Raw genomic sequence first — 60,948 nt, 5'->3', positions numbered from 1 at the left:
AGTAATCACGTAAATGAGGTGTGCATTCTGTTCTATGTTTCACTACTTCATACATGATTGAGTGTTGCTGTCAGACCATCAGTGATCAGGAATGGATGGAATTGTTTAATGAGACTGATGCTAGCAGTCATCTGTACATGAAATACATTTATGGATGTCACAATGACACGCTGTTTGTCTACCTCTCAGCCCCAGCTGACTAGGAGGTCAGGCCGCCGGGGATTATGGGAGAGGTCAGATGTCAGGGACACAGCAACCGTAGTGATATTAGGTTGTGTCTTAACCTACATTGCCTTGGGGTGTAGGATTCTATGGCGTGTTATGCTTTACACCACAAGCATGTTTGAGAGCTGACCTTATCCAGCCCTGGGTGAAGGATGTCTTTGTGAAGAGAATAAAAATAAGGATTGAGCTGTACTGTGCTATAAACTGCCCTACAGGAACTAGGCTTTGTTTTGTTTTGGGGGGTTTGTGTGACATATCTGTTCAAATTTGAACCCACACACCGTATACACAAGTCACAAATATGTCAGATTTGGACATATTTGTGTAGTGAGACTATTACAGATCATTCAAAATGCAGTGGCACATCTGGTCTTTCATCAGTCAAAGAAGGCACATGCAACTCCTCTGTTAGTTACTCTTATATCATCCAGAAGAGGTCACAGTCAAGACTCATTTCTCTGTGATTGCTTATTGGTGGAATGATTTATCTAGTGAGAGTTTTGGGATCTTTTAAAAAAAAAAAAAAAATCTTAAGACTCATCTTTTCACCTTGTATCTAACTATTCAATTCTCCTTACAGACTCACTCAGTGTATGTTTATTGATATTAGTCTGTTAAATTCTATTTAGTCTATTGCTATTTTTATTACTATTCAAATGTTTTTTTATTTAGGCAATAAGACTGTCCTTAAACGTTTAATGTTTAGTGTTAATCTAATGTTTACTGATGCCACTTTGGACAAAAGCGTCTCCTAAGAACTGTAAACATAAACAGGCAGCTCAACTTCTATTCCTGTTTTTATTTGAATGTTGAGGCTGCCTTATCATAACAGAGCTCGGCCTCACGTTGTACACCGAGCACAAGAAGGAGGAGAAGCTGGGTGTCCACCTGTTCCATCGGACCATTATGCGGTCGCGTTGCTATTGACCTCTGGCAGGGGTGTCTGCTGTGGTACGGATCATGTTGCAAACCTTCACTGTCCACCGATCACATCCCTTTTACCCCCCCCCATCTCCCTCTTACCTCCCCACCGTTACCTTCTGCAGTAAACGTGTGCCGGGTGGACAGCTGTCATGTGAGGGCCGTGCATCAACAGCTGAGTAAAGTCCAAAAATACCTCTGATCTCCAGACGACCTGTTGTCCTGGGTCACCCTGATTTGACATTTGTGAAGTGATGGAAGATAAGATCAAGACGAAGTTATGCATGAAGATCTAGTCCCATTGTATGGCCATGTGCTCGGTATCTTCTTGAGGAGATTGCAGAGGCATACACCTTGGAGGAACTTGGTCTTTCTCTGCATTGTTTGGTTTTTATTGTTAAAGGGCCGTAAGTGCTCAGCACTGTGCCTGAATTCAGGTGTGAGCTAGTACATTTTAAGATGTAAAAATAGTAAATAAGCCTACAGTGTATATACTGTCCCCTGATAACTTCAGGCACAGAAATACCAACTTGCTTTAACGCCTGTTGATAATATTAGTATTCATTGTTATTCACTCCATCCACTGTAGTGTCACTGAGTTGTCATTTCTTCTGCAAATAGCCAGCCGGTGGTAGAACATTGTTATGCTGTCAACCTTTTGCTTTATCTGTCATTTCTGGCTTTTTTAGGCAGTGGTGTGTGTGTTTCACTGGAATAAGTGTGGGTCACCCAGACAGGGGGGTCAATTATCTGTTTCTACAAGAAGTGCAACACATCTGAGCATTCCTTTCTCCTCCTCACCCAGACCTCATTACGGCACCTTTCTGTTGGAGGATTGGTGTCACCACTACTGCTGACCAGAGGCAAGGAGTGGCGGCGAAACACAAATGGCTAGAAACTTCCAAGGCCTTTGTTGGCGAGGCAGCTGAAGAATGTGTCATTCATCTCCACACATCAGTGTCCGTAGAGGTCTCCCACAGCAGAGTAGCCCTCTGTCAATACTGAGTGGACGACAGCGAAGCGGAGGAGGATGAAAAAGAAAAAGGAGGCGGACAAAAAAAAAAGAAGAACGTCAAAAGAGAAACGAGATCCTTCTCCTTCTCCCCCCACACAATGGGTCGTTAGCTGAGAGGGGCGAGATCATTACCTGGGGATCGGACTCAGCCAGCAAGAGCAGATGGAACATTGTAAGTGTCGCTGGAGGCGCAACTCACAGAATGGAGAAGCCAGTAAAACCACATGAAGGTGTGGAGAAAGGGCCGGCCTCTGACACATGTCCTGGTCGGGTTAGCCCGGTCTCGATTTGGTCTTTGGTGTGCGATCTGGTTTCAAGACCCTCTGAAGCCCCAAGCCGCTCCTGTACTGTATCAAACTGCATGCGGGCTGGGCGGCACATGATGGAAGACAATAATCACTATAATGCACATGGGCGGACAGGCGGGTGGAGATGGCTCTTTGATACCGCGGTGTCTTTTTTTAACGGTATAAAAGCAGGACTCAAAGATGATCGAATGGCCACACGCCTGCCTCTTTATCTTGTGCTGTTGAGTGGCAAGCGCCAATGGCCCTTGTGTCAGAGAGAGAGAGAGAGAGAGAGAGAGAGAGAGAGAGCTAGAGAGAGGGGGAAAAGGGGAACTTGGCGTTTGAAGTGACATGATTTGTGCTGGAGGTGTCTGGGTTTCAGAAGGCCATGTGGAAGAGGGGAGGGGACAGTGATTCATAGAGATGTTCCCTTTCATCTGGTTTCATAATGGGCTGTGACAGCAGCAGCTACTGAATGACGACTGAAGGTGATAAACTGAATTAATCTCCATGAAAGTGAACTACGATGACATTCTTCTCTGTATAAACAGATTTATCTTAATGATCAAGACACACAATTACAATATATTACAGCAATATATTAATTGGCCTGAAATTTCTGATCACATAAATATCCCTTGGAGGAGGTTTGAAATTACGATTTCATTCAAAAGAAAGAAAATGTTTAGCCAAGAACTTGTCAAGATGTAATCACAATGAATTACTGAATATAATTGCAGTACCATACAGTTTCATGTTATTGCAGTACTATAAAGTTTCATTATGTCTTCATACTTACAGTCTGTGTCAGCATTAATGTTACAATTGGGCGCTCATCCTGTTCACACCTCTAGGGGGAGCAGTGAGCAGGATCTGGACTCGGTGTGGGCATGGCTCCCCGTGTGGCTAACGTGGCCCAGATGTGCTGTCAGATTGAACTAGTCTCAGCGGCCTGGTCCTCCCTGGGCCCCCTGACAGTGTCATCTGATCACAGCAGAGGCCGGGGCCCCGCCAATTATAAGGTAAAACACGGAGACACTACTTTTTAATCTGTTTTTTAGTGTGTGTGCCACACAGTAACTTGACTCGGACACCCCCCACACACACACACACACAAAAACACACACACACACATCAGTTCCCTCCTCGTGTGCACCACCCTGACGAAGGAAATTACAAGCACTAAGGAATGTTGACTCCCTGTCACAAAGTCAGTCCCGAACTAATTCCCAGTGCTGGAGTTTTTCCATCTTTTTGCCATGACTGGCAGAAATAGAAAAAACAATCAATAACGCACTGTTTGGAAGCCACTCCGGAATTCCAGACATCTACGAGGATATCGGGCTAGAGGTCTTCAGGCAGGGAACTCCGTAAGTTTAGCATATTATATCTGCGGATCATTGCTTATCCACTCGTCACTGTCTGAAGAGATTTGTGTTCCACTCGTCACACGGGTGATTGTCATCCCTACTTACTACTGAGATTAAGCATCTCGGTGACGTTTCCTCAGGCTCAAAATAGTTTTCCTTTTGGGTGAGCAACCTGATCTTGGTATTTGTGGAGTCTCTGAGTGGGCTGCTGTGGACTCCTTTGGGTAAGAGAGGCAGGGTGGGGGAGACTGCCATAACTTTGAAAGTCTTTGTCAGTTCACTTTCAGTTCAAGGTAGGTGCTGCCATAGCAGCCATAACCGCTCACTGCAGGTGGGATGGGGGAGCTAGTTAAGTTAGTTAAGACTTACAGTATTCTCCTCTCTCTCTCTCTCTCTCTCTTGCTCTCTCTCTCTCTCACACACACACACACAACCATAAACACGGGGATTATATGAACACCTGAAATGACAACATAAAGCTCTTAAGACTAATAAGATCCCTACCAGTCCATATCTTTGGGTATGCTTTTCTGATGTCTCCACATGATGGCAGTGTAATTCATGCAATGAAAAATGAAGTGATGAAAACATATGATCACTTTTAACAGGTAGGAGTATAACATAAGCTAGCCTATATATAGTTCATCCTTCCCTTAAATACTTACATTGCATAAATTTAACATGCAAACACAAACTTATACACAAGAAAATTAAGAAATAGAATTGTTTGAAAGTACTTTTTACATTTGTTTACATTTGTGTCTGATTTATTAAAAGTATTAATTAATATGGTATATTTGAATTCCTTTTAATATGTTTTTTACAGTAAAATGTGAGCTTGAAAAGTGACTGTCAATCCCTGAGTAGAGAAGAATATCTGATGTGTGTAGGTGTGGGTGTCTTTGGGAGGTAGTGTGTATTGAAAATACCTGACTGTTCTTTTTAAATAGAAATAGTGTCCATGACCCCAAAGTTCATGTGTGTGTCATAGGTCACACACATGAACTAAGGTTAAGCTCAGGATCATTGTTTGGGTACGCTTTACGGAATGTGTTTGAGGCGCCTGGGGCCGTGGACACAAAGGCTCCAGAACTTACATTTGCCATCTCTGAACTGGTTTTTGTAATCTGAGAAAGTCCCTTCCAATCCAGCTGTCAGGAATAACTGAGCTTTATAAACCTGGATCAGATGTGAACTGACTAAAAAGATTCCTGAGGGCTACTCATCCTAGTTCCCCTGCTGTGTTGTGTTGTGATATCCCTATCTCACCACTAGAGGTCTCCCTTTCTCCATACTGCTTTTACACAACAGGTTGACCTGTGTACGAAAAAAAGATACGGTAACCTTTGTTCAGACTGTACTGCATGCATAATTATCACTTTTAGATGTTTTCATAGGGTAACAGGAACTGTGGAAATAGCCTGACAGAGGAAGGAAGAGGGTTGGTGGACCGAACACGTTTCCTTCTTCTTTCGTGGCATGAGACTTTTAAGCCTATTGTGAGTTTTAAAACGCTATGTAATATATTTTAATTTCCTTTTCACTATTTTAGTCTGTGTGTTTATTTTTAATTTTTATATTCCATGTAAAATGATCAGTGTAAAAAAACACTTTGAGTCACCTTTCTACATTAAATATACTTCTTAAATTATTTGCAGCTGCTCTTCCCTTACTCACCTCTCTAACTGTAAGTCCTGATTTATTTTTCCATCTTGCCACAGGCCTTAGTTTTGGCTCATCTCCGGGAAGATGAATGAAAACAAAATGGTGGCTGGTTGTTGTTGTTGGAAGCCTGAGATGCTCTGAATTAAAAGCAGCAGTAAAAATCAGTGAGCCTGTAACTGATTTTGAGGGCCTTGACGGAGGACAGCTTCTCAAAATGGAGGCCCTGAGGTTCTAAGAATCCCGTAAATGTGTATTGATTAGGCAGCAGGGGATCAGATAAGAAATGATGGAGGCTCTGATTGGGAACGGAGCAGAGTGCAACTCAGAGCTTCCACTCTGCTCACAACAGTAACAACAGGCCAGTGTTCAGATGGTCTTCCTGGAAGGAGCATGATGCGCTGTGTGTGTCTGTGTGTGTGTGTGTGTGTGTGCGTGTGTGTATGTTTGATTGTGTGTCTGTGTGTGTGTTTGATTCTGTGTGTGTGTGTGTGTGTTTGATTCTCTCTCTCTCTCTGTGTGTGTGTGTGTGTGTTTGATTGTGTGTCTGTGTGTGTGTGTGTGTGTGTGTGTGTGTGTGTGTTTGATTGTGTGTGTGTGTGTGTGTGTGTGTGTGTGTTTGATTGTGTGTGTGTGTGTGTGTGTGTGTGTGTGTACAGTATGTGTGAGTGTCTCTCTCTGTGTGTGAGTGTTCTTAGAGAAAGCAGGAAATACCGTGAGTGACCCTGGGATTTGTGGAGAATTATAAACCCTGCAGAGACAAGAGAGCCCAACTGCACAATTTCCTTAGAAAACAAACCTCCATGAAGAAAGGCACTGCAGCTGATGTGGCAAACTGAAGTATGGAGACTGATGAGTGATGGATGAGTGGAGACACATATGTAGTTGACCCAATGTAGTTTATCCTTCCCTGAAATCAGTTAATAAATGTTAATTCATTATTATTTTATTGCCATATATGTAATTGCCATATTTACACAATATATTACATTTTCATGTACATAGCACCTTTCGTATAAAGGGGCAAGGGCCATTTAACATTGTGTTTATAAAGTAATATGCATAAAATTAAATCCACTTATTTTGTGCATTTAAGACATCTTGCCAATGTAAAAATATGTGTCACCCATAAAGTGACTAATGAGAATAATAAATGTCTAATGAAGTTCATACATGTTTGTAGTTTATGAAGCCACACTGTTTTTCTGAATGTTTCTGTTTATTCTAAGGAGGTCTATGCACTTGATAATTCTATTCAGCTGGTTGGCTGGTAGATTTTATTTCAGTGGGGTGAGCTGAAGAGAATACACAAGGACCCAGGAATCTGGATGATCTGGAGAGATTGGTAACAAGGAACGGTCTCAAATCTCTTGCTCTGTATTGTCCAACTTCATGGGATGTCATAGGAGAATATTGCAAGCTGTTTTACTGGCAAAAAGAAGGCTCAACAAAGTATTACGTGCAGTGGTGCCAATAACTGTGACACTTGTTCTTATGTTAACAATTATGTATTTCTTTATTAGCCATTTTTGTTCCTCATGATACATTTGCTTCCCTTCAAGGCTGGATTTTTCCTCATTGATTTCATTGTGAGATTATGATATATCACCAAAAGATACATGATATATATCTCCTCATTGTTTTCATTGTGAGATTATGATATATCATCAATAGATGATTTTTATAGGCTACCTGTTTTTATCAGGGGTTCTAATTATTCTGGAAGACACTGTATAGTGTCTGATTAATCTGATCTCATAGGGTCAGGCCTACAGTGTTCAAATCAGCGACAGGTAAAAACACCTAAATTAAGTCATTTTTGTCAGCTGTGTCTCTGAGGTTAAATCACAATTTAATGGAAGTCTTTCATATATATATATATATATATATATATATATATATATATATATATATATATATCATGATAGAATGTTTAATTTATCTTGTTCATCTAAAATGTCCTTGTTACAGGCTTCCCTTGTTTTTCAAATGTAAGCCTATAGTTTAGACTAGTTCTTTTTTTTTTTTAGAAAGGAGGTGTGAACCCTACTTTTTTGATAGATGGAAAATACTAAAGATGGATAAGCTACCATAGTTTGATTAAATAAGTTATTATTTCTCATTATTTGATAGGCCTACATTCGAACATTTCTCGAAAAGTCCTCTTCTCAGTTCCCACGCACACAGAGGCTAAACTCAATTTAGCATTGAACAAGCTCCAACTATAGGGATTAGGCTATCTTCTTAGCCTCGACGTCCTCAGACCTTCAGGTAGCCTAATTCATTTGCGCAGTTTGTTCTGTAGGCTACAACTCTCTGTAGTTGGTCCCATGGGATTTCGGTGGTTAGCCTATGTGAAAGAGGGACGATTTAACAAACCCGTGACAAATCGGCACATCTCCTTGAGTAGTTGCAAATCCGTTTATTTTGCTCCCTCCCTTCAAGAGAGGGAAACAAGAGTCGAGGTGGGACGCGGCGGAGCCAAGACCAGCTAAACTCTCAACTCTCACTTCGCCGTGTTCTTCTCAGTCGCACTTTGACGTACGCCTGACAACACTAAGTCTTTTTCATGTACGGAAATTAAGTGATGGCAGATTTTTCACCGTGTAGAGCATCTGTCATCTTGGTGCTCCTGCAGATATTCGGATATACTTGTTCACTGAGGCGGACTGCAGACAGTGGTTTGGGTACGTGGATCAATTGATATGAATGAAAACTTAAAACATTTAGTATCAACGAGCATCCAATTAGTTACCTAGAAAGTTACTGCAGCTTCTTTTTTAGGAAAACTTTTTTTACTTTGTTGCAACTTTGAGCATCTGACTACCAGCTCCTGTATGTAAAGTGGTAACAGATTCTCATACAGTCGGCTACAAACTACCGGTATTTAACCAGGAGCTTGCCTGAGCTCATTTAGTTCATTCAGCAGTAATTCAATTGAGTGCTCTTTACCTATTTAAACATCTCCTGAGTCCATGCCCTAACAGCTCTGACAGCCAAGGTACTGAGGAGGAGTCGGTGGGGTGCTATGGACCCTTTCAAGAGAGTTCCATTATCAGCATCATAGTTGGCCCCACAAGACTTCCTTTTTAACATTCCATATGTTATCTTAATGCAGAGGAAGTAGATTGGGGCCCAAATAGAATGTTCAAGCATTGTTTTTGTTTACCTTGTTGAAAGGGTCTATACAGTAGGCTACTGGATTTACTGGTGCCCCAGCCAGCCGGCTAGCTCAGTGACAGAGGCAATGCTAGGCTATTACTGACAGTGGGGAGGAGATTGATGGCAGAATAAGTGCAGTGGTCTTGCAGAGGTCCCGACTCTCCCCCTTTACCCAAATAGCCACTCTCTCAGTGCTTAACATTTCTCTCAGATTCCACAGAAGCGGCTCCATCGTCATTGGTTTGCATAGCTTGCCATTTATTGCATGTTTAAAATAAATTGAGGTTTTTTTCAGTCAAGTCTCTGTGGTGTTATGCACTTTGTCCTTATGCTTAAGCGATGTGCCTTTTGTTCATACTGAACGTGTGCATAATGTGCCCATTTGTGTAAAAGTATGTGGTAGGCTAGTTGTTGTCTTTGTGTTAACATTTCTAATGGATGTGTTCAATATGTCAGTGTGTGTGTGTGTGTGCCTGCAGCTGTATTTGTTTATGTGCCTTGTGTGTTTGTTTTCAGAGACTCTCAGTCCTCCTCTGGATGTGGAGCTGGAAACACTGAACTGCACAGCAGTTGCTGTCAGGTGGAGGGTGCCACGGCGACACGTCACCGCTGTCATGGGTTACCGGGTAAGCCCCTCCTCTTTACCCCCACACACACACACACACACACACACACACCAACACCCACCCCCACCCTTTTTTGGTACCCCTCACCCCAACATACCTGACACAGTCTCTCAGGCAACTCCGTGAGGCCCTCGTAGTCTTTGGAGGGACGTGAGAGTTCAGAAAAACAAGTGCCTTTGAGTTGGAGCAGAGAGTCCACACGTGTGTTCTAGAACTAGGAGCAGCACCAAAAATGACTGGCTTCGTCAGACCACAACACTGACCAGCCAACTCGCACGGACAGCTGTGTGGAAACAGACACTGGTGTGCCGTCCTGCTTCACAAAGAGTTGTGCTGTCGCAAACAGTCATGCACAGCTAAACCGTCACAGCAGTAGTTACAGTGGTATTGGTAAACATAAGATCCTTTCCAAGTCCTTCTGGGAGGAACTGAGAGGAAGTTTTTTGTTTTATTTTAACCTGGGATAATTGCCTTTTAACAGCTTTCAGCTGTGAGGAGTCCTTCTGCCAGGAAATAACTTAATTTATGATCCAGATTTTCTCAATTTTTTGGAAAAAAAGGGACCAGTGTAGAATAACCTATGGATATGTGCTACATCTGTGAGACCCTGCAGGCTTCTTATGTCTTGAAGAGAAACCAAGAAACTGTCTGGCTGAATCATTGAGCTGCAAAAAGACACTTCTCTTGTGAATATTCCACTGCCCTCAAGGGCTCAGACAGAGCACCTTTAAGGGTCCATCCATATGGGCAATATGATCTACTTTTTTTTTTTCATCGAAGACAGTTAGGGGTTATAAATAGTTCCAGTGCTGGTCAGAGGAAGTGTGGTGTGCAGAGGCAGAACAGTGCAGCCCCTGCACTAGTCAGACTTTCCAGAGTCCCTTTGTAACACTCACAGCCGCGCAGACGACGGAGTCGTGCCACGAGAGAATGGCCATAAAGTTCTGCGGTAGCCGTGGGCTGTGTTTACGTAACGTGAGAGCTCCTCACTGTGACAGGCCTTGAAGCCAGTCCCAGTCCCAGGGTTTGCGAGATGGATGCCCTAACCACAAATCTGCGCCTGGCATTGCCATGAGGCTCAATAGGAGCGTGTCTCGGAAGGGTTCAGGAATGATACTACTGCTCTGCTATGAGCAGAATGCCTTTCACACACAGCGAATGCTATGAGAGAATGCTATGCACTCAGAGAGCCATTGCTTTGCCCCTCTTTGTTTGAACTTAATCAGATTTTGATCCAAATCAGATGTACTTCCACTGTCTGGTTTTTAAAATGAAGTTAGTCTGGATTCGGGGGGTCCAGATTGAGAATCTGTGGGAAAATGCTTTGGACTGGACCAGCCAAAACCCTGCAGGGATGTCCTGCAACTGTGCTTTCACTGTTTGAGTTTAACTGATGGGAAGCCATTATGTCGAATAAATTGTTGTGGCGTGTTTTTTGGGGGGCAGGGTGCTGGCAGGCCAAATGGATTAACCACAATTGGATTGTTCTCTTGCAGGTGATGCATTTTTTTTTGCAACATTTGAGTAGTCATAGAGTGTTGGTGGTCATTCTGTTTTAAACTTAAGTGTAGAGTTTATATACTGTTTATCTGTTTTAATGTCAACGTTTATCGGTGTGCTTCCCTTTGTAAGCACATTTTCTGAGCGCTCTGTAATAGTTGCAGAGCTGTTTTGTGTTTGCCAATAAATTGTTTATCACAAACAAAACTGACTTTCACAAGCAATCATTCAAAACGTACCCAGAAAACACATGTTTCTGGAATTGGTTATTCACATTGAAAGCAGCTGCATTACTTTCTCAATTTTTTTAATGGGCATTCGCTTAAGATCCTCTCCCTTTTGTCTGTTTTGTTATCCTTGACAATTTGTTCCACAAATCATCCATTGGTGCGGGCATTGTTAAAGTGTGAATGAATTGATTTCTTCTCCATGCTCCAACACTCCAACATAATTAGTTTACCATAAGCGTGCGTTTGTAAGCAGGATTTGGGTCACATTGCTCTGGGATGAGCTCAATGCAGCCGTGCATCCAAGAAGTCTGTCAGACAGTGCGGGGGATTAGCCCGGGCCGTATCTAAACAAGGCTCTGTCGCTGGGCTTTGTTAGATGCCCCCCCCCCCTCCCAGGATGTGCCTCTCTTGACCTGGAGCCTCTGGCTGTCGGGGCCCGTGAATGGCAGAGTCCAGGGCCCTCCTACGCTCCCCTCCGCTCTGCAGAAAACATTACACATCGCACTCTGGATCTGGTTACGTTGGCTGGTTCTGTTGTTTTTTTTATACTGTGTGCAGCCAAGAGAGAGACAGGGAGAGAGAGAAGTAGGTTGGGCTTGTGTTTACATACGTCTGTAATAAAGTGTTCCTCTTGTGGGTTGTGATTGAAGAGAGGTGCGAAAATTCACAAGACCTTCCTGCCAGTGTCTAATGTGGCTCAGAGCATCTCACACAGGCTTTCTCCCGCCTTTGCACTCGGTGACCCGGACCCCATGGGATGTGCTGTCTTTGTTAGCTTTGTTAGCCAACATGCTACAGTAACAGACTCGTCTTTCTCTCGGACGCGTCTCCCTCTCCCGCTGCTGCGGCTGCCGCTGCCGCCTCTGCAGGGTGTGTCTGTCTGGTGTCTGCAACAGCAGGTGAAGATAGGCAGGGCTGTTGACGCCCATCCGCTCTCTCTTTCTTTATCTCTCTCTCTCTCTCTCTCTCTCTCTCTCTCTCTCTCTCTCTCTCTCTCTCTCTCTCTCTCTCTCTGCCGCCCGCCCCCGCTGATGAGAATGAATGGAGCCAGTCCTGGCGGGGGGCCGGTGCACCTAACCGTGCGGGCCCCGACGTTTTGCTGCCAACTTCGTAGACTCGTCTCGTCTCGCCTCTTTTCCCACGTCTCCCTGCGACAGCCCAGGGGCACGCTTGCTCTGTTGGGGTGGCCCAGGGCTTAGAGCATGTCCAATCTCTGTGGGTCGGTCCCTTGTTTGGTTTCAGAGTGGGCTGCGAGTGTTATGTCAATGCAGAGCTAGTGTGATGCAAGGGTGGTTATGAGACCAGACAAAGGGTCTTGGGGAAATAAGCTGCTGCAACAATGGAGCCACAACACTCCCTTTAAGTACAGATAGGGGTCAAATAAGTAGACTGCTTTTATAAAGAATCCAATCAACAGGACCATCTTGCCCAATGAACATAACAATGAATAATATACAGTGTGCGTGTGCGTGTGCGTGTGCGTGTGCGTGTGTGTGTGTGTGTGTGTGTCTGTTGTCTGTGTATCCTTCTTTAGGTGTTCTTAACAGAGGTGAATAACAGTCCAGTAGGAACACCTATTACACGGAATGTCCCTGTCCGCATTGACATGTTGAAAGGGGTGAGCAATTAATTATAAAATGTCTTGGTGTGTTAACTATTGACAACTTTTCCATTAATCGTATTATTATTGCATACTTCATTATTATTTTGGCTATAACGTCTCAAGGTTGTGCCTTGTTTCCACTTTTCAGGTACCATGGGATGGACTTGCTGAATTTGTAAGTTAAATCTAGATAGATAGCTAATAAATGTCCATACAAAATACCATAGATATATATACTGACAGTATATATCTATGACAAAAGACAAGCTTATACTGTATGTACTTTTGGTCAAATCAGTTCTGACTCTAGAGTGGTAAAGCATGCTATTAAACATATTGCATTATCTGTCAGAGCACCGAGGTGTCCAGTCTGAAGAACGATAGCCAGTACCATGTGACCATTGCAGCCTATGGGTGGGCAGGGGAGGGACGACCCAGTATGCCTAGGGGCATCACGCCAGCCTCGCATGGTGAGAACATGCACACAGACCACTAGTGTATGTACTGAAGTGTGAACTGTTGGGTAATGCTAAATACATTCAAACTATTGGTGCCATGTTAGTTAGACTAACTTAGCTAATCAATACCGGTATATTGTATGGAAAGATTTTCACCACAGCTTTGAAACATTTGTTTTGTCAATTATGGGTTGTGAACGATGCCTTTTTAATGAGTTTTTATGTTATGTTAAGTGTGAAATCTTCATTGATGACCCTTCTTTCGTTTTGGGCTAATTTGGTTCCTACTTTCACGGTCGATGTTATGCAGATGAAAGTTCATTCTTGGCCCAGTAGATGAGCACATCTGGGTTGCAGAGACGGATCTAAATGTTAACTGCTTGTGTTATTTCTTGTTAGAGGGGGAATACAGTAATGCTACACTGTATTGCTCATTCTCACTCTGTGCTATAGAGAGATGCTTCAGACCAGCCCCCCCATCAGTGCCGGATGTGGTAGTAGGATCTCATACACAAATTGTGGTGTCATGGAAACCGGGTGCATCAGAAGGAGCTTCGCCTGTTCAGCACTTCCTGGTTTCCTACACCAGGTAAATACCTTACTGACATCATATGCAGCACACTTGTGAGTAGAACCATGGAGAGCTCACATCTCAGTTACCGGAGCCTTTCTGAAGTAGAACATACAAGGATAGATCAAGATTTTGGCAGTCTTGTATGTGATGTAGGCCTAAACACTGGACAATCTAGCAGGAAATAGTACTATCCTGTGACACACACACACACACACACTCACACACTCCATTCCGAAACTTGTGCATGTTAATTTTCTAGTTCCAGTAAAAGCCTCTTGCTGCTATACCCAGTGTAGGCGTATGTTTAGTATTTTATTGTATTTAGTGACAGCTGCTCTCTCTGGATTTACAGTAGCAAGCCTTGAGTAACTAAGAACAGAAACAGGAATTTGGCACCACACAAAATCTATACAAATATTGGCACAGCTCCTCTGAATAAATGAATGTCGTCTGTTGCAAGAATCGTGGCTGATGTCCAACTAAGGGAAAAAGTACACTTCCTGCTGCCTCTTGATGGACTCATAATAGCTGAAAGAGTAAATAACCGTGCTCAGCCTAATCAGAGGAGGCTGCATTGTCCGTTTCTCCTTGATAATGTTTGGAGATTTGACCACGGCGTCAGAGGACGGTGTTTACATCATCAAGGTAGTGTGGCCCCTGAGATCCAAACACAACATAAATGCGTAGACAAAAACAGTTTCACAGCAAAACTTTTCCATCAGTTGCAGAAAGTTTCCTAGTCTAGAGCAGCTTTCAGAGAATAGTGAAGAAAGAATGAAAACGAACAAAAGGACATGGAGGAGCAGTCTAAAATCGTGGAAGAGGAAGTTGTTTATTTGGAATAATCACTGTCACTCAGACCGGCCAACTTGTGGTTTACTATGCATAGAGACCACACATTTTGACTTGTATATACACTTGCACATAATGCCAGTCCAAAACACACACTACGCTGGATGGTCATAGGGTTTTCTCATTTTTGTCCCCTAGGCAAGTCTGTATTGGAGGGAGCATGCAGTTTGTGCCTGTATCTATTTTCAGCAAAAGTTTCAAAGATGGGCTATTGCTTGAATGCTTCCACGGTGAATCACGGCTCTCAATGAGTCTAAAGGATTCAACTCAGAGGGCCCCCAGAAAGTCTTGTGCTCAGAGACCTCCATCTATAGATGCCCTGAGGAAATGGGACCACACACTCAGATCAGACGGCATGTTTGTCAGTTTTGCAGAAAAAGACCATTGTGAACGAGATGGTCAGCTGCTCACGGACTTCTGAAGACATTTAAATTTAGATTTCAGAGGCGCTGAATTGGTTCCAGTCTGTCAGCACAACAGGGTTTGTGTGTGCATATTCAACATGCAGAGAAGGGGGTCGCGCACACATCTCATTAAAAGGGCTTCCTTAGTTTCGTCTCATTCACAGATTTCTAGAGGTGTTAAAACACTCGTTTTTTTTGTGCACTAGCTTGATGTGATGTGCAGTAGTATATTTCTCAACATGTTTGAGCTCAACATGCTATTGTTTTTGTCATAATGTACAGCGATTAATTGTACATCACGTCGGCGAGTCTTGCACTGCATCTATGCTGTAAGATTGCAACAGTTCCACCACCAGAGCAGCGAAAGAAAAAAAAACGCTGTGTTGTTCCGGGAGGTTTTGGACAAACAAGCCAATTATACAGACAGAGTTACTCCCCCCCAAAAAAGAAATGTGCGAGATTTTATAACGTATGGGTTGTGTGCTGGGTTGTGCAAGGATATGCATGGCTGAGAGTAGACTAAAGACCACAACTGAATGTGACCTTACAAAAGCACCCAAACAAGGCACCTCCCAAAGCCTTCTTCCATAAATGTGTTGGAGAAAAGAGTCCTGCGGAGATTCATGCGTGGGGCCACCCAACGAAGAAATAGATTCACTTTAGCAGTCCGGCTATGTTAAGCTTACCATTGTTTTAGAGTTGCCATTCCTCTTTCAATCTTCAAGGATTGCATGTTTACCTCTTATGTAGAAAATAAAACATGTTTGTTTTTGCTGGGAAAGATTGACCAATATATTTTTGCTGTATTATACAGGCATGTTTCTTAGCAATTGTATGGTCATGATTTGATTTATTTGCCAAACTACCATGGTTAGAGATACAGTATGATATAAAGTAGTGTCTTTGAGAATGTAAGAAACCATAAAAGAATATGAAGTACTGTAGGTAGTGCTAAAGAGATCTCTGTGATGTAAATACAGTGGATGACAGGCGAGTCTGTGTTTCTCTCTGGGGGGAATCTGGATGGAGATGGAGAATGCAGATGTGAGATGCATCATAGTTTCAACTCTATTCTGAAGGCTCATTTCACCCGTTTTACTTTACTGCTCTACGTACACTGAGTGCAAAGTGTCAGTTGAAAAAGTTCCATGGTAGAACAACTGCGTTGAAATGTTTTTGAATAATGGTTCATGTTTTTCTCCCCTAGACCAGAGGTGGACACGGAGTGGACAACTCTTCGCGTGCCCGTTCCGACCACCTCTATGGTCCTGAGAGGACTGAGCCCAGACACACTGTACCAGTTCATGGTCCAAGCAGTGAATGCAAACGCCGCTAGTCCCCCAAGCTCTGTCAGTGGCATCTGGACTCTCAGTGAGTTTCTCAGCTAAATCACTACACCACGCACTATAAAATCTGCAGTTGGAAGCATTAAAAATAACAAGGCAGCTTACAGCACAGTGTCTGTGAATTCATTTAGCGTTTGGTCTCAAGTGTAGATATTACTCACTTCAAAGTCTAGACTGAATGGTTTTACCATGCCATGCTGCCACGACTTCTGTGTTCCCATGCTTATTAGGAGAGTTGAAGAAAATGTATTCTGCTACTGTACAGTACAATGATGTTCATGAACATTCAGAATGGGGAAGGGAGATGCTTCGCCATTATAGGTATTTTTTTGTATTCATGATCTGTTTTTCTTTTGTGAATATCTCTCATTCATTCATCAAATTCACTACACCATGCCTAACATGAGTGGAAAAGTGCATATTAGTTATATTACATATGCACAAAAGATCAGATTCTGTAATCAAACATGGCTTGCAGTGGAAGCTTGTACCTCACATCTTTCCACCACATGCAAAATCACATCTAGTATCCAAGTGCACTGGGTTGGTGTGGCAGAATGGGCTCAGACAGGCTTTGACAGCTCGTTTGATAGCTGGCTCCCGTCTGACGGGGCGTCTGGCTCCTTTGGCTCCTGTGATATGCAGGTATTCAAGATGCTGGCAGTGGAGCAATCAGTACACAGCGTCTCGCGCGTCCCGTTACCAATGACCAGGCTGCCGTCGTTGACTATGACTACAGTGCCAACACTGAGGAGGTGAAACAGATTTTTTGAACGGGGCAGAAGCACTTGCTAGTAAAGCCTACTTTTGTTTAATTTAATTTGTTTATTTATAAGGACTACACACATTAATCAAATTTCTATAAATGTGCCATTGTTAGCCAGCCAGCTAATTTTGAACTGCAGTCCTTTGGCAAGATCTTGTAATGACCATTAATTGACTTGGCCAGTTGTCCTTAAATGCCAAACTGGTTGTGCACAAAATCAGCTCTGTTGGTGATGTTGGTGTATATCTGAAATTGAACACATACCTATAAGCAGATGGAGCAGTTTGAGCTTAGATATCAGAGAATAGAAGCATTCCATGTGCTTCATCATCAGTATCACTTCTGAGACTAGTATGACATAATGGGGACTGTCTGTTCTTATCTGTATGTTGAAATCCTTGAGCCATCTACTGAGCCAAAGCCTTTTTAACAAAAAGGTCTCCTACAAAGAATGTGATGATGACGCAGGCCAAGCACATGTCTTTGATTGTGTACGGCTGGTGAATGTATCCAAGAAACATTCAATAATTGAAAATCAATTACATCACAAACATTTGAGTGCTGGTTTGTGTTAGGATTCTTGTTGCATAACTTTTTTTTTTTAAACTTGGCACTGAAAAAGGCATTACATTTAAGGAGAAAATTCTTCCTATCCAATGTTTTTATTACATCTTGCCAACAGCTATCTCCCAAGAAAGAGGTTCACATGCCCTCCCAACCTGAAGCGCCAGCCTCTCAGATTGGTGGTAACATCTGGAGCTTTGCCCCCTTGGCTGCCGTCTCTGCCCCCTCTGATGCCCCTTCTGGCGCCACCCTGGGTCCTCCTCTGCCCCCGGCCGCCTCCATGACCCAGTGGCAGGGGGCGCTGAGGCGCCTGTACGACCTGCCCTGCGAGGACGCCGTGTGCCCCCCGCACACCATCTGCGTGGATGACCATACCAGCGGGGGCTCCCGATGCCAGTGTGCCCTGGGCAGGCAAGGGCCATCCTGCTCGGAGAGTGAGTGAGAGGCCGGGCAGATACTCTGGGCTGAGATCTGGAGAAATCTGGAGGAAGCGACAGACAGGCAAGGAGGCAGGCAGGCAGGCAGGCAGAAAGGCAGGCAGGCAGGCAGAAAGGCAGACAGACAGACAGACAGACAGACAAACAAAAGGTAATTAAAGAGTTATTGGGTTAACTGATTCACAAATTGGTCCATATAACTTACTTATATGTGAGCATTATGCTGTAACACTTCTATCCAGACACTGCAACTGATACTTCATCTGTTGTACACACATATTGTTATCATTATTGGAGGAGTTTTGGGCAAATCTAACCACACTTCACCAAGTTCAACTTTGTGTAACCTATCTTACAAGACATATGTAAAGCCATTTAGAGTGTCCAAGGCAGTCTCCTGTCAAGCATCTTGCTCCAGTTTTCATCACCATGAGGTCCGACTTTCCCCGGCCTCTGTGGGTCAATTGAGAAGTCATGTTTCAGAAAGGCACATGGAAGGTTTGGCGGAGGGGCAGTGGGAGGGTTGGCAGGTCTGTCCTGTCACATGGAGGTGTAAGATGCTCTGATGGGTTCCCAGAAGAGCACTGCTCTCAGGATATGCTGCAGGGGGGGGGTGGGGTGGGGGGCACTCGCCTGACACATCCGTGTACGGTGAACAGGGAGAGACGCCTTGACCTCCAGAGCAGCTCGAGTACTCCTAGAGAGAGAAAGGGATAGAGAGAACTAGGCAGAAAGGAAGGAAGAAAGAGGGAACACAATAGGGGAACAGAGGGAGAATGAGAAGGAAAATGTGTGATTCAAAAAAGTGAGTCATTCAAATGAAGTGACTCATTCAAGTCAGGCTGTTTCACCAGATCGTGTTCAGTTCGGGGAATCGCTTGTCATGTCTTATTACATCAAAGGCGCAGTTCACGATTGTAATTTGACAAATAGAGCAAATTACTCCTTATGGTCCTAAATGTCCTCTCCAAATGTGCGCTTCAGAAAAAGGAAAAAAAAAACAGTAGAAAACAAAAACCTCGTGTGTAGTGTATACAGACCTGGCACTGGAAATGGAAAACAAACATAGTGTCTTGGACTGAGCTCCAAAGAACCCCAGACAATCAACACATTACATCAGAAGCTCAGGAGGTAGAGCTGCAATTGGATCGCCTGTTGAGCTCAAATATAAACAATCCTTCACCAGACTCACAGACTTGACCTCTAACAGCAAGTCTTACAGTACATGCGATGCATGCAAACATCAGCGATGAAATCTGTTTAATTACTTTGTTTTCATTTGGAATGTCCTCACTGTACCCAACGCAAAGCAGTGCTATGCAGCACCTTGCAACGCAATGTTTGAGCTCACTGTGCCCAATGCAAAGCAGTGCTATGCAGCTCCATGCAACACAACATTTAAGCTCACTGTACCCAACGCAAAGCAGTGCTATGCAGCACCTTGCAACGCAACGTTTGAGCTCACTGTGTACAACGCAAAGCAGTGCTATGCAGCTCCATGCAACACAACATTTAAGCTCACTGTACCCAACGCAAAGCAGTGCTGTGCAGCTCCATGCAACACAACGTTTGAGCTCACTGTACCCAACGCAAAGCAGTGCTATGCAGCACCTTGCAACGCAACGTTTGAGCTCACTGTGCCCAATGCAAAGCAGTGCTATGCAGCTCCATGCAACGCAACATTTAAGCTCACTGTGCCCAATGCAAAGCAGTGCTATGCAGCTCCATGCAACGCAACATTTAAGCTCACTGTACCCAACGCAAAGCAGTGCTATGCGCTTTGCTTGAGCTCACTGTACCCAACGCAAAGCAGTGCTATGCAGCACCTTGCAACGCAACGTTTGAGCTCACTGTACCCAACGCAAAGCAGTGCTATGCAGCTCCATGCAACGCAACGTTTGAGCTCACTGTACCCAACGCAAAGCAGTGCTATGCAGCTCCATGCAACGCAACGTTTGAGCTCACTGTACCCAATGCAAAGCAGTGCTATGCAGCACCATGCAACGCAACGTTTGAGCTCACTGTACCCAATGCAAAGCAGTGCTATGCAGCACCTTGCAACGCAACGTTTGAGCTCACTGTACCCAACGCAAAGCAGTGCTATGCAGCTCCATGCAACACAACGTTTGAGCTCACTGTACCCAATGCAAGGCAGTGCTATGCAGCACCTTGCAACGCAACGTTTGAGCTCACTGTACCCAATGCAAAGCAGTGCTATGCAGCACCTTGCAACGCAACGTTTGAGCTCACTGTACCCAATGCAAAGCAGTGCTATGCAGCACCTTGCAACGCAACGTTTGAGCTCACTGTACCCAACGCAAAGCAGTGCTATGCAGCACCTTGCAACGCAACGGTTGAGCTCACTGTACCCAATGCAAAGCAGTGCTATGCAGCACCTTGCAACGCAACGTTTGAGCAAACTTTTGTCGGCCGCACGCCTCTATTTTTCTTCTGTTGCTCACATTGCTCTGCAGTTTTGAATGAGAAATTGACACACTGGAAATGTATAATTAACAGATTCAATGTGGACAGAGTGTGTTCGGTGGTACACAACAGTCGCTCGCTCGGTGCAGTGAGGATTCCCTCTGAGCAGTAGTGTAGTGGCCTACAGCGCTGAACATCTCTGGAGTTACCTCTCTATAGCTTGTACTGAGAAAAACTGAGATCCATGGGTGACGCTTGACTTGGATAGTCCACCAACAGAGACTTGGATCATCTGTTAACATTCAGGTTCAGTATGTAAAATTGTTGTTGAACAATTACTGAACATCACCTAAACCAAATCCAACCCTTAACCTTAACTTTAATGATAAATTGTAGTTAACAATGTGTCAACTGATAGTTTGTTGATAATCCTGAGGATCTGTAGATAGCCTGTGACTACACAAGTGAAGTGTGACCAAGCCTTCTCATTGATCTACCCACACTGGTTAGCACCTGAGTTTACAATAGAATATACTTTAATGTCCCCATGGGGAAATTTGTCTTGGTCTCATCAAAGCATAACCCAGTACATACATCAACATGGACATGACAGACGACACGTTCCATCATAAATAGAAACATTGACAGCACGAGCTACACAGCGCAGAGGAGCCCGTTGGCAAGAATGTGAACTGCCCATGGAGCTCCAATTACACTTACAGAGTAGATGGGTAAAAAGGGTGGCTGTTCAAAAAGAAGAGAAATAAATGCATAAGAATAGCATGTGATGCAGCCCAGGTTTATGTTTATTTAAGTTGTTTGTTAAGAAGAGTTTTGAGAAATCTGTCTGTTTTCAGTTGTGCTGATGCAGTTCCCCAGGCTGTTTGGCTACTCCTACATGGCCTTCGACCCCCTGAAGAATTCCTTTCACTCCTTCCACATCAGTCTGGAGTTTAAGGTACGCGGTGTCCTCCTGCACACAAGTTGAATAGGCCGATGCAATTTGCGTATGACATGATTGTGATGCTTGTGAAAATCAAAATATTCGTCCAGGTGAAAAATCAAATCAAAGCTAAACTGTTTTTATTGGCTGTTTTGTTTTATTAACTGTCAGTGTTTTCTTTTTATTTTCAGAAATTGCTCGATTAAGTCAATATGGCTATTACTGTAGCCAATAGTTATTGTAGTGCGTGTGTTTGTGTATGTGCGTGTGTGTGTGTATGTGTGGGTGTGCGTGTGTGTGTGCATGTGTGCGTGCGTGTGTACGTGTGTGTATGTGTGTGTGCGCGTGCGTGCATGCGTGCATAACTCTGTGTGTTTGTGCATTCTCCACACAGGCAGACAGTGTAGATGGCCTCCTGTTCTACTGTGGAGAGAATGAACATGGCTATGGGGACTTCTCCTCTCTGGCTCTGATCCGAGGGAAGCTGCACTTCAGGTCTCTCCTGCCCACACCCGCTTCCAGTCACTTGGCCTCTGGACACACATGATTTTGTTCGGTGTCAGTAGTATATTAATCCCATTAAGCATCCTAATTTAGTTCTATGCAAAATCCCACTGCACTTACTGAAGATACGCTGCATGGGTCTGCAGTTTATGTGCCGTAAAGTGTTGGATGCTTTGAGGCGATGAGATGAGTCAGGTGAGGCTGAGCTTGAGTAGTCATTGAAATGAGATGAGTCAGGTGAGGCTGAGCTTGAGTAGTCCTGGAGATTACAGTAGATGAGTCAGGTGAGGCTGAGCTTCAGTAGTCCTGGAGATTACAGTAGATGAGTCAGGTGAGGCTGAGCTTGAGTAGTCATGGAGATGAGATGAGTCAGGTGAGGCTGAGCTTGAGTAGTCATGGAGATGAGATGAGTCAGGTGAGGCTGAGTTTGAGTAGTCCTGGAGATTAGACGAGTCAGGTGAGGCTGAGTTTGAGTAGTCCTGGAGATTAGACGAGTCAGGTGAGGCTGAGCTTGAGTAGTCCTGGAGATTACATTAGATGAGTCAGGTGAGGCTGATCTTGAGTAGTCATGGAGATGAGATAAGTCAGGTGAGGCTGAGCTTGAGTAGTCATGGAGATGAGATGAGTCAGGTGAGGCTGAGCTTGAGTAGTCATGGAGATGAGATGAGTCAGGTGAGGCTGAGCTTGAGTAGTCATGGAGATGAGATGAGTCAGGTGAGGCTGAGTTTGAGTAGTCCTGGAGATTACAGTAGATGAGTCAGGTGAGGCTGAGCTTCAGTAGTCCTGGAGATTACAGTAGATGAGTCAGGTGAGGCTGATCTTGAGTAGTCATGGAGATGAGATGAGTCAGGTGAGGCTGAGCTTGAGTAGTCCTGGAGATGCATAATACCTCCAGCAAGCAGTGTGTGAGTGTCCGCCTCACCACATGATGCCTGATGCTTTCCTGCACCTTCAGATGTCTGTGTGCGTGCATATGTGTATGTGTGTGTGTTTGCTGTGCATCTGAGGCCTGTGTGTGTGTGTGTGCGTGCGTGTGTGTTTTTGCTGTGCAGCTGAGGCCTTTTGTGTTGTGTGTGTGTGCGTGTTTTTGCTGTGCAGCTGAGGCCTTTTGTGTTGTGTGTGTGTGTGTGTGTGTGTGTGTGTGGCAGGTATAACTGTGGGACGGGGGCTGCTCATCTGGTGAGCGAGAGGCCGGTGGTTCCTGGCCAGTGGCACAGCGTGAGCGTCCACAGGGAAGGCACGAGGGGCTGGCTCCGCCTGGATAATCACACGCCTGTCACCGGACACTCACAGGTGGGGATGTATACAAATACACACTCTCACACACACACACACACACACACGAACAAAACATAAAGACATACACAGATGCAGTATACTAAGTATTACTCCGCAAACACTGTATTTAGTCACCCAAGGACACTGTACAATTAAAAGGTTTGAGGATGTTATATATTACATACAGACAGAAGCACAAACACAGAGGACACTGTACACCAAATGTGTCCCATCAGATAGCCCCTACTCTAAACATGTCTCATCAGATAGCCCCTACTCTAAAGATGCCCCATCAGATAGCCCCTACTCTAAAGATGTCCCGTCATGTCTCATAAGATAGCCCCTACTCTAAAGATGCCCTATCAGATAGCCCCTACTCTAAATATGTCCCATCATGTCCCATCAGATAGCCCCTACTCTAAAGATGCCCCATCAGATAGCCCCTACTCTAAAGATGTCCCGTCATGTCTCATCAGATAGCCCCTACTCTAAAGATGCCCTATCAGATAGCCCCTACTATAAAGATGTCCCATCATGTCTCATCAGATAGCCCCTACTCTAAAGATGTCTCATCAGATAGCCCCTACTCTAAAGATGTCCCTACTCTGATACTTCTAGGAGCAAGCGTGAAGTGCTCGTCCAGAGGGGCAAGCTGAAATCCTTTTCTTGTGAGCTCTCAGTAAATGTAGTATGTTTGCTTGTGTTTCTATGCTCACAGGGAACATACACCAAGATCACCTTCCGCACGCCACTGTATGTAGGCGGCTCTCCCAATGGCTATTGGCTGGCGAGGGCGGCTGGGACCAACCGAGGGTTCCAGGGTTGCCTGCAGAGCCTGTCGGTCAACGGAAAGCGGGTAGACATGAGGCCCTGGCCGCTGGGGCGGGCACTCTCCGGGGCTGATGTTGGTGAGTCGAGAGGAGGGGCTGGGACCCCACTAGCTCCTGTTCACACATAGAGGACCCTAATGTGAATGATGGACAAAGTACTTGTAACTAAAGCTTGTTTAATTACTATTACTATATATAATATTGTATAACATTAACTAATACCCATACATATAACATTATATAACATTAACTATTACCCATATTATACAACATTAACTATGACCATATATAATATTATATAACATTAACTATTACCATTTATAATATTATATAACATTAACTATTACCCATATTATACAACATTAACTATGACCCATATACATAATATTATATAACATTAACTGCTTGTAGGTTGTTGTTGTTGCTGCTGTTGTAAAGACCGACATGTAGACACAAGTAAACACATTTGATCCACATGAACACATACTGTATACGGACAGAAGTACAAAAGATGTGACATTTGCACTTGAGAGATTTGCACAGGAGTGCAACATTCACACACACATACATAGTTACAAAATGATGACCCCGAGCAACTCCACAATACATGGCATCCATCCATTTCTGTTCAGTTTTGCTGCTGGTGTGCCTTGTAGTCAGTATTCTTTTTTAGTCCAACATGCCTGAAGTGACCGGCTTTGGTCTGTCCCCTCCTAGGCGAGTGCAGCGAGCATGCCTGCTCCGGCGTGTCCTGTGCCAACGGGGGAACGTGCTTCAGCACTCGAGCAGATGCCCACATTTGCCTTTGCCCGCTGGGATACGGAGGAGCACAGTGCCAGGAGAGTAAGCACCCCTCACATGGGTTTGATAAAGAGCTCTGCATTGTCGTGCTGTCAGTGTATTTCACCACGGATTTCACAGCTGATTAAGGGCTTCTCTTTTCTTCTTCTAGACTGCATTACTGTTTTTTGTTTTTTTTTCTTCTTAGTTTTTAGTTGCAGGTTCTTTGAATAGTTTCGCAACAATGTCCATTGTTGAGAGTGTTTTGTAAGGCAAAGCAAAACAAAGTTTTTAGCACCCAGCCAGAGCAGTGTTGGGAAATCAAGAAAAAATGTATGACTCTTCCAGGCGTTTGGCTGGCCGTTCCGCACTTCAACAAGTCACTGCTGTCGTACGCTAGCGCCCCCTGGCCTCATCCCCAGCGCCACTACCTGTCCTTCACTGAGTTCGACATCACCTTCCGGCCGGCGGCGGCCAACGGGACCCTGCTCTACTGTCAGGATGCCAACAGCAGTGACTTCCTGGCGGTCACCCTAGTGGGCGGTCATGTGGAGTTCCTCTTCGACTGTGGCACAGGAGCTGCTGTTCTCAGGTGAACCCATAGGGCATAGAGTGGCATCTGGTGGACAGAGTGTGTAACTACATCTCTATCCAGAGTGTGTAACTACTCTCTAAGTCTACAGTTATTGTCTGACCTCTGTATATTTCGAGACTTATATTAGTGAAAGTGTGTATTATAATTATTATTAATATTACTTGACCCTTACGTTTGGCTCTGTGAATTCCACCATATCAAAGAAGGATTTGAATACACACATCTATTATGCAATATGACCAGCAGAAACATGAGAGTACTAAAGTAAGCCATATTGTGCTGTTTGTTTCCATCTGCCCCTAGGAGTGAGGAGGCGGTCAGCCTGTTCAGGTGGCACGAGGTGCGGGTATCTCGCACGGCCAGGAAGGGCATCTTGCAAGTGGACAGCCAGAAAGCAGTGGAGGGCCTGGCAGAGGTACAACTCTCTGTCTTTGTCTCTCTCTTTATCTTCTCTGTCTGTTTCTCTTTGTTGGTTTGTTTGTTTCTCTCTCTGTCTTTCTCTCTCTCTCTGTCTGTCTTTCTGTCTATATTATGTATACTATATATATATATATATATATATATATATATAATATGAAATAACACATGAACAAGGTTATCCTTTTGCATTCTGCAGGGGGCATTCACTCAGGTCCGCTGCAGCTCTCCTCTGTATCTGGGTGGAGTCCCAGACTACGGTGCCACCCGGAGGGACTCTGGAGTACTGGAGCCTTTTACTGGGAGCATACAGCAGGTGGCGCTCACACACTCTTTGTGTGGAATTGTGTAACAGTGGCTCTGTGTCCTGGCCTGATATCATCTCATCCTGCACCTCTTAGCTGTGTTCTCAGGAGTCCCGCAGCAGGGATTTGTGTGTGTGTGTGTGTGTGTGTGTGTGTGTGTGTGTGCGTGTGTGTGTGTGGCATGTTGTTGAATAACCAGGTCCAGTATGTGCATGTGTGTGTTAACTGTGTTCTATTGAGTATCTGTGGTGTGTGTTAATGCAAATGCTGGATGTATACTGTATACTGGATCTATAATGTATAAAAAATGTGTGTTTGTGTATCCTTCTACCAGGTCCTGCTGAATGACCGGGTCATCCCGCTCACAGCGTCCTCACTGGAGGGGGTGAACGTGGGGAATGTGGAGCACCCCTGTGGCACGCGGCCATGTGCCAACGCTGGACAGTGCCAGCCCAGAGAGGACCAGTACCAGTGCGACTGCCCGATAGGCTTCCATGGAAGCCAGTGCCAACAAGGTCATCCATACTCTCACTAACACCCAGGCTACACCGGAAACACAACACAAGTGTTCCGTTCACGGAGCGTAGAAATAGTTTTCAAAAACGCAGCATAAAGTACACACTGCAAATGGAACGCTTCAGTTGCACGTCTGGTGTAGCCTCACTGTTCCATGAACATCCTTATGTGTATACAAAATACACACACCTCTGTGCATACAAAAAAAATATGTTTGATACATCACAAGATAGGATTACGTCACAGAGCTGACATCTGTCAACCCTTTGCTTGCATTCTGCCTTACTGCATTAACACAATAATAGTGTATTCCCAAAGTGATGTTTGGATAATGTCTCTCTCTCTCACACACACACACACAGAGAGAGAGTCCAGGCACGCAACTCTATTTATAAGAATCCCGGGTCGCATCTGTGTTGCATCTGTATGGCATCTGGGAGAGCGTCCATTGCGATGTCTCTCTCTCTGCTTGCATGTTTTCCTGTTCTGTTGTGTTTTGGTTCGGTTTCGTGGCTGTGGCATTGCTGTGACTGCTGTAACTGTCTCCGCATGACGCTTCGGGTGAACTAACGTGTGTCTCGATCTACTTCTCCCCATGGGCGCTGGGTGTCTCATAGCGTGCGCCGACCTGTGCCGCCACAGTAAGTGCCCCCTGTGCCCTCTCTGCTCCGTTGCAGGCGGCCTCATGCTATTCTCTTGAGCAAATGGCAAATTTAAACTCTACTGTGCAGCCATGCAGGACTGACACTAGTTAGGGTAGAGTTAGAACTCAGCAGGACTAAATGGGCTGCATCTTCTACACTAGCTTGTTTGTTTATTTATTTATTTGTTTATTTATGTCAGTGGGCTGCTAGGAGGTTAGATGTGTTTTGTTTATCTTAATGTCTTTTTGCAGCTCAGATGGCAGATCTAAGTGCATAAAACCACATAACACAAATGTTATAAGGCTGACTTTAAGGTAGTAGACATACTGTAATGCTCTTGTATTCCCATGCTCATGCTCATGCTCTCTTACTAACACTCCTTTTTTGTGTCATCCTTAGTAGTGACAGAAGACATTGAGGTTCCTCTCTTCACTGGTAGAAGCTACCTCAAATTTGACAGCAGAAATATTTTGAAACGGTACGCCACCAATAGTGCACATTACTAAGAAATGTGACATCCACAACAACTAGGTTTGCATACATAAATGATCACATTTTAAACTTTTCCCTGATTATCTTATCTCATTTATTTATCTACCTATCTACCTATCTATCTGTCTGTCTATCTGTCTATCTGGCTATCTGTCTGTCTGTCTATCTATCTATCTATCTATCTATCTATCTATCTATCTATCTATCTATCTATCTATCTATCTGCTAGGGACAGTGCTCATTAGTCAAAAGGCAAACGTACAGTATATAAGCCAGAGTTAGCTGTTTGGGCTAATTTTCATCTGTTGTCCCAAGACTGTTCTTAAAAAGCCAACCTAGAATAAAAAGAGATCATCTATTACGTGTGACTATACAGCTACAACAGATACACGCAGGCTAGAATCCTGACCAGTACGTTGCGTGCCCCATCAAACAGACAGGTCAACCATTATTACAACACATACAGCAACTGGGAAAACTGTTTGATCCTTCCTGCCCTCGATCGCTGCAATTTTCCCCTTTTAGAAGTTTTCTCTTTGTCAGTTTTCCTTTCGTAATGCCTTGAAATGTTGACGTCACCTCCTCCCTCAAACCCCCACCCCCCAGGCTCTCTGGCTTGCGGACGCATGTCCAGCTGCGCTTCAGATGCTTTGCCCCCAACGGGCTGCTGCTGTGGAGAGGAGAGGGGCCTGGTCTCGCTGGAGCGGACTTCATGTCTCTTGGCTTGCAGGGTGGAGCGATCATCTTCAGGTGGAGGGCCTTTCTTTGCTCTGTCAGTCCCACTGTAGTCGTTTTAAATTGTCCAAAAAATGTTGAGAATTGCTTTAAAAACTTAAACTGTTTACCATATTGTTAGTCGCTTTGGCTAAAAATGCGTCAGCCAAATGTAACGTAATGTAATGTAATGTAGTCATGCAAGTGTGCCATTGTATACCAAGTGTGATATTAATAATACAGGTATATATTATTAACGTGTTCTCTCACTAGCTTTGATCTTGGTAGTGGACTTGGTGTGGTGGTGGTCAATGGAACTTTTAATGATGGTCAGTGGCACCAGTTGAAAGCCGTAAGGTAAAGCAGCCAGTTCTCCTCATATGGATTTGTTCAGTCAAGATGGTCAAAAAATGTCACAAAGTGAATGGACTGTTTTTTCAGTGAGAACTTGACTTATTCAGAATTTTACTGCTGAAATGACAATGTTGTGGTGAAGATATTCCACCTCCTCCTATTTCATTTCTTAGAGATGGGCAATATGGCCGGGTGGTTGTGGATGGTCAGAGGACCAGCAGAGGACAGTCGCCAGGGAGAATGAGGCAGCTCAACTCCAATGGACCTCTGTATATAGGTGAGTCTTAATGGGAGATTGTGAGGTTGAGGTTGCAACAGTCAATCGATGAATTGATCAGTTGTCAACCATTAAATAATTGATTAATTGGTTTAAGTCATGTTTAGGAAAAAGCCCTCAAAATTCCAGCTGATTTTTTTCTGGTTAACTGACTCGTCTAAATGGAATATCTTGATTGTGTCACATGCAGTCCAAACAAGGCTTTTTGGGCTTTTGGAAACACTATCAGACATTTTCACCCTTTCCTGACATCTTATTGACCAAACATCTAGATGTGTAATCAAGATAATAATTGGCTGATTAATTCACAATACTTCCCTTAAATTAATTCCCTTTAGTTTTTATGTTGATAATAATGGCAAAAATGATAATGTTAAGATGCTGTTAATAGTAATGATGGTGGTGGTGATGTCACATAGGAGGAGGTGGCATAGAATTCACAGTAGAATTCACATACAGAGAATGCTGGAGCTGCAGCGGTCACTGATGACGATGACGGTATTGGTGGGGGTACTGATGGAGGTGTTGCTCTCTCTCTTTTCTCTCTCTCTCTCTCTCTCTCTCTCTCCCTCTCTCTCTCTCTCTCTCTCTCTGGCAGGGGGTATGAAGGAGATCTCTCTGCACACTCACAGGCAGTACATGAGAGGCCTGGTGGGCTGCATCTCCCACCTCTCTCTCTCCCCCAGCTTCCATATCGCCTTGATCGATGAGGCCTCGGACGGCAAGAACATTGAAACATGCCTCGAGTGACCTTACGGACCCACCAGAGACCCCCTCTCATGAACCTCCTCCTCCTCTTCCTCCTCCTCTTCCTTCAACTACCTGGCTGAACATTATCAGCATCATAGTTGGCCCCACAAGGCTTCCGTTTTAACATTCCAAATGTTATCTTAATGCAGAGGAAGTAGATTGGGAAACAAATAGAACGTTCAAGCATTATTTTTCTTTTTATTGTTGAAAGGGTCTATATTGTTTATTTTTTGCTCCTTACAGACAACCACTGCCAGCCATAGCCAGTACTACCGTACCCTTCATATGTTATTTCAGTCGCTCTTAAATGTCCCCTCCACTATGCACCTGCCAATTCAGTAATCAATTCAGTAATCCCCACTTCCCAAACCATACCAACATTGACAGAGTCTGTCAGCCAACTCAAGGACATGTGTCATCCGTTATAAATGAGACTTCCACCTTTGGACCAGCAGGACGAACACAAACAGCAAGATGCTGCATTTCCCAAAGGACTTTTTTTATTTATTGCACTTCCGTATGCCTTAGAATGATCTTGAAAGTTGTTAGTTTTTCATTTTGTAAAGATATTCTGCCAAATGGACTGCTGGTGCTGAGGTGGCCTCCCAACACAAAGAAGAGGAGGAGGAGGAGGAGGAGGCGGAAGAGGAGAAGGAGGAGGACAAGGATGAGGCGGAAGAGGAGGAGGAGGAGGAGGAGGAGGGGAGGATGAGGAGGAGGAGGAGGAGGAGGAGGAGGCGGAAGAGGAGGAGGCGGAAGAGGAGGAGGAGGATGAGGAGGAGGAGGCGGTGGTGGGGAAAAGGTTTCCCTACCCTGGACACGCTGCGCTGTCGCATGTCTGAGAGATCTGCCCCCAAGTTGCTCGGTCAGCTGGAACTGTCATGGCGGCAGATCTGATGATGGCTCACTGACTGCACGGCCATGCTTGGATTTCCGGCTAAGATGGCTAGAGGACTGCCTTGCGTGGCCCTCCATTCTCGCTCCTGTCTCTTGGCTGTGTGTCTCTTGCCACTTCGGGGGCCATTATGCAAAGACATCTGGAGGATTTGGACTCTCATTGAAGGCTTCCCTGGTCTCTGTGTTTGCATAAAGATTCATCTGACATTTCACATACTAGATTGAACTACAGAACATGTCCCCTCTGGTATAAGCACTGTATTATGTTTTTGTATCGTGTATGCACCATAGTGTCTTTGTTGGATTACCCAATGCATCTGTTCAGTCATATGAAGGGCTTGTCTGTTGTTTCTTTGTGGTATTGTGGGATACACTCCAGGCTAGTTTACTGAGAGCAACACAGCCCTTCTGATGGACTTTTGCCCTCATCACTTCACTCTCTACTCTGTCCCATCTCCTCAACTGTAGTGTCTTGCCCAGGAATATATTTCAGTTCATTCTCAACCCAAAACAAGGCTGTTGGAATATTGCTTTGTGACTACTGAAAGCAACTGTTTTGATGTTTTATTAAAGTTATTTTTTATTTATCCTGTACAACATTCTTGCTCAGTTTTTCGCGATTCACGGCACTCCCCAGTCATCCCCAAAACAAAACTGTCCGCATTCCTAACTTGGTGCACCACCACCCCATTAAGCCTGAAGACAAATACATTGTTCATGGTCTCTGTCATGTTTTGCTCAGCTCCGACCTTAATTAGTCCATCCTTCCTGACACTATTTATCAGGGCAGACTCATTAATACCTTGTCAAGCGGCGACTGCTCTGTTCTAAATCCGTGCCGCCCCTGTCATCGACCAGCCTGAGATTGATAGAGACAGAGTGCCCATGCCACAGGCTGGGACTCAGTGCTGGACGGTGGCCGCAGGGTGTGTGTGTGTCGGGTGGGGTTGGGGGGAGGGGATAGTCCCTGGAAGCAGTGTTGGATCCTCTCTCATCCTCCTCAAGTTGCCCCCTCCAGGCCACGTCTGTGGGGACCACCTGATCCAGCCCAGCACGGCTCCACCCCGGGGGAAAGGGACACCACCGGAGAGGCACCTGTGCCTCTGACCTGGACCATCACGCATCATCAGTGACCTGAAGGTAGAGGTAACGCCAAAGTCCTTTTAGGCAAGTCCCTCCACTCGGCGGCCATATAGCAACGCTTTTTGGGCACTCAACTGGCATCCTGTTCAGCAGAAATACGCGTGCGCAAGGTTTCACGACACCAATCTTACTCCAGTGGCGAGTTCACAGCACATGATTGGGAAGATGTCTTCACAACACACTATATGATTGGCTCAATGTATTCACGTCAATGTTTTGCCAAGGAAGGGGTGTTATCTTTTACTGTCTATGGGTGTGATATGTGTAGTAACGGCCTTATTGGCGTTACAAACTAGCCCCATGCATTTCTATGGAGGGTTTTTATTGAGTGCTGTGTCTCCTCATTAGAAAGTCTCTGGTAACGCTGCATCAATGACCTGAAGGTAGAGGTGACGCTGCATCAGTGACCTGAAGGTAGAGGTGACGCATCATCAATGACCTGAAGGTAGAGGTGACGCATCATCAATGACCTGAAGGTACAGTAGAGGTGACGCTGCATCAATGATCTGAAGGTAGAGGTGACTGCATCAGTGTTCTGAATGGAGCCCCTCAGCAGGAAAACATGGCCTTGTGGTCAGGCTCACGGCAAGCCAGCCCAAACCTTCCAGACACGGGCTACAGAGGATTCTCATTATGGGAACTCAGTGACCGAAGGCCAGTAGAATCACCAGAATATAAGCAATGGGAAAGAGCTGTCAGCGTTACTGTAGGACACAGAGCAAAGGGTTAATGTTCTTTACGATGTGGTCAGTGCAAACATGTCTCTCCACTATGGGGTTAATTACATGGCATATGCATAATTCATTCCCGATACTGCCGTGATGTTACATAACAGCTCATAATTGTCCTGACCACTTAAGCAGAAGCTTCCTGTATGGGCTGACTAGTAGGATGAATGTTTCATTTCTCTGAGAATAGAACATTGAGGAATATATGTCACTTAAGAGAATGAATGAAGATGTCCAAAAAGTCTAAGTGAATATAACCAGAATGTCAATGTTAACGTCATCGAATATTAACTCACAATTGAAATAGTGTATTTTATGAATTATTATAAAGCTTAATATTCACTCATTGAGATTTTCCTGTTCTCTTTTTTTCAATTGAAGGGGAAATGTGCGGTCAGCCCTCCTAGGCACGCTGTGAAAAAAACATTTTTGTTAAAGATGCGGCTAGCACTTGAGGCACCCTCTTGCCTCCAGTCTCACCCCACCACCACCGACGGGCCGCGCTGTCGATAAGCTAACTTCTGTTCTCCTGGGTTTTGGCTTGGGGCACAGACGCCGTTCCTCTCCCAGGATCCTCTTCTTTCCCACAGCCCCGGGCGGAACAGCATGGCTCCTCTCCCCGTTTGGCTGCGGTCCACTCTCATGTGCACGATGGGTCATCCCCACCACTCTATCACCAACCCACCCCCACACACACACACAAAACCGGACACTGAGAGGCTCTTCACTGGAGTGCATCGCTTCATCTCGGGACACAGAGCTCTTCCGCAGCTGAACTACTGCCTGTGGACCAGTCCATCTCTCGGCCAGTCTCACCAGAGCCTTTGTTAAATGGGAATCGAATGCTATTGAGCTGTTGTTTGTGGAGTGGCTATTGCACAAAGATATAGGCTGGTATCCTTGTGCTGTACACACACATGGCTATTTCTCTGTTCTTAAATAGGGACATGACAGTTTGGAATCTGATTTAATCCATATAACATGTCACATGTTATAACATGACTTAGTATAGGCCTACGGCTCTTCACAAGACAAGTAGAACGCTCCATTGGCTTGAATGGGATTTCCCAAAGTTCTATGGTAAAATATATTTACCGCTGTCAATGGCAACGGGTTTTGTGCTTCTGATACTTCTTCCATATCACTACAAGGACTGGAACTTCATTCAAAAGTGAAAGCAGATGGTTGATCAGCTGTGTTCTAAAGAATGTTTGATTCAAGTTCAGCGTATGTTGATGCGAACTATTTGTTTCTCAGCAAATGCCACGATGAACGGTAACAAATAGGCTAGGCTATGTAGGCTAAAGTCATATCGTGGGGAGTTTATTATTTAGTTTTGGCAAGTAGCCGTGTAATAAGCGGGATAATGTATAGAACGCCGGTCATTACTGGGAAAACAAGTCCCTTCAGGGCGTAACAAGACCCCTCCGCTGCGCATATCCCTTACATAACAATGCCATTGTGGAGTGAGTCTGCTAACAATGTGATTCCTTATCGATTCCTGTACCATTTGCTGAACACTTATAGGATGGCTTTGAGAGTTGTTGGCTTTGAATGTCTAATTTAAAGTGGTTTTAGGGAATGAATACCAAGTGTGCAATATCAATACAGAAGATAAATGTTTAAAGGGAAACTTGGCAGGATTTCCCCCTCTGCTGGAGAAATTGTGCATTATGCTATTTCAAACTGTGGGAAAAGGTAAAGATAAAGCACATGGATTTGTTTACAAGCTAGTGAACGGTTAGCATAAGTTTGGCAGAACTATGTGGATCTTACAAGGTAAGAAACACGATTTAAAATGAGTTTCTTGTTTCTCACTTCTCTTTCCGGGACGGTAGTCTCAATGTTGCAAGGTTGGTTTTCCGCCTGGGGACGCAGGCGCAGCGGGGAAAGTCACCATTTTCACCGGAACAGGTCATTTAACCATCTGAATGATTTCTAAACGGGTTTATTACGTTGAAATAGTTGCCAAGTTCCCCTTTTAATTTTCTTAAAAAGTAAACATTTCTAAAACAAAGCTAGTATTGAAATCGTTAGTGGAATCGTTAACATGTGGATGTCTACGATTCCGATGGATCGGAAAGTTTGGAACCGGTTCCTAACCGATTCCCATGCATGAGTGCATGGTAGTATTTATTAAATGCATAAGTACACTGTTATAAGAACACTTCATGTGTTTGGGAAGTCAGCCACCCAAAGAAAAACAATTGGGAGTTGACAAAGTGGTAAGGCTCTGCGTAAATTAGGAGGTGGTTTTGGATTTAAAATGGAATGTGGATGTAAATCATAGCCCTCTCAAAAGACAAATTGGCTTGAAGAGCAGTGGAATTAGGCATTCTGTATTTGAAGCTGAAATGCACCATATGTTTACTTCCATGCCATTCCATGTTGTCCCTTAAAATTCAATCAATGTACAGTTGTGTAATGAGAAATGTACTAATCATCATTCCTCAAGACTTGACAGTGGAGGATATCCCTCAGCACAAGCAAACATCAGGTCTCCTGCCTCTCCCTACGCTGAGGTTTAACTCTGGCGGCCCCACTGATGTGGTGGGAAATAATTGATCAATCGGGCAGATGAGTCCAGATGAATGCCCATGGACACCGCAGTGACACTGTTATGTAATGTGCCTTCTGTGTCTAAGCAGCGGCCAGTTGGGGTTGGAGCTCAGAGATAGAGCCTGACCCCACATGCATAAGATAGCCAAAGCAGAGATAGAGCTCTTACCCCATATGCTTAAGATAGCCAAAGCTGTTGTCTGTGTGCCCAACTTATTGCTTTTTTGTTGCTTGCCACAGGTGGGATTGCTCATCACAAACAAGAGTGTCTTCCTGAGTGCCTTTCCTAGGCACTATTTATGGCAGCTGTTGAAGGCACTTAAACCTGGACAATTCAATTATGTCAAAATATTTGAGGAAATGGATTGCCTAAAACCTGAAGTTTATTAACTTATTTGATTTGGGTATCAGTTATTTAGGGTCATATGATGAAGTTAATAACAGCAATCCAAATTAGTTATTTTGCAAACAACTTTCTAATTATGCTAATTCATATCAATTGATTTAACTAATATTTTTACTTAAAGGTGTCATGTGTAAGAATTGAGGTAAAAATATCCAAAAAATGAGCTACACGCATCAAAAGAATGACAGGAAATAAGAGCGATGATGTCATTAAAAAAATGACAAGGTATAGTGCTGTAGAGATATCGACCTGAATTAGCGTGCTAAATTACTAGCCACAGCCCGACAAGTGTCATAATACCAGTTTCGGCCATGGGAGGCAGTATGCGGGGAACATAACCGCCAGCCAAACTGCAATACACGTGTCTCGGTTGTTACTCTAGGGTAGACAAACTCACTTTCTGGGGGTATACTGCCCCATCTTTTATGGAATGTGGAGTATGAATTGATTTTTTGGCAGACATTACACATGGCACCTTTAAGCAGAATGGGAAAGATGAGATTCAATTAGCTTCTTCAAGTTTCACCAAGGGGTATATAACACTATTACCCCAACCATGCTCTCAAAAGCAACTAGTCCGATAGAACCAGAAACTCATCAAGCATCATTGGATTAAAGCAGAACAACATTAGAACACAACCCATGCCCCAAATTATATAGTATTTCTGTGCAATTAGCATTATCATGCACATACATGCAAACTGTTGTAAACACTGATAGTTGAGTTTGATTCTGATTTCAGTGTTCTGGCACAGGTATATGAGAATCTATAGCTTTTGAATAACGAGTGACTTGAACTGCTAATGTCATAAGATTAATGCTAATTTAATAATTTTGTTAAGATTGACTGTTGGTGTTTACAGTGAGGTCAGTGTAATTGAAAGCGTTCGATTAGTCCCAGAGAGTTTTTCCTAGTTAGTGACCTACAGCAATAGCCCAGGAATGGAAATCCATAGTGGGCGTGGCGTTGCACTGTAGGTTTCCGAAACGCTTGGTCGAATTTTACTCTTCACCCCTCCTGTATCTGTTTGCAGTGTGCCACAGTCCAACAGACCCTCCTTGACACAAAAGGGTTGAAGGCAAAGGATACTGTTAAAAATCTTGGTGTATTAATTGACAGTGATCTAAATTTCAACAGCCACATGAAAGCGATAACTAAATCAGCTTTTTACCACCTCAAAAATATTGCCAAACTCAGAGGGGTGATGTCAAAACATGACTTAGAAAAACTCATTCATGCATTTATCTCCAGCAGGGTTGATTACTGCAATGGACTGTTCACAGGCCTTCCTAAAAAGTCTAGTCAAGTCAAGTCAGTTTTATTTTTAAAGCACATTTAACATACACAGAGTGCAACCCAAAGCGCTCCACAAACAAGACACATAACAACAAGACAAAAGATGCCGGATGGAGCGGCGTAGTCGCCAGCGTGCCCATGACATCAAGACATACAAGACAGACAACAAAACAAATAAACAAATAAAAAGTAAAAAAGAAAAAGAAAATATATTTAAAAAGGGGAAAAGAGTGAGCACTCTGCTCTCTTTGAGTTTGCACAATTGAATATTGCTTGGTACAAAGAGTAATGTACAATCTACCATACATAGTAATAGTAAAATGCCTCAACAGTGAACATAATTAAGAAATATTCCTGTCTGCATTGACTTATTCTTGTTGAGATCATGTGTTATTTAAATCTTTTTTTCCACCTCACTGTGTCATAGATCGATGCATCCTACGCAATAGGCATTGGTCATTGACTTGTCACCGGCAGACACACTATCTGTCAACTTCACATGGCCCTGATCTATGCTGACCTTTGTTTCCATAGGTCAGGGGTCCCCAACCTTTTATGTACCATGGACCGGTTTGATTCCCATTTTTTTTTCACAGACCGGGGGGAGGGATGGGGGGGTCTGGGGTTCCATGTTCCATATGTGTTGTGCATGTATTACTTGAAAAGAACTAGCTCCAGTTAACAGTGAAGGTAGCAAACTCTTAAAAATGTGTAAACGTGAACTTGAAGAAGTGAAAATTGAACAATATGAACTATGAAAATTGAACAACTTGAAGCTACATCTATCAAGTGTGAACATGCTTAACAAAATATGGGAACAAATGGAACTAAACGTGCATTACGAATAATAATCAGTGGGAGCCCTGTGCTTGTTTCCCTGCAACAAGAAGGTTCCATCTGGGGGTGATGGAAGACAGTGACACCCTCAGTGTGTTTGAAATGTCCAGTCGATTAAGTGCTAATTTGGTCTTAGTTGCAGTCATTGCAGAAAACCCGCCCCTCGCATAGATACGCGGTGGGAAATGGTAGCAACGTTTTCAGCGCTTTACGGCTATCGCTGGATATTCTGCTTTGGTTTTGATCCAAAACCCGCCAGAGAGGTTTCCTCATACACACTCTTAAGACCACCGTCATTTGCAATTTCGATCAACTGCTCTTCCTCCTGCGCTGACAAGTTATGACTAATCGGGATATTGACAAATGGTTTGCGGACCCACTCATTGGTTTGCCGTGTATCTTTGGAGGATGGGAAGTAGCCTAACGCTCAAACTCATTTGAAAGCGTAACAAGGTGATCGCGCACCAGCTGCGAGAGAAAGGGACCTGCCTCAGTCTCTCCCAAAACCCCCACTACTGTTTGGAACATATCAAATACACCGTCCCCATTCGTCCCCACAAATCAAGCTTGGCTTTAAATGCAGCGACTTTATCTGCCAGTTTAAAGACAGTCGTCATTCTCCCCTGGAGTGACAGGTTGAGGTAATTAAGCAACCCGAATATGCCACACAGGTAAGCGAGTTTTGGCACCCAGTCTTCCTAACTAAAATGTGCAGCGGTGACTTTTTTTCTGTAAGAAATCTCTGCAGCGGCTCTCGAACACTCTGACCAGTGACCTGCTAAAGATGCTTGTTTTTTGTTGCGGGACAGACAGACGTAAGAAAATAGACCTTGCAAAATGCAAACATGCGTGCAATCAAACAACTGCAAATAGGCCTATGCCATGTAAAAACGTGACATTATTGCGAATTAAATTGAGTTTAGTTTGCATGCATTTTTTTTTAAACTCATGTCGTAGGCTACTAACCTGACATTAGCCAGATGAATTACGTTCCGCTTAGCTCCGCCTAGCTTCACTCACATCCATCTGGGACCTCTCTTTCATTGAGAGTGATTTCTGCAACCGACTTTATGGTTCAGCCAATCAGGACGCAGGGCGGGAGTTTCATAGATGTGACATAGCGTAGAAGCGACTGTGAGACTGTTATTAGCGTCACGGGTTGGCTTCGATGTGAGTGGTTGAAGTAGCATGTCATTAGATGACGGACAAGTGGCTTATTCAATCATATGCAAGCATTTTTTGATTAGGCCCAGCCTTCTGAAGCAACACTTCAATGGATCGGTTCCAGATGGATGAGTGGAGCTAGGCGGAGCGAAATTCATCTGGCTAGGGTCAGGTTAGTAGGCTACGGCCCGGTGGTTGGGGACCGCTGCCATAGGTAAGGCCACAAATAGGCTTCACAGCATTCAGTCAACTAGAAAATGTAATTTTGAGGAATTTACCAGTGCATGAAAATGCAAAACTCATCCGAAACGGCTCTGCTGTCTGTAATAGAAGCCTTAAAGGAAGCCAAGGCGACCGCTCTGTCATCAGAACTCATTCTGCTTGACTTAACGACTGCCTTAATCACCGCATCCTTCTCTCTATACTCTCTAACATGGGGATCTCCAGTTCTGCTCTGTCCTGGTTCCAGCGCTTTCCTTTCCTCCGTATGACCCCTTGGTCTCGGCATGGATCTTGGATTGCCTCTCAGACATATCTACATGGATGAAGGCAAACCACCTCCAGTTAAACCTCTCAAAAACCCAACTGCTGGTCCTCCCAGCTAAACCATGACATCAACATCAAAATTGAGTCATTCTCGACAACCAACTAGCCGTTTCACACTCTACAACATACAGAAAATCAAGACTTACTTGACTCAAGATGCTACCCAACTCCTGGTACAGGCAATAGCCATCTCAAGACTCGACTACTGTAACGCTCTCCTGACAGGTCTCCCAGCCTGCACAGTGAAACCCCTTCAGATGACCCAGAACGCAGCGGCGCGCCTGGTCTACAACCAACCCAAAAGGGCACACGTTAGTCTCTAACTCTTGCCTAAGTAGTCTCCGGTTCTGCTTCCACTTACTTGAATGCCCTCATACAGACATACTCTACCTCCAGACCGTTGCACTCCTCAGACGAACGACGTCTAGCTCTACCACCGGTACACTCAGGTCAATCCAAACTTTTTTTATTTGTTGGTGGAACGCACAGCCAGTTCCTACTAGAGCAGGGACATCCCTCTCTATCTCTAAAAAAACTCCTGAAGACCCAGCTCTTCAGAGAATATCTCCTCTCGTAGCACTACTTACAACTAGCTAATTCTAGCACTTACCACTGGACTAGAACTGACACTGACTGTATAAAAACAGCACTCACTGATGCACTTTTTCTTATTGTGCTCTACCTTTTTACATTCTTTTAAATTGTTCTAGTATTGTTGAGAGAATTGTTCTAAAGCTTTAAACTGTTTACCATGTTGTAAGGCTCTTTGGCTAAAAAAGCGTCTGCCAAATGTAATGTAATGTAATGTAATATAATGTAATGTAATGAGTCAGTGCGGAAATTCAACAGATTCAGATGGAGAGTCTTTTTAGTTTGTAGTTAATAATTAGTTGGAAGCAGAGCTTCCATTTGAGCCTAATATTACAGATGATTTTGAAAAAATAGATAGATAGATAGATAGATAGATATACTTTATTGATCCCTAGGGGAAATTCAAGGTCACAGTAGCATACAGACAAAACACACACACATTCAATAACAGCAGAAAAAGTAATTAAAAGTATATAATATAAAAAAACACAACTAAGCAATAAGGACTGTAGAAGATAAAGAATATACTAAATATACAAAATACAAATTATACTAAATAGAACTTAATCAAAATCAATTCTAAAAAAACAGTTTTGCAATGACTGAAGCAGGGACTGAGACATTTAAAGAGACAAAAATTGGCGGCCATCTTGAATTTAAAGGTCAAAAATAGGTCAAATCAATAAATCTACATCATTTTTGACCCAAATAGTCTCAGAAACCATGTGTAATGCAGCACTGTGGGCAAAACCATTAAAAAGTTTCCACTTTCCAAAGGTTTCCACCTTGGCTGACGGCAGCCATTTTGGATATAAGGCTCTCACAAAATTTCCCCACATTTTTGTGAGGGGCACCCCGGCAATATTTTTTTCCTTTAACCTTTATAGATGACAAATCTAGTGAGAAACGAACCTTCGCTCCCCACGGTCACAGAACTGCTATAGATGACCCAACTACATAGCGTAGCGCTCTAGAATCTTTGGTAGCAACCATCCATTTAGAACTAGTAACGGCAGTTTGTCCTGCAAGTTGAGAAATTAGGCTAGTTGATAGCATATGTGTTGGAAGAAAGTAGTTCTACAAACAGGACAAGGTTTTGCGATTTAAATGTTTAAATTGTAACGGGAAATGAGCACAACGCAAGTGGCAACAGTGGAATAAGCGGGATAATGGACTCCACGGTGGTCTGTTCACAGAAGTAATGCACTTATCCGCTTCGCGTCGGGGCCGTTTTACAACCTCGACCGTGCATTAACTTCTGTGAACAGACCACCGTGTCGTCCAATAGGTTTTGTGGAAATAACTGCTTGATTCATACAAAAGGGCCATGTTATCACAATAATAGACCCATTCATTGGTTCCTCTCCATCTTTAAGTACAATGGCACTGCAATTACCTTCTATAGAGATTAATTGTTGTAAATCTGCTGTGTGATTATTGCTTAGATGGGCTTATTATCTCTTAAGTGAGTGGACAGTCTATGGACTGGGCTTAAGTGGTTACACTGACCTGCCAGGTCTAATGAGTATGTCATATCTCAGACTGCTCTAACAATACCACATGATCAAGCAGAAACAACCCCCCCACACACACACACACACACACACACACATTCACATATTCACATTCACAGATGGTCTGACCAGCCGAAGGAGCTGATGTACATGTGTTTGGTGAACTCTAGCGGCGTTTCACACCTTCTACCAGCACTAAGCTCTGAAGTGGGGGGGGGGGGGTGGTGAAGAAGGAGGAGGAGGAGGATCAGAGCCACCACAGCATCTCTGTCACTCTCTCTGATGCACGCCACAGCAAGAGCTGCAGGAGAGCCGTGCCAGCACAGAAACGAGCGGCAGAGCGACGGACTGACGGAGTGAGTAAGAGAGAGAGAGGAGAGGGAGGGAGAGAGAGAGGAATAGAGTGAACAGCTGAACGAGCTCGGACGCTCGGAGCCGCACAGACTTGCACTTCTCCCCTGCTCCAACCAGCTGCTCTGCGAGCAACACGTCAAGTGTCTCCACACACAGGAGCAGAGAGCGAGAGAAAGAGAGAGAGAGAGAGAGGGGAGAAGAGGGGAAGGTTCACAGGGCACTGATTTCACTCTCCGTCTCGAGCTGGGATTCGAACCAGACCGACTGCCTAAGCAGAGAGACCTGAGAGAGAGAGAGAGAGAGAGAGAGAGAGGGAGGGAGGGAGAAGAGAGAGAGAGAGATACCGGGAAGATCAGTCCATGTGAGCGTGAACACATCTTTCTGGTAAGTTATAGCTGAAATATGGCACCCATAATGAATGTACTGTTTGTGCCATGCCTGTGTGTTGAGTGTTTCCCTTTGCCTCAGGAGTGGCTCTCAGCGTTGAATGAGCTGCTTCAACGTGAGCTATAACTGAGTTAGTTAGCCTCTTGTAGTGATGAGCAAGAATGGAAGAAAACTCATGAGGTTCACTTTTTTTTCATTCCGCTTTCTTAATTTTTCTGAAAGGGTTTTATCTGATATCTGAGACTCCATTGAAAGCTTTTATTTTAACAATATTTTGAGTTTTTCTTGTGTGTGTTTGTGTTTGTATGGGTGCAATGCATGAAAAGCTTATTGTGTGGGCAGAGAACAGGGCAGAGCTTTGTTATTACACTGATAAAAGTAAGCCAGTGAATCAGCTGGTCTTCTCCACCTTCCTTAACCCGTCTGTTATCCAAGCAACGTTTAACATCATACAATATATGGTTCAGTTTTTTTTTTTTTGCTTCATGTTTAATGACTTTTTCTCAATTGAAGGGTACAACAGAGTAAGTGTACAATAATATGTTTTCAATGTCCTGTACAAATATTTTGTACATTGGTTTCCTTGGGGTCAGTTTGACCCCAGCTGTATGAAACATAAGATACATGAATATTTGACACATTATGGATATTATTATTGTAATAGTATGAGAACATATTGTTATTGTCATTATTACATATACAAGTACATATTACATATAAGTCATTTTGGCAGGACTGTATAAGTCAAAAGGTGAAGCAACAGCAAGCCTTTGGGCTGCTGACACTGGATGGGCAATATTGCCAGCCAGGGTTCCAAGGTTCATAAAGGGGTGTGTGTATGGGGGATTGTTTTGTAGTTATTACACTCTTGTTAAGTACCTCTCACAAAAAAACTGGGTAACAATATGAACTAGAAATGTAATGCCAGAGGAATTACAATAGTGGATGGAAAGCTGCTGGGTTTATGTTGGTGGGGAGATTCCTGAAAAAAAAAAACATTGAATCACTTAATCTTTGAGTTCATACAAACCCTCGTATCAAAAAACCTTGTGTGTCAGGCATTCTTGAGATATCACACTCAAGGTGGGTTTGACCTTGACATTTGACTTCATCATTGAGTCCATACAAATGTTCACACCAAGCATGAAAGCTGACCTTTGGAAAATGTAGTTCAGAGAAAGCCTAATTGTATGCAATGCAAGACTACCTGCAAATTACATCAACGTTTTTTGGTATATCCAGTTTTTAATATTTTTTTTCCGAAGTGTTTACAACTTAGTGTTAACTAATAATTGTTGCAAACTGGTACCACGAACAAAATATTAGTGCATTCCTGGATGCGGTATAGTAGCATCCATCAGGCAAGTGTTATTTAAATTAAACTCCTGGTGTATTTACAAACTTTTCAATGCCTCGTTTTATGAGTAAAGAACATAGTTGTACTACTGTAGAAGTTTCGTACCATTCAGGGCATTATTAGTGGGGTAGCCCACGAAAATGGCCTGGTTTTGAGCTGACGTGCACGCGTCACTGATTCGACCCAAAGCGGCAACCGAGTTATGATTAATGTCCAGATAAAATGTCCACTGTGTCTTTATCAGACTCCTACTCGTCTACTCTGATGAAGACACAGAGGTGTCGGGTTTTTTGTTTGCACTAGGTAAAGACTTCAAGTTTAATCGGTGTGCTCAAGTCCGTTTCCTGTTGTTATAGTCTGCCGTCCTACAGCTGTGAAACACCTGATTTTGCGGTTTCAACTGGATGGTGCGTGGAGTATCCTATTTCTGCTTCAGATTATGTTATGCTTTCCCCCCTGCAAAAAGTCAAAATATGGAAATATTTATGAGTTTTCGATCGTCATATATTTCTTTTCCATTCATCACAGAGTTCCCAAAATCACATATAAGGTGTGTTAAGTTTATCAAATAGCCATTCAGCAAACCAACTGGCAGGGACTAGTCTGGAAAATCCAGACCCTGATAATCTAGAAAGATTAAGGGTCTGGCAAAGAACAATGTAATGGCCCAACTCGAGGGGCGGCAACAAGCATGCATTTAAAAATCTCACTGCACGCAATTGGATAACACTACACCATGTTTACTCTGAATTATTTCGGACTTCGACGCAATCAGATAACACTACGACCAATGTGTACTGTCCTCCAACGTTGCAGCAACCTGTCTTCATCAGTTTAGCTGGTTTCCCGGAATGTTGGGGTAAAAGTAACATGCATCATTGCTCTTTGCCAGTGTTCCGTCAGAGACAATTCCATTGTGCTCTCGTGACAACTCTGGATTTCCAGGGTAGGCAGGGACACGAACATGACCTAAAAAGGACTTCATGCCTTAGACAGCAGCAAATAGTGTGAAAACAGAACTCCTTGCTTTGCCTCTCTATCGCACTGAACCGCAAATGAAAAGTCAAATTCGTTGACCCTTCAGAGCGGGGTTTAAGACTGCTCAGCGAGATTTAAGACTGTTGAAAGCAAAGGGTTTTAAAGGTAGTTAGAGTCACTTTCCATAAGAAAAGATCTGTGGGCAGTTATTGGGAAGAGGGCAAGTAGCCTGTGTTTGATGCACTTTGTGAAGTGAGTCAGACAGGTCCATGTATCTCTGTAGTCAATGCTAGATTCAACAGTTCTGCTTGTTAAAGAAAGCAAAAAATATGGCATTCAAAAGTATGCGAATATGTAATTACAGCAATGACATGGGGCAGAATTATTTGGATATCTTGAAACACAAACTCAGATACACTCACACACACACAGAGAAAGAGAGAGAGAGAGAGAGATTGAATAATCTGTTTGAAATGCATAGTAACGACTAATGACTAATGCCATTCCTGTTGACTCATGTCATAGTGTCATTCCTACAGTATCTCAGTGTGATACGGCCATCTGGTTGTTGTGCGTGCTTTCACATCTGAGGGAGCTGATGCTGTGGACCGGGGTGTTGGGGGATTGGGCTGGCTGGGGTTGTGGCTGGGCTGTGATGTGTGGAATGGATGCTGGCCTGTTAGGAAGTGTGAGGTTAAAAATGGTGGCAGGCTTTTAACTGTGTGAGTGGCTCTCCCAGGACCATAAGTGCTTGGCCCTGACCTCGGTCCGCTCCACCGTCTGCCCACTGAGATGTGCTCATGATGCGCTGTGATGCCCACAGATGGGCTCTCTCTCTCTCTCTTTCTCTCTCTCTTTCTATTTCCCTCTCTCTTTCTATTTCCCCCTCTCCTGCTTGATCACTCAAATACAGCTTACACAAAGTAGTATATGTTTTGCTCTCATAATCACACATACACACACACACACACACACACTCAAAACACTTGAACTTCAGCACTTGGTTGCACACACATCCTGATAGTACACACTGGTTTTCATGCATATAGCAGGCACACACACCTATACACAACTATTACATCCTCTTCTTCCAAACACACACTCACTCACTGGTTCTTAACTTAAACACACCCTCATGCATAAGCTCAACTCTGACCCCCGCAGTCTTTTGCGCTTGATATGAGCCATGTCATTCAGAAGATTTCCCCTGCAAGCAGGCGAAAAACCCCACATCCTCCCCAGTCCTCCCCCGCCGTGGCCCTAAGAGGTTTACGATGGGATTTTAGGGATGTGAGAGTCGTGATCTGATAGGCGGTCCTCCTCTCCGCTGAGCGATGTTCGGCTCCAACAGTCAGCTCGAGAGAGAGCCCGTATAAGAACATTGTATCATAGAGTTACCTGTCAATTGGAAAGCAACTGGCTCAGGCCGACTAAGAGACACTGACTCAGCCTCCCATGCCTGTGTGTGTCCAGCAAACATGCTCACACACTCTGGGCGCAGCGCTCTACTCATCTGGCCTGACGGATTGTTAACAATTGGAAGTGACAATAGAATATTGGAAATCAATGCTTGAAACTGTTCGAGTCTGGCAAGGCCTCTGGGCAGAGAAAAAAAGAGAGAGAGAGAGTGAGAAAGATTGTGTGTGTGTGTGTGAGAGAGAGAGAGAGAGAAAGAAAGGGTGTGTGTGTGAATGTGAGAGAGAGAGAGAGAGATGGGGTTCAGCTGCAGCGGTCAGAATTTGGCGGTAGTGCCTGTGCGATGCTCTTTGCTTGCGCTTGATTGGTACCACCACTGATTCTAAATCCCTAACGAAGACGAAGCTCCGCCCCTGGCCCAGGCAGAGGGGGGAGGGATTATGGTGAAGAGGAGAGGAGAGGAGAGGAGGCAAGAGAGGCTTTCCACGGAGGGGGCTGCCAGACGCTGAGTTGAGGAGAGCCCCGTTGGCACTTGCCCGCAGCAGCCATGGCAGCGTTCTCCGACATGCCACAGGTGGGGCGAGAGAAGGGCAGCACTCTGTTGGCAGGTAAACAAGTCTCAAAGTCAAACTTGAATCTTTCTCGGCATCTCAGAGGCTGTAAACTTTAGCTTTTTAACGCATCTCGAAGGCTGTAACTGAGTGTGTGTCTGACACGGATCATGAGTGCATGTGTAAAGGAAGTGTGAGAGAGGAAAGAGCAGAAATAACAACACAAAGAATGAATGGGTGTTTTCACGCGCTTAGCTTATCAAATTGTGTTTACTTTTGGAATGAGAAATATATCAAGTTTTGAATTACTTGTCAAAATTCAGTCACCCTGGGTAGAAATAATGGTGGCCATCTGTAATGCTTTGGAATTCTGCTTGGACTTTCTATCAGTTAATTGTAAATCTAAATGTAAATGGACAGCACAGTATATTTTAAATCACTGAGAGCCTCTACAGGCTGATTTTTGGAAACTTCAGAAATCATTATTAAAACATGTGCGTCTTTAGTGGTATTTTGTGTTATTTTCTCAAACTCTATCCGTGGTCATGAACTGCCAGATTAAACCGAACAAATTGGTGTTTATTTTACCATTTTTACAAATGTATTTTTAATGACAGGGATATACTGATTATATTCACTGATAAAACAATTACCGAAAGTGGATTTTACCAAGGGCGTGACCCCTTAGCGCAGTCTGTTTTTGAAGAGGGACAATGCAAATGTAAGAATTAATATTTCTGTACTCTTAATAGACAAGTGCAGAGAACGAAGGACTGTTTTGTCAGTCAGGGTTCAGAAATCTTATCATTTGTATGAAAATGGTTGCATAAAAGGAAAGAAAATGTAAGAGATGTTTCTTATGTGCTAATTCCGGGTGCAAACATACTGTAGTACTTGAATGAAAATTCAGGAGAGTGATTCACACACTTTCACAAGCAAACAACCATGTGAAATGAATGTTGTGATTTGGGTGGGATATGATGACAGTTACTGGATTCCCATTGGCTTATTTTTGTACATTATTATTTTTAAGAACATCACACATTTTTATTGTAAGAATTTCACGTTTTTATTTTCAAGACCTCCATAATTATTTATGCATACATGCATTCATTTACAGTACATACACATAATAATACTGTAAAAGACCTGGGGGGTATTCCAGAAAGGTTTACTGGCTTAACTGGGTATGTTAACCCAGAGTTAGCGGTAAACCTGGGATTTCAGTTCCAGAAAGCTCAAAAATGATCAGGCTATGTAAGTAACTATGGTAACATAGGCTCTGAACTGAACTGGGTATGTAAACCCAGAGTAAACGGTAAACCTGGGATTTCAGTTCCAGAAAGCTCAAAAATGATCAGGCTATGTAAGTAACTATGGTAACATAGGCTCTGAACTTAACCTGGTAGGGGATAGGTTTTGTTCAGGTTATGTTTAATTATGTTCAGTTATTTCAGTGCATGTTCAATCAGGCCGCTATTTTTACACTTGTCACACAATGGCGTTTCATTTGGACGAAGGTCCGATTGACAAAGAAGCACAAAATCATGTAATATTCATCTGTGCAATTTAGCCTGAGAGGGCGATAAGACCACATCACATGAAAGCCTATCCATTCTTTTCCAGTTTTTCAGCTGAATCCTAAAGGCTACTTGAAAAGCATTCTCCATTCCTACATTACGCATGGTGGATTAGAATAGAATAAAATACATCTTTAATGTAGCTAGCCTACACCATAGTGGACATTTGTGTTTGGCTCATTTGTGTTTGATGGACAAACAACATCTCAGACACATTGAAGATATAATTAAAACAAGTACAGTACAAAAAAGAGGAAACATAGCCTATAGAAAATTAATAAATAAGATTAAATATAGCTCTACAGCTCAGCCGGGTAGGCTATGCATGTTGTCACTAAGTTTGGTTAAGAATGCTGATGGCATTTGGGATAAAATATTTTTTTAATAGGCTACACACGCTCTCCGACTGGGAGTTTTTGTAGTGTTGGAGACGCAGAGCATATCATAATAAAAGTTTAACTTGGCCCACAGCTGCAGAACCCGCGTTAAAATAGAAAATTACATTTGGGATTCTCAAAGAATTCTATGGCCCGCTCAATCTGTGACAAGGTAGGCTAGTTTAAGAAAGCATCATTCAAAGCAGTCAATAGGCCTACAATACGTGATGTCCAGTGAATTATTTAATTGTGCTTTTGACATTAAATAGGCTTAAACATACGCATTTACACGGTCAGTTAGGCTATTCTCTGCCAAGCAAGGTCTCGGACGCAGGCGCTTAAGTATTGCTCTTTTTTTTGTTATTACTCTCCTCCTCGTAAGCCTCGACTACTCCGCCTCTGAAAAATACGGTGCTCTTCCTTTCGCCGGTTTCACTCATGGTTTCGACTCTCAATAGATGATGCCTTTATAAGTTCGCCGTGAACACGCACAACTCTAGGTTATCTAACACAAGGTTGATTGAACTAACTGGTAACCGGTGTTTTGAAACCGACAGCTCGGGTTTAGTCGCCACAGGTTCAGACAACCCAGATGTTAAGTTTTATCTCAGCTCGGGTTTAGTCGCCACAGGTTCAGACAACCCAGATGTTAAGTTTTATCTCAGTGTTTGTTAAACCTCCTTTCTGGAATACCCCTCTGCAATCTAGGGAGTAATCAGCTTAACTATTTTTTCTTCAATGAATGTTTAAATGAAATTGAAATAATATAGTCCATGGCAGAAGAAACTGTAATGACCAGCCATGAATAATGAAACCCCAATTAACAAATGGCTATCTAAGTGGTGTTAGGGGGCTTATTTGAAGGTTGCTTACAGTTGCCTATGGATGTGCTGCATTCACTTGAGGCTGATCAATGGGAGAATGTATTATGTGCCATTACATAGGACTTCATTTTCCGTAATGCACTGAGCCTTTAGGAAGGGTTTATCAGCAACCCCATCTGACCTGTGTGTGTGTGTATGTGTGTGAGTGTGTGTGAGAGACTTATTTAAAAGCAATACATGGCATAACAGAGCAGCTCATCACAATCTGTTTTTGAAAAGTTTGATGAAAATAAGTCCTGGTACGATACAGAATTGAGATTAATTTAACTCTTAATCTTATAACAGATAACCTACCACACCCCACATGATATAATGACATTCCAGTCATATTTCTGTTTACATGTAACACAGCATAGTCCGATTATTACTAGCAAAGACAGTTGATTCTATACGTTTCTGCACTGAAAATTCTATAATAGGATGTTATAATACGATTGAGGTGTATACATGCACATAACGGTTCGAGCCCCGACCAGTGGGCCACGGCTGAAGTGCCCTCGAGCAAGGCACCTAACCCCTCACTGCTCCCCGAGCGCCGCTGTGGTTGCAGGCAGCTCACTGCGCCGGGATTAGTGTGTGCTTCACCTCACTTTGTGTTCGCTGTGTGTGTTTCACTAATTCACGGATTGGGTTAAATGCAGAGACCAAATTTCCCTCACGGGATCAAAAGAGTGTATATACTTATACTTATACTTACTTATAACAGACTTCAATAATGTGACTAAGATCAGAATAATCTTATAATGGTACACCAAAACCCCCGGTTCAATGTGTACCTCAGTTTTGAAATCACGGTTCGGTTCATTTTCGGCACAGTAAGTCTCTAAAATTCACTGACAATATTGCTGATGCACAACGGGAATAGTATTTTGAAAAAGTGTCGAATGGTTTTTGACTTCAATTGACTAAACTGACATATGGCCAGGTTCACCAATTAATATGTTTGTGTGGGAACTCGAATTTGAAACATGGTCCACAAGCAAAAAAGCCTACTGTTGATTACTATTAAAGACTGCATTACATTCATGGACCCAACGTCCTTTACCTAAACGGTTTGGTACAAATCTGTGTACCTTTACACCATTTTTGCATTGTACGTGACCAGCTAAACAGTGGGGATGAGTGAAATATGTACTATGATAAGCACCTGTTCAGCTGAACACAGCTTACTTGGTCAACTGCGTGATGATTGGCTGAGCTAGACCTGTGTGCTACAGCCTTCCAAAGACACCATTGTGTGAGTACAGTTTGAAGGCTATAGAATGATTCACTCATATCAATAGGGTTCAAGTGCAGGTAGAATTTATTTTTAAAGGTTTTCAAGGTACAAATGGTGAGGCATGATAACCGCACATAACCCAACAATGCTATAGCACTGGCTGAAAATGGTGAAACAGGCAATTACATTGACATGGGGTACTTTCCATAAGATCATCTCTCAATGCAAATCAAACCAGTTATTAGGGTAACTGAAATAAAACCATGCCAATCGTGAGATATGGTGAAGGGTATGTGATGTTGTGGGGCTGTTTTAATTCCAAAGGCCAAGGGAACTTTATCAGGATACATAGTATCCTGGATCCATGAAATAACTGGTCTTTAAAAATGAAAACCTGCCTGCCTGAAATTTAACATTAGAGTATGCCCCCTGTATTTTAAGGAAGAACATTTATTTATTTACAATATATTATTCATTCACAAAGAAAATTGGTGTCCTTAAAGGTTGGATTTTACCTCATTTTGTTAATTAAGGCATTAAGATCAATTTCCAAAAGATTTTGGAATTGGACAGAAGTTGGAACATTCATTGTGGCGTCCTCTAATCGGGAATCATGAGCCTGCTCAAACTACATGACAAACTGGACAGGAATTTGGCCTGAGTCAGAAGTTTGTCGGACTCGGATCCAATTGATTGGGGGCTAAAATTGAATCAAAATCGCACAGAGTCTGTTCCTCTTTAGACACAGGTTAGAAAAATGCAGACTGAAGACCCTTCGTATATGCGACCCAACATGTTTTGTAAGCCAAGCTATAGGCAACATATACTGTATTAACAGATAAAACAATTCAAAGCAAACAAGTCACTTCATGTTAACTGTATTTGGAAATATAATTTCAAATGTGCATACCTGGATATTTGTCAAGCAATGTTGCCATCCATGCTATAACCATATAGATATGGCAATAACATATTTACCTATGTGTAATAACATAAGAATTGTGATATTATTACACATAACAATAAATGAAATTGGCAGGGCCTTGAATATTACCTTCCAAATATGTAAATAATATATATATATATATATATATATATATATATATATATATATATATATATATATATATATATATGTATATTACATATACATTTGACCTGCTTATTTACTGTCCCTCTGTATGAAACATGACTTTCATTTTGTGCGATCATCTCATCTGAGATAAATAGGTACTAAGTTTTGTGAAGGGCTAACTCATGGCTGTTGTGGCCAGACTGGACAGTAGAGGAAAGTACAACATAACCAGACCTCTTATGTAGGCTTCTCATCTAGGGATTTTTCCATATGATTGGTTCTTAAACCCCATAATGCTATTCTGAACACTGTTACATAATTATATTCGCGATGCATCATGGCTGTGCTAGATGTTCAGTCTAATGTGGGAGTTGTATAAATGTTGTTTCCTCCAGTAAGTGGACCTCACTGGCAGACAGAGAGAGCAAGAGCATCCTTTTCATGTCTGATGTAGGGCAATGGTAAAAGCCATAAATGGCCTCCCATTACTGGAGGACCAGACAAGCATTGCGTGACTCCATTGGAGACCCCGATTCGATCACATTAATGTAAGAAAAGAAATCCTCTTATGATAGGCACCTAAATGCAGAGTTGGCTAGGTGACCGTGGCCTTTTTAATCACTGTGTCTTTAGCTTAATTCCTTCCCTCAGTCATTACAGTTATTGCCTTTTTTGCCCAATTAACATGGCCGCAATTATGAACTCTCATGTTGAATAACTGTGTCTGTCACATAGGGAGGTTGTTTTGTTGGTAGCTTCACAGCCCTTTCTTGCACACCTTCTGAAGGCCTTTCTTGTAAGAAAATACTGAAACTCTGTGTGAGTGCTATTGCAGGTAGTTTTATAAGCTATTCATAACACATCCCTTCATAAGTCGGCTAGTAAGGCCTTGTAAACTTTTAATTTATGGTCATAGCGATAGCTTCTTTGTGTTGTGGAGCATGCCCTCAGCACAATACCATATGCAGCCTGTCTGTGCATCTCTATTCATGGCCTCAGCCAGTGGCGCAAAAAGTGGGTATCATATATGTGGCAAAACATATAGGGCGAAAGCACCGTGGGGGGCATAAAGCGATGGTAAAAAAAATAAATAATAATAATATATTTGGTATATTTTATATGTAGCTACTGTTGTACGTTTCTAAATCATTTCTGAATTTCCTCAATGTTAGATAACATTTTAGGGACTAACAGGCTAGAGTAGGCGCCCTATCTCATAAGATTCCATCATAGAATGTTGACATAAAAAAGGGATGGGGGCACCGTGAGCGCTGAGTGAGCAGTTTTAGATCTATGGAAAAAGATGGATACAGCAAAAAAAAAGCTGTCGGGGCTAAACATAGAAAAGAAAAGAGGAAAATGAGATGGGATGTCAAGGGATGCGACAGTAGTTAAATAAGTGGATGGTGAAAAGCAACAGGTAGGATTTAAAGTGTGACGTCTCTGCTTGGAGGCTTGCAAATATTCATGTTAACAGACTAGCGTTTGCTAAGCATATGACGATTGAAACATAACCTATTCCATTAAGATAGCTAGCTGGCTACCATGCTCATACTGAACTTTTAATGGCAAACTGCAAACAGAAATGGCACGCTAGCGCCAATTTGTTGTTGCATACCCCTCAAAAAATGGGTAGCTGCGCCCCTGGCCTCAGCACAGCAGAACTACTGTTATTGACGACAGCCTCTGTCAGTGTACACAAAAGGATCAAATGTTTTCTCCTCTCATGTGCCGCTAGCTCAGGCAGATTCTCTGGGAAATGCACGGCTTGTGATTTGCTGAATTGTGCTCAATAATGACCGGAGCCAGTCGGCTGCACAGCTGGTTCTAAGGGGGTCGACCGCAAAGGCGTCTCCTCCCTCACATTGTGAGGATGGCACATTCTGGTTTACTGTATGTTCCACAGAGGAGATTGCAACATGCAAGATGTGACATGATGGTAGATTGAGTTCAGGGGCGAGCGAGCGAGAGCGACGCAGGAGCGAGCGGCCCTTTCCTGGCGCACTCGCCAACAGCCCCTGTTGTCTGTCTGTGTCTGTGCATCGCCTTTCATTCTGCCGGCTCATGCGACAAGCTGCCCTACAGTAGCCTAGCCCTGTGTAAAGCCGAGATTTAACCATATGCTAAGATGAAGAGGTCTCTTTCAAAGCTAATTGTTTATCAGAAATCGAAAGAGGGGAAAAAATCTGCTTCCTTTAAAGGAGAATTCCGGTGTGATATTGACCTAAAGTGTATTGAAACATGATACCGAGTGTGAACGTATGTCTCATAGCTCATCTCGGCTTGTCCCCTGCACTCCGAAATCTGGTGCTAGTTAGCCAATGCTACCAACAGGTTTTCAAAGGGGGTGCCTCGGGCATCGGCCTAGCCATGCAAATAAATCACTGTTTTACACCATTTACGAGGCTCAAAGTAGCTCCACACTTCATTGGTAGACTTCTGAGGGCCCTGACATTTAAAAAGAGACATTGAGAACTTTGTAAAATACACTGTTGGTTATTTACAAGATGATTTATACACACAGTACCTTCAGGAAGTTTACCGTTCGCCGCCATCTTGAATTTACTGTAGTCACAATAAGTCGAGCGACGAGAATGAATGAACAGGTATGATAAGGGATCAGATTCTAAAAATAATTCCGTGGCAATGTATGGATTCCAGTTGCTGCTACTGGATTTGCATGGCCAGGCCGATGGAACAAATGGAACTCAGGAGAAGGCTTTTTTGCCCATGTGCAACTGGAACGCTTGATATTGCACTAAGCTAGGCTACGTTGACGTTGTTTATCGGGTAGGATCAAAACCCTTTTAGTCGGTATTGGGTACCGTCTGAGCACTAAATACGTTGACCTGTGCAAGATTTTTTGTTCCACAGGTGCACAGGATGTTCTTTAGATTATTTCTACTTTTGCATGTATGTCATGTTAGGCCTTTCTGTTGATATTGTAGCATTATTAACAGTGATTTGAATGTATGCCTCATGACACAAATTTGCTCAGAGTAGACTTGCACATGCTCCGAGATGGATGGTGAATTGTTTCTTCTTTGTGAGTTTGTGCGAGACCTGTATCCTGCCAAGGTGCCACCTACTGGCCAGGCATATACTGCAGTTTCGCCATTTGTTTTTTGACTTTCTGATGGTAGGAGTGACAGTCCTTTTAGGCAAGTCCATCCATATTGCAACGCTTTTTGGGCATCTATTCGGGCAGAAATGCGTGTGCGCAAGGCTTCACGACACAAACCTTCTTAACCTTAATCAAGCAACTGATGTTACTGAACTGGTTAAATTAGCTATGTAGTTCAACTAGCAATAGCCTACTATAATAAAAACGGACAGGCCAGTAATCTGTCATTTTCTGTCTTAGCCTACTGTGTACAACGTTAACAGTAAGTTCATTGGATCAAAAACCTCCACCTATATTCTCCACCTTTTCCAACGGCAACCTCTTCATTCTGGACGTTATGTCATCTGAACCCAGCAAGAAACGCACTCGTGACTACTCAACAGAGACTGAACCAGAATCACCTACAGCTTGGCGCTTACTTCTACATCCATCGAGGTCAGTTTACTACAATCCATAAACAACAAACTTGCAATACTGGAACATCTGCACGCAGACATTAAGGACTTAAAAGCCAGCCTCGAATTTTCCCAATCACAGATCGACACACTCGCTTTAGAAAACCGTGAACTCAAAGGAAATATCACAAACTTATCCGACCATGTTAATCAACTCACCAGCGAAAATCGGATCATAAAAGAAACAATCCTAGACCTCCAGTGCTGCAGCATCATGCGATAACCTCATTTTTCCGAATTCCCCTGCCAACTTCTAAAGATACACCCGGCGACCCAGAGAAAGCAGTTAAAGAATTCTTTCAGTCATCTCTCAAACTACCGCCAGAAACAGTTGACAAGATTACCTTCCACCGTGTACACCGCCTCACTTCCAAAGACAATAAAAAACCTCCTCCAATTATCGCCAAGTTCAACACTTCAAACACAAAGAACTCATCAAAAGCAAAGGGAAAGAACTGAAAGGCACTTCATTCGGACTAAAACGACCAATTCCCACAAGTAATACAGGAAAGAAGAAGAGCCCTCTTGCCCATAATGAAACAACTCAGGCAAGAGGGCAAACGAGCAGCACTGTCAGTCAATAAACTGTATGTCAATGGAACTCTGTATCGCAACCCCAATATCACCACCTGGCAATAGCACATCATACCTCATGCCAACATTCATCTTGATTATAACATTGTCACCCTCAACTCTCTCTAACCCACTGCCTACTGATGCTTGGATCACCTCTCTCTTCTCTCTTCTTATGTTTCATTCCTTTTGCTCCCCCTACCCACCCATTCTCTTTTGCTCTCTCAATGTTTAATGTTATTCATGGTGTTTTGTCTATACATGTTTGCTTGTGTGTCCTGTCTGTTTTGTTTTATTATGTCTATAGGCTAAAGTCAAATTATGATCTGTATGTTTTCAATGCTAAACAGGAAATGTTCATGCTGTCACCACTCCAGAACCAAATTCCTACCTCTTTATGCTCTATATTCTTCTCAGCCCCTACCCTTTACATCTCATTCGCACACCACATTACATACCTATTCCTCCACCCCCCCTTCCCCCTCTCCTATCTAACTGACACCTGCACACACTCTCACACACACAATACCCACCTTATCAAACATTTTCATAACTGTACAATCACAACATGGTACCACTTACATTCCTGACCTGGAACATCCGTGGGATTGGATCTCAGGCAAAGAGGCTCAAAATCTTAAATCATTTGGATAGTTTAAAAGCTGAAATATGCCTCCTACAAGAAACTCATCTCTCAGAATTAGACTACACCCGCATCAAATCAAGACAATTCAATCACATTTTCTCATCTCATTACAATACAAAACAAAGGGGAGTTTGCATTCTGATTAACAAAAGAATCTCATTCATCCATAACGCCACCATCACAGACCCAGAAGGACGTTTTGTCATCATAAACATCTCAATTCACAATACCCCTGTAACAATTGTTAATGTTTATGGCCCTAATACAGACAACCCAGTTTTTCTTTCAGAACCTCTTCACCTCCATCTCAACTCTATCTGGCTGTCCCATCATAATTGCAGGCTTACTTTTAATACAGTGTTAGACCCCACATTTGACAGATCTGATCACTCTAAAAGCAAACGAATCTGGCAATCCACAAAAACAATAAAACAGTTCATGAGCGATTCTGGCCTTGGCGATTGTTGGCGGCTTCAGCACCCAGACTCCAAATGCTACTCTTTTTTTTTTTTTTTTTCCGGTCCACCACTCCTATTCCCGTATTGATTATTTTCTAACCAGCAACTCTATAATGAAAAATATCTCTGATTCAACTATTCATCCCATAGTCATTAGCGATCATGCCCCAGTTACAATTAAATGGAACATAACGAACCAACAGCGACCAATTAGCAAATGGCGTTTTAATACATCCCTCTTACAAGACCCAAATTTCATCAGTTTTGTTGGGAGAGAGGGGCATTCTTTCTAGAAATGAACGGCTCCCCTGAATCATCTCCTTCCCTTCTGTGGGAAACAGGAAAAGCAGTACTCAGAGGAAGAATCATCTCATATTCAGTATACAAAAAAAAGAAGGAAAAAGAACAGGAAGTAGAACTCAACAATAAAATTAAACAGTTAGAAGAAACCAATGCAAGCAACCCAACTGAAGAAACACAGGCAAAACTTAGGAAACATAAATTCAAACTCAATGAAATACTCAATAAACACACTCAATTTATGATTCACCGTCTAAGGCAGGAAAACTTCCACCATAGCAATAAATCAGGTAAATACTTAGCAAATCAAATCCAACGTAACAAAGAAAAATCAACAATCCCGGTCATAAAGAACTCAGCAGGGAAGCTAACCAGCTCACCTGAAGAAATAAATCATGTTTTTTACCAGTTTTACAATAAACTATATTCTTCAGAAATAAACCCCAACCAGGAATTCATAGACTCTTTCCTAAACAGCATTGAATTACCACAACTCAATGAGACCGAAATAAAAAACCTAGAATCACCTATAACTCAACAAGAACTGTTTGATGCCCTGAAACAGATGCCCGATAATAAAGCACCAGGTCCGATGGCTTTCCTGCTGAGTTCTACAAACAATTTTGGACCATCTTAGCTCCACTTTTCATCAGAATGATTAATGAATCAAAACAGAAAGGACGTCTTCCAACTAGTTCCACCACAGCCTCAATTTCACTGCTCCTCAAGCCCAATAAGGACCCAACATTGCCATCTAGCTACCGACCAATTTCTCTCCTCAATGTGGACAATAAGATAATCGCAAAAATGCTAGCACACAGATTAGCAGAGGTCACCCCATCCATTATCCACCCAGACCAAACAGGCTTCATTAAAGGTAGAATTTCATCCACCAACACCCGCAGACTGTTAAATATAATGTATCACTCTACAAATTTTCAAGATAATACCATCATAGCAACTCTGGACGCAGAAAAAGCTTTTGATAGGGTGAACTGGAATTTCCTGTTTTCCACATTAGGGAGGTTTGGCTTCGGGGAGTCGTTCATTAACTGGATTAAACTTCTATATACCTCTCCTTCAGCCACAGTAATCACCAATGGACTAACATCACAAAGTTTCACTCTTCACCGGGGAACTAGACAGGGGTGCCCACTCTCCCCCTCACTATTTACAATCTTCATTGAACCCCTAGCAGCTGCCATCCGTCAGAACCCCCTCATCAAAGGTGTCCAGACTCCATAAAAACCAAAAGCAATGGGAGGACTAGAGGCCCCACACTTCCAGCACTATGCCCTGGCCAACCAGCTCCACTTCATCCACAAATGGCTACACCCCACCCCCTCAGACAACACCTGGTTAGACCTAGAACAAACAATCTGTAAAGAAATTAAAATCTCAGATCTCCCTTTCTGCAGTCAGTCGTCCAAAATCATCCATCCTTCAAAACCCCAACAATTTCAGCTACTCTGACAGCCTGGTGGAGATTCTACCACATCACTGATTCACCTATAGCACCATCAATTCGCGCCCCGATTTGGAATAACCCAGATTTCACCGTCAATAAAAAAAACACTTAACTTTCACACATGGATGGGAAAGGGCATCACTCACCTTCAACACATTCTTCAAGACAATAATCTGGCCTCATTTTCCTGTTTGGTCCAGAAGCACGGCATCGAGAGTAAACACTTCTTACAATACCTGCAAATTAAATCATCTATCCTAGGAAAAATTAACATCCAGACAGCTAACCTTGACATTCCCCACCAATCTCAGAGCTGCTTAATATTCCCTCTCCCAAAAAATACTCTCCCAAATTTACAAAATTATATCTCGTTCAGAAAAACAATTGGCCTGCCATATCACAAATGGGAATCAGACTTATCAATTACTCCCCGGTGCCGACTTCTGGACCAAAATGTGCAAAAACATCTACCTCATGACAAAGAATAGTAATCTACAACTAATACAATACAAGGTTCTTCACAGATTCCACTTCACTGCACATAAATTGGCTAAAAATGGGGTTTGGCTCGGATCTTTGCACTCACTGCACACAAAATAACCCAGATGCATACATTCATGCGGTTTGGCATTGCACTCCAATCAACCACTTCTGGGTGAGTGTCACAAAATCTCTCTTCCATCTTTGGCTGTCACATCCCAGCATCCCTTCCTTATGCATACTTGGTGATACATCCACAGTCAATTTAAGCAACTCCTGCAATAAAACACTGCTGGTAAGCTGACTATCGCCAAGAAAACAATCCTCATGAACTGGAAATCTAAGAAAAAGCTCACATCACTCATTGGAAAAACTTGTTAACAGACTATATATCATTAGAAAACCTATCAACTACAAACTTAATCAATACTCAGGATACAACCTCTCCTTGGTACCCCCTTTATCACCTACTTACAGTCCTGACCCTCTTTGCCTGAGTTCCATCTCCACACGATCATAACACACTTCATCAACAGATACACATATCATCGAACACTAGGCAGGGGGGGGTAGCTGGAACTATTATTATTATTATTATTATTATTATTAGTAGTAGTAATATAAATAGCATCCCCTTCTTTCCCTCCCCCTTTATTTACATTCTCTGATAAACTTTACTAATTTCACTCTTTCTCTCTGCCTCTCCCATCGTTATTCTGCCGGGGCCCCATTGGATGGCTTGGGAGACTCGGTCCTGGCGGGTCGCTGTGTGGTTTTGGCATTGGTTGGGTCCTGTGGGTTATCTATTGGCCCTGGGCCCCGGTGTGCACCCTCCTCATGCAGCTCATGCACACGCCTTGTCCTGGAAGCACACAGCACGCTTTTACTCTCTTTTAATCGCACTACATGTTAGGTGACATACATAAACAAAAACTACAAAACAGGCTAGGGTAAGAGTGGAGTGCAGGTAGATGCCTCATCAGGTGTCTATCTGCATGCCTCACTTATTTTAATGCACACATTACAGAGGAGGCATACATCTTACACAGGGTAAGTGGGGTGTGCATGGGGAAATCCTGACAGATATTCACCATGCATGCCCACTTCTTTAATGCTACACTCTAGATAGACCCCTCAACCTAGCCATTCACATACTGTACATATTTAGGTCAAGAGTGGCGTGTTGGGTGAAGGTCTGGGTGTGGTTGGTCGTGGTAGTGGGGGATGTGTGCATATGCTGGGGGCCTGGGGCGATGGGTGGCACGCAGGTCCTCCCCTCTGTCAGCTCGTCGCAGTATAACTGCAGGGGCTGGGTGGAACTGTGGCCATTAATGGGCGCCCAGGTTGGCAATCAGTCAGGCAATCAACCAGGCAATCAGTTATTCCTATTATTATACTTATCATTAATAGAATAATTACAACTCCTCTCCTCTGAAACCCTCCCTCTCTATGTTCCAGCTTCTCTCCTCCTGGCCCAACAGCAAGCCAGCCTTATACATATCTTGCACACACACACACACACATACATCCTCACATACTCACTACCCTCACCCCCATCCCCACCCCCATCCCAACACCACCTCATTCACACTCTTAGAGCTACCATCCGCACCCCCATCCCCCTTCTTTTCATTCCGGTCATCAATTTCATCCCTGATAATCATATCTGTAATCATCCTGGACGCAAATCATCCTTAGCCTTTCTGTTATTAATGTTATTTTGTGTTATGTTTGTGGAAGCCAAGTCAATGTGATGTCT

The 60,948-nt window shown here is 43.3% G+C and overlaps 2 protein-coding genes across 9 annotated transcripts in view; both read left to right on the top strand.

Annotated features, from left to right (window-relative positions):
- The first annotated feature begins 7,843 nt into the window (after window positions 1–7,843).
- On the top strand, window positions 7,844–30,496 carry LOC125288821 (pikachurin-like). Of its 5 annotated transcripts, XM_048235479.1 has the most exons (24): window positions 7,844–8,167; window positions 9,159–9,268; window positions 12,533–12,616; window positions 12,750–12,776; window positions 12,954–13,071; window positions 13,513–13,648; window positions 16,097–16,260; window positions 16,881–16,990; window positions 17,684–17,999; window positions 21,284–21,384; window positions 21,764–21,864; window positions 23,022–23,166; window positions 23,870–24,059; window positions 24,699–24,824; window positions 25,110–25,353; window positions 25,660–25,771; window positions 25,973–26,089; window positions 26,413–26,593; window positions 27,212–27,235; window positions 27,638–27,716; window positions 28,337–28,480; window positions 28,718–28,801; window positions 28,972–29,075; window positions 29,674–30,496. In XM_048235479.1, exons 1-24 carry the CDS (start codon window positions 8,068–8,070, stop codon window positions 29,823–29,825), a joined length of 3,069 nt encoding a protein of 1,022 aa, XP_048091436.1. In that variant the 5' UTR covers window positions 7,844–8,067; the 3' UTR covers window positions 29,826–30,496. The 5 variants fall into 5 exon arrangements, with proteins under 5 accessions (XP_048091436.1, XP_048091437.1, XP_048091438.1 ...); XM_048235480.1 differs by lacking the exon at window positions 27,212–27,235; XM_048235481.1 differs by lacking the exons at window positions 16,881–16,990; window positions 17,684–17,999.
- Window positions 30,497–41,908: 11,412 nt separating this feature from the next.
- Window positions 41,909–60,948, top strand: part of opn4xa (opsin 4xa) — a 48,128-nt gene continuing 29,088 nt past the window's right edge. For 3 of the 4 annotated variants that reach the window (XM_048235577.1, XM_048235575.1, XM_048235579.1), the window contains exon 1: window positions 46,500–46,607. In XM_048235577.1, the coding sequence (XP_048091534.1) occupies window positions 46,547–46,607 (61 nt within the window). In that variant the 5' untranslated portion in view covers window positions 46,500–46,546. Of the gene's footprint in view, window positions 42,246–46,499; window positions 46,608–60,948 lie in introns of those variants that run through there. The other variant, XM_048235578.1, reaches the window with a different exon arrangement.

The sequence above is a fragment of the Alosa alosa genome, chromosome 23 (genome assembly GCF_017589495.1).
Source record: "Alosa alosa isolate M-15738 ecotype Scorff River chromosome 23, AALO_Geno_1.1, whole genome shotgun sequence".
Lineage (NCBI taxonomy): Eukaryota > Metazoa > Chordata > Actinopteri > Clupeiformes > Clupeidae > Alosa > Alosa alosa.
This window is presented reverse-complemented; position numbering and strand designations above follow the sequence as displayed.

Coding starts and splice junctions, on each gene's coding strand:
- LOC125288821 (XM_048235479.1), top strand. CDS start 8,068: ATGGCAGATTTTTCACCGTGTAGAGCATCTGTCATCTTGGTGCTCCTG. Junction 21,385..21,763: donor ACATCAGTCTGGAGTTTAAG/GTACGCGGTGTC, acceptor TTCTCCACACAG/GCAGACAGTGTAGATGGCCT. Junction 27,717..28,336: donor AGCAGAAATATTTTGAAACG/GTACGCCACCAA, acceptor CCCACCCCCCAG/GCTCTCTGGCTTGCGGACGC.